The 72,089-nt window shown below is 37.5% G+C and overlaps 1 protein-coding gene across 1 annotated transcript; it reads right to left on the reverse strand.

Annotated features, from left to right (window-relative positions):
- Window positions 1-24,029: 24,029 nt before the first annotated feature.
- On the reverse strand, window positions 24,030-40,642 carry LOC145587706 (tyrosine aminotransferase-like). The gene is made up of 7 exons (XM_081644406.1): window positions 40,310-40,642; window positions 26,888-27,227; window positions 26,481-26,699; window positions 26,046-26,105; window positions 25,145-25,300; window positions 24,967-25,060; window positions 24,030-24,240 (listed from the first exon to the last, which is right to left on the reverse strand). The coding sequence occupies exons 1-7, from the start codon at window positions 40,597-40,599 to the stop codon at window positions 24,122-24,124; spliced, it is 1,278 nt and encodes a 425-aa protein (XP_081500532.1). The 5' UTR covers window positions 40,600-40,642; the 3' UTR covers window positions 24,030-24,121.
- Window positions 40,643-72,089: the final 31,447 nt, after the last annotated feature.

Genomic DNA, 72,089 nt, shown 5'->3' on the forward strand with positions numbered 1-72,089 from the left:
ACAAGATTTTGTGACCTCCTTTTTTATATTTTTTCCTCATTTTCCCAATAAAGTCTAACATAGGCACCTTTTGTTTTCCTTAAATTTATTTTATAGGTTTTCTCTTTTTTCCTCTTAATAAAATGAGCATTTCTTTCCTTGCATATGATCATTGCATTGCAAAAAAAAAAAAAAAAAAAAAAAAAAAAAAAAAAAAAAAAAATCCATGCCGGGCTAAGCACAAGGTATACTAGTGATTCGAGGCACCCTTGTAGCCATATCGTATCACCTTCATCTTTTCAAAATACTTTCTTGATAAACCACTTTAAGCCTCGTCTAACAATAGACCTTTCTTTTTTCAACCCACATCTACCTAACCTTGGGATGGGATAGTGTGCAACTTATGCAAATTCTAAATACAAAAGCTTGAGTGATTTTACCTAGATCTCAAAAATTCAAAATAGCAAAAAATAATAAAAGTGTGCTAAAGGGCAAGTGTTCCAATGTCATTGGTATGAACATGTCTTTGATATGAACACGTCTCAGATTGCGTCTCTTATTGAGTGCTCGGTACCGTACCTGAGAAACATGAATGCCAGTGAGTGATAGAACGCATGATCTGGATTGCCCACACTTATCAAAATAAAAAATGATAAAGCAAAAAAGAGAGAGAAAAAATAAACAAAAGAAAGAGAGTTAAAAAGTGAGGAAATCTCAAGCATAAAAATATAAAGATTCAAAAGCAAGGTTGCACACCTTGGGGGCTTATTTAAGGTCTTGAGCCTTTATCCCCTTCTTCTTCAACCTTTAGCCTAACCACGTTACAACACTTAAAAGACCACTTTGAGGTATACACACACTTGTGCGAGGTTCGGCTAGAGCTACGTTCGGCCTGATTCCTAACAGATATGTAGGCAACCTCACATTGGGGTGCGACCGTAATAAAAATGCATTCATTCACATTCACGCATGATCATATCAAGGGATCTCAAATATTCATCCCTATCCATTTAGAGCTAGACTTGGGGGCTTGATCCTTACATCATTAGCCTACCCAGCCTAAGAGTCACCATTATTTGACTCTTTCAATATATTTCAACACCATTAGGCTTTGCGGCCTAACTTTAGCGTCACTTTCACACACATCACAGATACATGACCAAATAGACCTTCCCATAGGAACCCTTTATCGTGAGATCTTAACATAACGTTGAAGCATGCCTTGTCATATCAAAATCACTCATAAACATCATTGGATCACAAAGTATGAAGTACTTTGCCTCCGTGCCTAAGTTACCTAAATACTTTCATTATCGAGTCAACAATTGAGACAGCCTAGGATGTTATAATCCTTGCACCATGAGATATAACATCAGCACATACATTTGACTAAACTCATTCAACATGCACTCTCAAACACTCACTTCGATTCTTTTTCGTGTTTTTCTTTTTCGGGAGAAAGTCAGTACCCTCCACAAAAATAATGGAAAATTTTTACAAGAGCATCACAATACAACGTACACACGATTCATGCACATTGAGTCATGTCGTGTCCAAACACATTGAATCAACCAATCACAAGAGTCAAATACAACAAACCTTAGGTCAACCCTAAGATAAACACAAGCAAAAGTCCTATAGTACAAATACAGGTACACTAATTCCTAGACGGACAGGTGATCTTTACAAAAGATTTGAAGCAAAAGGACGCAAATAACTTAGCAAATCAACTAGAGTCAGCTTGATCACATTCATATTTGGTTGCAGATCAGCTTGACGACAGTCATATTGATTTATTGGGTTCCTTGGTACGCCATTTAGCCCCTATAAGCAAATTGACATGATTAGTAGTCGGCTTGATTACAATCACGGTAAGTGATCGGCCTGACGACGATCATCTCACTTAGCTTAAGCGCCTAAACATTGTCTCATTACAAGCATCGAGGCATTGGTCCAAAATCAAGCACATCTTCTTCAACGACAATTTTTCCAAGATTGGATTGTCACCTCTGGCAAAGTTTCCAAGCGTGGATTTTCGTACTCCTTCTCTGTTTGGCAAATTTTTCTAAGTTCGGATTGTCATATATTCATAGAAACCTTGGCAATTTTTCCGAGATTGGATTGTCATACACCCAGTTCCTTGTGGCAAAATTTCCCAAAGGATTGTCGTAAGGTCTCTATTCACCTTAATATTGCGGAAAAGGTTCCTCAAGCGTGGATTGTCATTCATTTCAGTAGTGGCAAATTTTCCCAAAGGGGATTGTCGATCGACTCTTTTTTGCAAATGTTCCAAGACGCGGATTCTCAATTGTGGCAATATTTTCCCAAAGGATTGTCGCATAACATTGGCAAATTTCCAAGTTGGATTACTTTCAAGAGTTATATTCCAAGACGTGGATTGTAGATTGTAGCAAGGTTCTTATGTCAGATTGTTACGAAACATTGGCAACTTTTCCTAAAATTGGGTTTTGGCTAAATTACTGAGATACGGATTGTCGCTTCCTCGTGGCAACATTTCCTAGGATAGATTGTTACGCGGCATTGACAACTTTCCTTAAATCGGATTGTCGTACATCATTCAAAAGTTGTGTAGGAAACTATTCCTAAAGAAAAGAGGATTGTCATCACCCCCAAACCAACAGCACAACAAGCATCACAACAAAGCACCAGCAACTAAGGATCAACAAGAAGTGATCTTCGATGACTTTCCTAAGAAAGTTATCACGCAAAACTGAGGATCATTACAAGCAGAATGGTCTTCAACGACGTTCCCTAGCATGTGGAGGGTTGTCAAAAATATGAAGATGACTACAAGTAGAGTCACCTTCGATGACGGAAGTTGTCATAAAAGCGGAAGATGGCTACCAGCAAAGTTATCTTCGACTATGTTCCCTGGCTTGCGGAAGATGGTCACAATGGCAGAAGAGTGCTACAAGCATAGCAATCTTCGATGGTGTTCCCTAGGATATGGAAGACTGTCACATCAGAAATTGAAGGCAGCTACAAGTAGAGCGGTCAAAATAGCATGCTGCAATAGAATCGGTTACTCTAGAGACATGTGCTCGACGGTGCAAGATACGCGTTTCTTAACTCTTTTATCTGTTTAACTAACGCTATTTTGCAGGTATCGGCGTTACAAGAATGATTTGGGATTGCAGATCTGAATCATTCTCCGTCTGTATCGTTACTTTGACTTTTGTTTTCGAAACTTGCGTTTCTCCAAACTCAGTCAAAGTGGGGGCTTTTGTAGACACCTAATTGTGTCTCCCCAAAACCAAACTCAGTTATGAATATCTTTCGCGTCATTTGATTATCGAACAAAGTGAAAGTGTGAAAAGCCTTGTGATACTGTTGTTTTAATAAAAATAACTCTCTTCTTTCTGTTTTCAAAAATGTACTTTATTTATGAAAAATTTCCAGTTCAATTTAGTTTAATCCATAATAAGGGTCCAATAATAGTGTAGTTGGATTGAGCTCGAAAAGAGCTTTCCAACGATATATTATAAGCCCAATTCCGATGAGTAATGAGGAAGTTATGGCTAAAATACTAAATTGGGCCTGAAATGGTTTTAGGACCCAATGATCTAGTGGAGGGCCCGTTAATTAATATTCCTAAAGTTATTAGGATTGATTTTAATCTTCTAGAATAATATAGAAGGTTATTTTGAGTTCTAATGGGATTAGGAATGATAATTATATCTTTTATGAAAATAAAGAATTCTATTTGGATTAAAACAGTGTTTTAAAGAGATTAAATCTGATTTTCAAAGATAAGTACGGAGGTTATTAATCAAATTTAATTAGATTAAGGAGTCCGTACGGTTTTTAGAAAACGCGTGAATCAGCGCAAAACGACAAGGCTAGCGGGCAACGACAAGCCTGTCGCGTCGCGCTGGACCCTGTTGTTCTGCGACAGGGGCAGTTTTATTCTTAATTGTTAGGTTTTGATGAGTCCGACTCATCACGGAAGAAAACCCGTGCCAAGACCACACTCACAATAATTATAACCATAAAGCATAATTAACTTAAACAACAAGATTAAGAAAGAGATTAATACCTTTGGCGCGTACTTCGCTCACTAAAAGAGCTCTTACTTCGAAAGCTCTGAGCCCCGCTCGCACGAGGACCTCCAACGAAGTCCACCCGCAACCCGAGCATCGAAAATGGTCCAATGCTTAGGAGTTAGCTAAGCCCGACCTAAAACCCGAGTAATTAATTGTGTTCAAAGGTTTTCACAATGGTGATGCCTTTTTCAACACTTACTCAAGCTATTTTCCCAATAACCCAACTTGGGTATTTATAGGGAAAACAAAGATTTGCTCTTCCATCAATGTGGGAGAATTGATTTTCCCATTTTATTTTTAAATCAAAAGTAAAATTAATAATCAAGCTACTAATCAATCAACAAGTGGCATGCTCACAAGAGAGGTTAGGTGAGGACCATTTGGAGAAGGGGGGACCAAACTTGCTCCCTACTCCTCTCTCATAGCCGGCCAACACACCACCCTCAAGCCAATTTCTTCGCGCCACGTGGCACCCCACTTGGGAACCAAGGCACCCAAGGTGGGCTGTCAGTCGCTGCTTTACCTTCGGCCCAGCAGGCCACGCAACAATTGTGCTGGTTGCTTGGCCGAGCCTAGCTGCCAGCATGCCACGCACCGATGTGCGGGCTGCTCGCTGCAGCATGCTAGCATGCCTCGCACATTTGTGCGAGCTGCTAGTCGTGGCCTGCTAGCATGCCTCGCACATTTGTGCAGGCTGCTAGCCTTGGCCTGTTAGCTTGCTTCGCACATGGTGCGGGTTGCTAGCCCTGGCCAGCTGCTAGCAATGGTGCGCTAGCACGCACCAGCCAGCTCCCTAGGCTCGGCATGGTGCGCTTGCTAGCCACCTTACTAGGCCATATGCCCCTAGCACTCGTTTTGCTCGGGGCATTCCGATGCTAGGGGTATTTTGGTAATTTTGTTGATTTATTAGTAGTTTTCTCGTCTCGTCTTTTATTATTTTCGACTCGAATTTCGACGCTCGGTTTTGATGCTCTAAGCTCAAATTTTCGGCGTCTAAATATTAATTACTCGGGCGACTGATTAATTCCTTCCGAATTAATTCGTCGCATCGGTTCGTTAGTTGCTTGGATGTGACCCGAAGGGTTCAGTCAAGATTAAGCTGTAATATTAATTATACATTAATATTATTGATCGAAAGCGGCCTCCACCTAGGCATTCCGATCACTTGACTTCACTAAATAATTAGCTTTCTAATAATTCCGAACCCTCTATCGGAATAATACACTTGTTCGAAGGACACCATTCCTTTCAATCTCCCACTTGTCCTTCCGGATAAGTGCGCTCTTAGTGTATAGCCTTTTTCCTTTGTCACTTAATGTCTCTTCATGAACTATAAGGCAAGATTTATTCGTCATCCTTATTATGTCCAGAAGTGTTTCTCGATCCCGAGTCCGACTGTCAATAAATAGATGATTTCTAAAATCCATTTGAGCACGGCCATGCATTTTACAGGTTTGCTCTTCAAGAGGCCTTGTAAACAACAAAGACATCTTCCCTATTTTAGTAGGGGGACATTCCCAGTTTTGTAATGTAGCTTCTCTTACTGAGAGGACCTAGCTGCCCGAGTGTTGCCGTTATAATCCCCTTTTACGGCAGACGTTTGACAACATCAAAGCGAACTAGTACTCAAACAACATAACTCACAATATTCATGGTCGAGGAAATAAGTTCCGATAGCCATAATGAGAAGTATACTTATGACTTTTTTTTTCTTTTTTTTTTAATCTCTTAAAGTATTCTCATAGGTCGATCCAGTATGGTTCTAAACCAATACCTGAGCAAATGATTCATGACAATTATGTCCTTGTAGCACAAGAAACGGTGCTATAAATCAAACTACACACTAATCTCAAGTGGTTATTAATCGTCCATCGTTTAAATGACCTTGATTAGGGATAATTCTCGATTATAATATTCAATGTTCACTTAATAGGTGACCTCTCTTGGCCTCCTCCATGCTGAATCGATTCATTACCTTATCAATATAAGTACTTTGGCTTAATCCAATCATCCTTTTCGATCTATCCCTATAGATCTTGATGCCTAGTATAACTGAGCCTCTCCTAAGTCTTTCATTGAAAAACACTTTCCTAGCCATGCCTTTACAGACTCTGACAACGGAATGTTGTTTCCAATGAGCAATATGTCATCGACATATAAGACTAGGAAGGCGATGTCACTCCCACTGACCTTCTTGTAAACACAAGATTCATCTGGGTTCTTGATAAAACCAAACTTACTGATGGCTTCATCGAATTGCACATTCCAACTCCTACTAGCTTACTTCAACCCATAAATGGACTTTTTGAGCTTACAAACTTTCCCACCATTGTTTTGGTCGACAAAACCTTCAGGCTGTGTCATATACACAGTTTCTTCCAAAATACCATTGAGGAAGGCGATTTTGACCTCCATCTGCCATATTTCATAATTGTAATATGCAACAATCGCTAGTAGGATCCGAACGGATTTAAGCATTGCGACTGGAGAAAAGGTTTCATCGTAATCAATACTATGAACTTGCTTGTAACCTTTTGCTACCAATCTAGCATTGTAAATGAATATATTTTAATCTTTGTCGGTTTTCAACTTGAAAATCCACTTACATCCGATAGGTGTGTAACCTTCGGGTAAGTCAACCAAGTCCCAGACTTGATTTTCAAACATGGAATCCATTTCAGATCTCATGGCCTCTTGCCATTTAGCAGAGTCGGCGCTTGCCATCGCTTGCTTGTAGGTCGCCGGTTCATCTCCATCCATAATCAGGGTGTCCTGATTCTCGTTTAATACTATACCAAGATATCTATCAGGTTGAGATCTCGGCCTCTGAGACCTACGTAGGGTAACGGACTGAGCATTTGCATTGTCAGTTTGACTTTGTACATTTTGACCAGCGTCAACAGATGCTATTTGAGCACTTTGACTGTCAATCTGATTTTGTTGCTCATCCTCTCGAACTTCATCGAGTTCGATTTTCCTCCCACTTGTCATTTTGGAAAGGTGTTCCTTCTCCAAAAAGACACCATCACGAGCAACAAACACTTTGTTCTCGGATTTATTGTAGAAGTAATACTCTTTGGTTTCTTTGGGTAACCCATAAAGTAAACCTTATCAGATTTGGAACGAAGTTTGTCAGAAATCAATTTCTTGACATATGCTTTGAATCCCATATCTTTAGAAAAGACAACCTAAGAGGTTTCTTCGTCCATAACTCGTATGGATTCTTTTCTACAGCTTTTGATGGAGCACGGTTCAGTGTTAGTGCCGCAGTTAGAAGTGTGTATCCCCAGAAAGAGATAGGAAGTTTACTAAGACCCATTGTAGATCGTACCATGTCTAACAAGGTTCGATTTCTCGGTTAGTTGCTATTTCTTTCGGCTTCAGTCGATCAAGCTAAGTAATGTGTGTTATAGCTTAGCAATAGATTTTCAGTAATCAATGGCTTTGAAATTTTCTTATCTCAACCCGTTCACCAACATGGGGGTCCATTAAGTATTAATTGGGGTTTTTAGTATGGTAATGGTCTCTTTCTTAAAAAAGGGGCTAAGAGTATGAACATTTAAGGATATCAAGTCACTGAAAATTATGACTCCATTTGTGTTGTTGACCCATTACCGCTTTGTTTTCCTTCCCTTTTTACTTATATTCATGAGTTTGTTAACAAGTATGCCAAAAGTTGTGGATTCCTCTTCCTTTCATTCTCCCACCTTCTATGGAAATTGGAATACATCAGTAAAAGTTGGTGTTCCATGAAGCAAGTTCAAAGATGGAAGATTGAATTTGTTACACCGACAAGATCAAGCGAGAAAGGCGAAATGTTATCTTATTTGTTGTTTTAGTAGCATATGAGCTAGTAAGGCTCGTATTTGTAATGGTTTTTTTTTATTAAACATTTGTAAATAAAAAATTTTAAAAATCCTATACTTGCCGTTTTTTAGTTTAATTAACTTCAAGTAAATTGTAGGTAAAAAAATTCATGACAGAAATTTCCAAGAACTATATATGCAAGATGCAAGATTTTCACTAGAGTATTTTTTTTTTTTTACTCCAATTTGCCAATCGACATAGGATAAAAGTCAAGCTTATAATTACTAGTATTATTTTATAATTCATTTTTTACAATGTTGGTATAATAAAAAGTAAATTTTGTAACATTTACGCACCAATCTAAGATTCTAAGTTACAATAATAACATCAATTCAAAGAGATTTTTTTTTTTTTTTTAAAATGACATTATAGATAGAAAAAGGTGACTCTCAACATCAAAGTTACTACGTATCAATTACATCAATCACTTTAACCCCGATATCTTAACACAAGCCACACTTGTTAGATCTTCCTTATATCCATGTTTATTAAAGAAGGATCTTATCTTTCTAAAATTTCTTGAATGTGCTGATGTATCTCAATAAACAAATACATCAATATGGGTTTGCAAAAAAAAAAAAAAAATACGTACCATAACATTTTTTGTACATTATGTCAACAATTTTGGCAGTGTCGTCACAGAAATTTTCATGGTCCATATGTAGCAAAAACTAGAGAAGGGGGGGGGGGGGGCTCTTATACAATAAAACTGCATTTCATGAATAATATTACCTCCTTTTCATATTATTTGCAACTTTGGGTATTATTTATGAGATTTAAAATAATCTAAAATTACAAATAATATGAAACGAATGTGGTAAATTGACAAAATATTTTATGAATTTTATATTAAATAAATGACTAAAACTACAAATACTACGCATTAAGAAAAACTACAAATACTACGCATTAAGGGGTAAATCTATCTATATTATACTACATATATTAAATTAAGGAAAAATTGTAAATAATAATCCCAACTTTGTGGGTTGTTTTCTTTCTTCAATCCCAATAACCGGTACCGGTTGATTGGGTTTTTTTTCTTCTTTAAATAACACGTGGTGCAGTTTTATTGGTAAAAATTTTTTTAAAAGAAATAAATAAATAAAAAGGAAAACTAAAAACCCCCAATCCTTTCCCCCTTCCCTCACCAGAACCCTAAACCCCACCCTCTCCTCGCATTCCCTCGCCGGTAAACCCACCAATCTCCTCCCGCCGACAAGTTGTCCCTTTATCATTGACAACCTCTGGAAAATCGACACCAGCGGTGGCGAAATATATGTTGAAATCCGACAAAAACCTTCCAAATTTGATTTCATCTTCATTGTTAATGATGATTGTGACTTTGTGAGAATTGATTTGAAGCTAGAAGGTTATTTTGAAGGGGTTTTGAAGATGGGCTGGAGTTTTTTACCTGAGATGTAGGTGTTTGTTTGGTATACGTGCTGCAAGTGTCAGAACACTGTGGTGGTGTGGGAGTTGGTTGTGAAGACGAGAGAGAAACTGAGGAGAAGGGGTTTCACGGTTGGCTGACATGAAAGGAGGGAGGAGAGGGTAAGGGTGGGTGACAGTCCAGCGAGGGGAGGAGAGGGAAAGGGTGGACGGGTGGTGAGACAATGCAGCGGCAGGCTGGGCATTGTTGGGCCAGTGGTGGAAAGGGAGGAGGGTTGGTGGTGTTTTGTGGTTTTTTATTGAGGCAAAGGTTTGATGTTGGATTGGCGAAGTCGAAAAATGTTGATGCTGCGGCAAAGGTTTCCGACACGGGAGGAGGTTTTAGGGGGGGTCTGGTGTTTTCGATATATGGGCATGGGTTTTTGGTGGCGGAGGGCAAGGCAGTGGATGAGGTTAGGGCCTGGTTTTTGGTTTTTTTCTTTTTATTTTATTTTTTTTATTTTTTAGCCCCAATGATAAGCTGACACGTGTAATATAAGCTACTATTAGAGGTCATTGACTTTCGTTGACCGGTTTTGGATTAAAGAAAGAAAACAGCCCTCAAAGTTGGGATAATTCTAGAATAATCCAAAGTTTGGAATTTTAAAAAAAACTGGAGCAAAATTGGGATTATTATTTACAATTTTTCCTTAAATTAAAAGGCATTCCTAATCAAATATACACGCCACGTGTTACCCTCCATTCCACCAACAGGATGCCACGTCATCCAATTAGAAACCAACAAGATGCCACGTCACCCTATTAGAAATATAAACGGTACACGTCAATTAAAAAATGTTTGTGTATGTCAAGAATTGAACTTGAGTCACTTGGAAAATGAATAGAAAGTCATACCATCTTTGCTACCTAATAATTTTGTTCATTTATTCTTCTTAAATATAGTTCATATATACCATGAGAGTGTATTTTGTACTTTAAAATGTTTTCATAGATTAAATGTAAACTAAATAGATGTACTTGAGATTATTATGTATATCAAAAAATAAAACTAAAAGTCAAATTCATCTACATTAAATATAACATATGAAAATTATAGTACAATAATTTTTTAAGTAATGATCCAGGACATCGTTCGGGTTAAACACTAGTTAATAAAAAATAAAAATAAAAATTTTAAAAGTTTAGTAAAGAATTGGAATGTACATATAATTATAAAAATTGGGAGGTGAGGAATTGAGAAGTATATATAAAATGAGAGAATTATTAAAGAAAAAGCTCGAACACACCTAAAATAGATATAATTTTAAGTTTTGCTTTGTTTTTATTTTTTACTCTATATAAGTAATTTTATAATTCTGTTAATTTTTTTTTATTTTTTTATTTTACTTTTTTAAAATTCATAAGTAAATTGTACCAATAGATGGTGTGCATGTAATGGTATTATAAAGTCTCAATAATCCTAACTTTTACCCGTTCACTCAAAATAATCCCAATTTTGGATTATTTTTAAGGAAAAATTGTCACCATTAATCCCAACTTTGCCTCATTCGCCGATATTAATTCCAACTTTAGTTTATTCCCTATCACTCCCAACTTTGTACCCTATTAATTTTTATCACCCCCAAGTGACTTGAAACCAGTTGAAGAGGTAAACCTTGCTGACTTAGGATTTCTTACACACATGTCGCAATCTGATTGGTTAAAAAAAAAATTAAAAAAAAAAATCAGATTCCCAGTCCCAACCCTCAATTTCACTGGGAAACGATCGGCCAACCTCCTTCACCCACCGAAAACCACCGACCGTCCTCCACCCATCCCCTACCTTCGAAACCACCTAGCCAGCCCTCTCCGACTCTTAAAACCACCAACCCAACCCGTAAAAACCAAGCACTCACGCTTTCTCTGTGGCCAATTCACCGGCGTTCATCACACATCACCACCGAATTCTCAACTCCGACCTCATCTTCAACCTCCGGTTGGCTGGGATTACTTGTTGAAAAGGTAAACCTTGTCGTTAGTGGCCAATTTTGTGGCTTTGATTTCGGCGCCAGTTTCGTGGCCAATGGTTTCGGATGGTAGGGTTATGGTTTGGGATTTGGGGGATTTTGGTTGTTTTGCGTGGTGATTGATGAGGAAAGGGGAGGTGGTCGGGGAAGCACCATCACCAGCGCTCCGGGGGGAAAGGGTTTGGGCTGGCCGTGGTGGCAGCGGGCTGTTGTTGGTGGAATTGCCAGCCGGCTCTGTTAAGTGCGTGAAGTGCGCAGGGAAGGGGAAGCGAGGAGGTGGGCAAGGAGGTGGCGATACGGAGGTGGAGGAAGGGGAGGTAGTGCTGCCGGCGTGGTGGACTACTGGCTGGTTGTTGGTGGCTATGGTAGGGAACTAGAGAGGGCAGAGAGGGAAGGGGGAAGAGGGAGGAGAGAGAAGGTGTTTTTTTAATTTTATTTATTTAATATAATATTATCTTTTAACTATATTTATTTATTTAATTTTTATTTTTTATTTTTTATTTTTTAAGCCAATCATACGCTAACACGTGTCTTATTACCTGTTGTTTTGGGTGTTTTGTGTCCCTTAGAAGAGTTACAACTCGAAGACTGGATCCAACAAAGCCGCCTGTACCTGCAAAACAACGGAGCTCCGGATGTTCGAAGGTCCGCCTCCGAAGGTTAAGTTAGTACGGGTTCGGAGTAAAAACGTGCGAAAAGTAAATATCTTCTCGGATTCCGAGATTAGATATTCTCTGTTTTCGAGAGTAATAAATGATGTAATGATTACGACGTGCCTCAATAAATGGGGGAATCTCCCTATTTATAAGGTCCTAGGAAAGTGTGCCTTGCCCTAGGGTTTGATGACCTAGGGAAATTGGGCCTTGAAGGCCGCTAATTCCTGAGGGTATATCTGCTTGACACGTGACGGCCCCTGAGAGGTCCATTTGGAGGCCTTCTCAGGTGACACGTGGCGAGCTCTCATTGTGCCATGTGGCGGGGTAGAAATACCCAAATCATTTGCCCCTCACAAGGGTGACGTGGCATGCCACGTGGCGCTTGTGACATGTGTTAGCTAGGCACTGGTCCGGCACTAAACCGTTTACCATGGGCAAAATTTTTAGGGTTTTTACCCTAAAATTTTCACCCTTTCTATAAATAGGGGTTGACCTCTCCTTCGCATTCACACGATTGTGTGAATCTTAGAGAGAGAATCCTTTGAATCTTTGACTTTGAGAACTTTGTCTTCTTCTATGAAAGTATTCGACGCTCGGCACCAAGTCCACCTGTAAGCAGACGTCCAGACCTTTCAAGCGGCTCTCATACCTTCACTCGTAAGGTAACCGTCTGATTTTATTTTATTTTATTTTTGTTCCTTTTTCTTTTATGAAAATGGTTTCCCAAACGCACACGGCACAGCCTAGATTAGGGATCAGCCGGTCACCAGGGACGGCTGAATCTAGAAATAGGAGTGTCGAATGCTCGTTCTTGGATTCCCCTTTGCGAACTTCTTCGAATCCGACCGTATCTGTGCCTGTGCAGGACACCATGGCCAGAACGAAGCAAACAAGTAGGACATATAGGACAGATGGTTCTTGGTACCATTCGGAAATTTCGACTATATATTCAGAGGGCGCCTGTTACTGAAGTTTATGAACATCCGCCTAGTGCTACTAGCACCCCAGGCTCTTCGATTTTGGAGGAGTCTGGGATGAGCAACGAGTTCCCGGGCCAACTTATCTGGGGTTGGATGAGGAAATGGGGGAGGACACTGCTGGCACTAGCCATCAGGCCCTCGATTCGGACGAGAGCTTTGACGATGATTCTGAATCATCATCTTCTGATAGCGCCTCCATTGACTCGGAAGAGGCGCGTTCTAAGTAGGATTCAGCGAGAGCGTCCCTGTCAGTTGACAGGGGCGAAGGATGGGTTGAGCTGTCTGCTTCGCGCCGACTGGAACATGCTCCTTATTATCTGCATGTTCCCAAAGGCGGGCGGGAGAAAATGACTGATGATTTTGGGAAATTCATCTCCAAGCATGTCATGGGACATGACTTTCTTCTCTCTGTGCTGGATGCTGTAGACACAGTCGTCTAGCCAGAAAAGGCCAGCTACGATGACCAATGCTTTGGCTGCTATGAGGCGGCCATTCAAGCTGGTCTTCGTTTCCCTCTCCACCCGGCCGTGGAGAGAATCATAGATGGATACCAACTGGGTATCTGGCAACTAGCCCCCAACTCTTGGGTCAACATCATGGGCTATGTTGCCGCCTGTGAAATGCTGGAGGTGGATCCCAGCTTTGAGGCATTCTCCTAGATGCACTACCTTAGCAGGCCCCCCCAATCAAGTGGAACCGGATGGTTCACCCTTAGCAGCCATAAGCGATATATGATGGCAGTTGGGAAGGAGTCCAAATGAAAGGATTGGAGGAGGAAGTTTTACATAGTCTCCTCCCCTAACCGCCTACACAACAAGAAGTATAACCGGTGGAACCGGAACCCTCATCTTCTTGCTGGAAAGAAGGCTCTGTCGCATGTCCTAAGGCAGGCACAAGAGCAAATATTGGATCGCAGCCTATTTTCTGTGGCTGTTTGAACCAATGAAAGAACGAGGGAGAAAGAGGTCACCCCCCAAAGCTACATTCGCCGTCATGAATGGCTATCTGACGAAACATATTTTGCTGCTTGTGGTCTAAGTGTAGATAGGCCGAGAGGTAGTAGGTCGTTTGGTCTTTATTACTTTGCTGAACTTGATTTTTACTCTTTTCATTTCTAAATCTTGTCTTCTTGTGCAAACAAAGCAATGGAGAAACTCTCTGCCTCAAAGAAGCCGGCTGCACATTCCCATTTTGGGCAAACGGACAAACGAGGAGCTGGAAACAGGCCGAACCCCCAAGGTGAGGGATTTTTTAACTTGACTTGAATTGGGATTTTTTGATGTCGCATGCTTTGTAACTTGCGTTTTTTGTTTAGGGCAGTTTTTTCAAAGCCTCTCCTTCCAAACAATCGGACCCGAAACTTTAGAAGAAAACGGGTGGCGATGTTGGCAATTTTGGCAAGCCTAGAAAACACATTGCCCATAAGCTGAGGAAGACGACGTACAACTCCACCCCTACACCTGGTAGGAAACCAATTAAGCCAGATGCCCTAAGGGTATCGAAGAGTGGAAAGCCATTAGAGACTGATGTCGGCTCAGTAGAGGGTGGGAGCAAGACCGCCCGAACGGAGGAGGCAAAAGGTATAACAGCCATTCACCCTTTACCCTATACTTGTAGGGTAAAGTTTAATAAACAGTCGTCTAGCACCTCCGAAAATACCGGATCATTCGGCCGGATATACAACATACACTTTCAAAACGTTGAATGTGCAGATGTTCCTCCTCTAAGGCCGCATGTCCAGCAGCTGGCCAGAAAGATGCTGAGGGCCCTTGAGCCCGAGGAAAAGTCGGCCGTCAGAGGAGTCGGCTCCCTCAACCTGGAAGCCATTCTAGCGCTTCTCTACGGGGTACACAACTTGTAGAATATTGCTTATTTTGAATGATGCATGTGGCAGTTTGGTTTTAATTGTTTCCTATTTTTGGTCGAATGCAAGCTATGCTGCGCGTGAACGGTCTCAAAAAGTCGTTCAACGAAAAGTCTAAAGAGGTAACGGCTGCGAAATCTCGGGTCGCCTCCTCACTTGAGATTGCCAGCTTTGAGATTGCTCAAAATGAGCTTCTAACACTGGATATGATGTATTCTCAGGCGGCAGAAAATCTGCAAGTCAAGCAAGACTTAGATGCGGCGAGGGGGCGGATAACCGAGCTCCAGAATGAGGTCAAGGGCCTCAAGGCTAAGCTGGAGCCCCTCGAGGATGCGGACAAGAAGGCAGGTCGGCTGCAGGGTCAGGTGGACAAACTCAAGGGTCGGCTGTAGAACCAAGAAACCCAACTCAAGTCTAAGTACAAATCCTGGGCCGAGGAGGAGAAAAAGGCCCTAGTCAAACAAATGATGGAGGACTATGACTCCATCATGCGGATGACCTAGGAATTAATCCAGCCGGACACTGACCACCAAACTTGGAAAGATCAGTTTGACGTAGCCAATGATGAGTTCAACGCCTAGCTCATGAAGCAGGCTGAGGAGGAGGTGGCCAAAGGTGCTGAGGCATCCGTCTCCTCATACAAGTCGTCCTCGGGGGATGATGATGATCAGGAGGAGGATAAAGACGATGATGAACAGCCGCAAGGAGACAACAAGGAGGATGCGGCTGTTAATACTAAAAACCTCTCCGTATTCTTTAAGCTTTTAGGGATCTTTCTGCGGCCGAATGGCCAAGTGTTTTATCTGCCGGCCTATGTGCCGAGTAAACTTGTATCTTTACCGACCAGGGGTTCGAGTTAATCAACAATTATTACCGGTTATACCGGTTAACTTTTACAGTCGTCCGCGGGGATGGCTGGTTTTTTAATGAAGCATCCGGTCAACTGACCGGTTTTTATCATATTGATGTCTTGCCTTAAAAAAAATTTAACACTTTTAATTTTATTTGGTATGCATAGATTTTAAGCTAATTTTTTAAACTTGCCTGTATACTATGCGATTGTTTGCGATACCGGATGTCTTTACCCCTGGCCGGATGTTCGCTTGGTTTCAAAAGGTGGGTTGATTGACTTAGAAATTATTGATACTTAAAAGAGCATGATTGGTTTCTAAGTCAATCAATCACTATGGTGATTGCCCCAAACCAAGCGGACAGTCGGCCATTTTAAGCAGACGGGTATAGGCTTAAAATATCCGGCCATAGGCCTTAAGGAATTGTTAAGTCTTTAGACTTAACTTATAATCGATAAATGGAATCTGGCCGCCTACCTTGCCTTAGGGCAGTAATAGGCGGTACCGCATGAATGTTAGAGCCTCTAAAATGAAATAGTAGTCGCTTCCCGCCTATATTAAAACAATTGGGAAACTTAGACTTTTTAGGTTTCAAATTAGAGTGAGTCAAACAGCTACGAACGTTATGTTGATCTAGATAGCCGGTAGGGTCGTTTGTTTTTAGTTTATAGAGCAATGTACCACCCAAATGGGAGATGCTCTCTTCGACGAATTCGCCCAAATGGACGTCGCTGGTTGTTGTACTCATGTTGGAGCAGACGGTCATACTCATATCGGAGCAGACGGTTGGTTGATCACAAAACACATCCGGCCATTGTCCTCATTAAAAATGAAGGGTTAGCCGCTAAGTTTTTACAACTTAGCTTATGAATGGTACGTGAGATCAGGCCACCTGAACATTGTGCAGGCGGTTCCCTCAAAGGTAAATATTCAGGCCGTCTGCACATTGTGCAGGAGGTTCCCTCAAATGTAATTAAAATGTTGAGTTCAGGCCGTCTGCACATTGTGCAGGCGGTTCCCTCAAATGTAAATTTTCAGGCCGTCTGTACATTGTGCAGGCGGTTCCTTCAAATGTAATTAAAGCAAATAAACATAATTGGAAAGAAGGCAGATTTCTCATTAATGGGTTTTAATTCAAAGGTTTACAAAATTTCAAAAGTAGAAGTTATCTACATTCTAGGTCCTGAGTAGCTGCCTGCCGTCTGGTGTTTCCAAACGGTAGGTGTCGCCTCTTAATTCTTCATAGATTCGGTAGGGGCCTTCCCAATTAGGGGTTAGCTTTCCTTGCTCATTCGCCCTATCGACTGCTTCCATTTTCCATAACACAAAGTCTCCAACCTTTAGGGGCTGCTTGTGCACTCTTTTGTTATAAGCTCTAGTCATTCTCAGACGTTAGATCCCATGACGCAAGGCGGCGTTGCCTCTGCGCTTTGAAAGTGAGTCCATTGCTAGCTGCATGGCCTCCCAATTTGCCTCTTCGTTGTAAAGCATGATTCGAAGAGTCGGCTCGTAGTGTTCAATGGGCAAGACGGCCTCTGCGCCGTACACCATGAGAAATGGGGTCCCTCTCTAGTTGCCCCTTTTTTTTGGTGTTCTCATGGCCCATAGGACGTGTGGTACTTCATCCGCCTATAAGCCACCAACTCTTTCAATTTTCTTTTTTATGCCGTCTAAAATTAACTTGTTAAAGTCTTCAACTTGGCCGTTTTCTTGGGGTCGGCCGACTGATGCAAAACAATGTAAGATCCCTTGATCTCCTAACCAAGTCTTGAGATGAGGCATCTCAAACCGAGGACCATTGTCAAAAACCATAGACATAGGCGCCCCAAACCGAGTGATGATGTTCTTCCAAAAGAAGGAGATGACGTCCTTTGTCTTGATGTTTTTTACCGCCTCTGCTTCCACCCATTTGGTGAAGTAATCCACGGCAACGAAGATATACCGCCGTCCGAGGAGTATATGGCCCCCAGATGTCCATACCCCATTTGGCGAATGGTACTAGGCTATGTATGGCCGTCAGATCCGTGGCCGGACGGTGTATAAGTTTGCCGAATTTTTGGCATTTATCACATCTTTTCACCAATATCATGGCATCCTTCTTAAGCGTGGGCCAGAAGTAACCCTGCCATCTGTCTTTTTCTGCTAGAGACCTGTCGCCTATATGTGAGGCGCAATAGCCCGCATGCAAATCTTCCAGAATCTACTGCCCCTTTCCGGGGGTGATACATTTCAAGGGGGGTTGTAGGAACTCTCTCTGAAAAAGTTCTCCTTTGCTAATTTTAAAGTTGGTCGGATGCTTTTTTAGTGCGGCTGCTTCTGGAGCTAAATCTGGCAGCGTGCTGTCTAGCAGATATGCCCGGATGTTATCCATCCAGGTAGAGGTTCGATTAAGTACTCCAATGGGATCCTCTTCAATGTTTCCTTTTTCCACTACTTCCTAGAAGATTGACCGAGGTGTATCGCATGAGGCGGATGATGCCAGCTTAGATAGAGCATCCGCTTAATTGTTTTCAGACCGAGACATTTGACTTAGATTGAACTCTTCAAGTGTCCCGACCTCGGCTTTGACCGCCTGCAAATATTTGATTATTGCCGGATGAGTGGCCTCAAAGTCACCATGGTATTGGCTAACAACCAACTGAGAGTCGGAGCAAGCGTTAATTTTAGTTGCCCCTGTTGCCTTGCACATGCGGATGCCGAGTAGCAGGGCTTCGTATTCTGCCTCATTATTCGAGGCTTGGAACTTGAACCGTAGTGCATGCTCGTACTTATCTCCCTCAGGAGACTGATAAATAACCCCTGTACCACAACCGTTCATAGTGGAGCTCCCATCCACATACACTTTCCAAACCTGATCGGTCTTATCCGGCGCAGCCGGCCTTATCATTTTGACAATAAAGTCGGTGAATGTCTGCCCCTTTATTGCCTTCCTTGGTTCGTATGTGATTTTTAGACTTTGCATTTCAATAGCCTATTTGAGCATTCGGCCCGATGACTCCAGGGTTGTCATTGGCCACTTGATCGGTTGGTCAGTATAGACTAAAACCGGATGTGCCAAGAAGTAGGGTTTCCACTTCTTGACAGCCGTAAAAAGAGCGAGGCCAAATTTTTCAACCATGGGGTACCGAAGCTCTACATTTCTAAAAACATGGATAATGAAATACAGCGGGAGCTGGGTGCCGTCTCTTTCAATAAGGAGAACAGCACTGAGAGCATGATCTGAGACAGCAAAGTACATGTAGAGTGTCTCTTTGGGTAGAGGGTTGACCAGCCTTGGCAAAGAGCAAAGAGTGAAAATGTTGCTTTAACTTTTGGAAGGCCACCTCAGCATCATCCCCCCATTCAAAGATAACCTTCTTCCTGATTGCTTGGAATAAGTAAAGGCACTTGTCGCCCGACCGGCTGAGGAATCTCCACAAGGCCACCAGGCAACCTGTTAATTTCTGAACTTCTTTGACAGTGCGAGGTGACTTCATTTCAATGACCGCCTATATTTTTTCAGGGTTGGCCTTTATCCCCTTCTGGTCAATCAAGAATCCGAGAAACTTCCCAGACTCAACACCAAAGACACACTTCTTGGAATTAAGCATGACCTTGTGCCGCCTGAGTGTGGTAAATGTTTCTCGGAGGTGAACGAGGTGATCCGCCAGCTGCTTGGATTTGACTATCATGTCATCAATGTACGCCTCTACATTCCTCCCAATCTGATTAATGAAAACTGTATTAATCATTCGTTGGAAAGTAGCAGGCGCATTTTTCAAGCCAAACAGTATCACAATGTAACAGAATAACCCCTGATCAGTGACGAATGCCGTCTTTTCTTGATCCTTTTTCCATTGGGGAATCTAATGAAAGCCTGAGTAGGCGTCCATGAAACTCATCAGGGCATGTCTAGCTGTAGAGTCGACCAGACTGTCTATCTTTGGAAGTGGATAACTATCCTTCGGACATGCTCTGTTTAAGTCAGTGTAATCAACACACATGCGCCAGGTACCATTCGGGTTCTTCACAAGCACAACATTCGCAACCCAGTCAGGGAAGTTACATGGCCGAATGAACCTAGCGTCTAACAACTTTTTAACTTCGGCAGCTGCCGCCTGACTTCTTTCCTCGCCGTGATTTCTTTTCTTTTGCTGGATGGGCTTCTTTTTTTGGATCCATGGCGAGTTTGTGGACAGCAAGATCCAGGCTGATGCCTGGTATCTCTTCCACTTCAAAGGTAAAAATGTCCTTGAATTCTTTCAGCAGATGGTGCAAGTATGCACCTAACTTCGCAAAAGCAACCGTCACCACCTTAACAGTTCGATTTGGACGGCTGTCATCTAGAGGAATATCAATGTGTTCAACAGCCGGCTGGGGACAGAGGTCGTCTGACCGTTCTCCGGTCAGTGATTGCTATTGCTTTTCTTTTTTATCCACCACCAGCTGATCAGTTTTTCTTTTCTTTGCGGCTGGTGGGACCGGATCAGGATCCTTGACATCATCAAGGTCTATTGACTCCTTCCCCTATCCGACTGCTGCAGCCGCGGGTTTGACGTCTGAGAGATAGCACTCTTTAGCTGTCATTTAATCTCCGTTTAGGGAGCCAATAGAGCCATCATCCCTTTCATGTTTGAGCAGCATGAGAGATGGGATGATGACAGCCTTACACTCGTTCAGAGTGGGTCGGCCCAGAATGAGGTTATAGGCGGTCGGTTCTTCGACCACCAGAAACCAGACGGTCATGTGTCGCCCTTTGCCCTTTTCTCCCAGCCGGACAGGGAGATCTATCCGCCTGACTGGATGCACCACTCCTCCCCCAAAACCAACAAGAGGATGGGAGACATCGTGCATGCTATCCAGCTTGTACTTGAGCTTGGACAAGAACTTGTAGCTGATGATGTCATAGGAGCTGCCTGTGTCAATTAAAAAGCGGTCAACTAGTTGGTTGGCCACTTTACATTCGATAACCACAAGGCCATCATGTGGCCGGCGGACTTTGCCCCGCTCCTTTTCAGTGATGACAACTTCTGGGAAGGCGCTGGTGGCAGACGCCTGCCCTTCATCAACAGAATTGACCATCTTCCTCAGATGGTCCTTTGTGCCCCGCATGGTCGGGCCACCTCCAGCGAATCCGCCTGCTATAGTGTAGATCGGCTCTTTATCAGTATCCGAACTACTAGCATGCTAGGGAGTCTTTTTGGAGAACTGCCCCGAATTTGTCTTGGAAGTCACTTTGGACTTCACATAGGAGTTCAGCACCCCTTTGTCGGCTAGATGGTCAAGCGTCTGCTTGAGGCTGTAACAGTTGTTGGTGTCATGGCCGACATCCTCATGGCAGTGGCAGTGTTTAATTTTGTTCCGATTTTCAACAGAACCTTTAATTGGATTCGGATCCTTGGAGAGTGAATATTTTCTTGCGGACGAGGTCGAACTTGAAGGTCGACCCATCCTTTAGACATATGAAGAAGTTTGTATAGGCTACCTCGTCAGACAGCCCTTGAATCTGGATTCTCACCAGATTGAACGGCCTGGCGTAGGAGCGCAATCCTTCTGTATCTCCCTACTACACATTGCTTAGTTCGAGGCTCGTTTCCTTTGCAGGGATATTCATAGAGAAATTCGAAGCAAACAAGAACGCAAGCATCTTGAAGCTGTTTATGCATCCAGCCGGCAGGTTGCCAAAACACTGTTGAGCTATGCCCTTCAGGGTAGCTGGGAAGCAACGACACCAGGCGGCATCATCCAACCCCTGTAGATACATGAGGTGGGTGTATGCCAGAAGGTGATCTTCTGGGTTGGTGGTACCATTATAGGTGCCCACCAACACATTCTTAATTTCGGCTGGCTGTTCGGCCTCGGCTATCTCCTTGGAGAACGCAGAGGGTTGTTCTCCAAGGTTTTGTGGCCGAAGCTGCCAGTCTATAGGCTGGAAATTATATGTCGCCCGTCCTCCGAAAAAGGCAGGCTGAATGTAGGGCAGAGCAGGCGACATGTATAATGGCTGGGCCACACTGAGCCGAATTAATTACATGGGGACCCGTGTGGACGAAGGAACCGCCTGACGGAGTTCCATGTACAGATTGTGAGTTCCTCACTGAGGTATTCTTGAAGCTATCTAGGTAAGTTGACGTAGAAGCCAACTCAGACATCTGCTAATTCTTCTTTTGCTTAATGTAAAGTCAAGCATCAAAAAAGGTCTTTTTGCTGCCGTCCGGCTGCACATGCCGGATGACCTTTCTTTTTACCGTTTCTGGGAAACGGATTTTAGAAAGATCAATCAGGGGCCGAGACTTCTCCTTTTTAGTAGGGTGAGGGGTAGGATGTCGGTCCTTAACTGACTTAGCTCTCTCAACTTGAGCTAGTCTTTTGGCCAACTGTTCTTTTCTAGGAGCAGCCGTCTTTTTAGTGATCAAGTCCTTGATTTTACCCTTGAAACTTGTCATGAATTTCATGAGCTCGTCTCGGGTGATCAGACGGTTGTCTAGGGGGCTTGCTTGTGCCCGCCTACATCTGATCTGATCACCCGATCATCCTACCGCCTGCATCTGATCAGACGGTTGTCTAGGGGGCTTGCTTGTGTCCGCCTGGTCATTGTTCCGCTCCCGTCTATCGTTGGGACGTATGCGTTTAAAGATGAGTGACCCATCAGGGGCCAGATAGGTTTCGACTTCACAGTCGTTGTCAGAGTCATGGTCCGTATGTACCTCTCCATCAACAAGAGGCCGGTTAGTCTCTAGAGGCGGTACAGGTTCTTGTGAAACCATCTTTGAGGTACTCTCCCCACAGACGGCGCTAAATGTTTCGGGTGTTTTTGTGTTCTTTGGGAGAGTTACAACTCGAAGACTAGATCCAACAAAGTCTCCTGTACCTGCAAAACAATGGAGCTCCGAATGTTTGGAGGTCTGCCTCCGAAGGTTAAGTTAGTATGGGTTCAGAGTAAAAACGTGCGGAAAGTAAATATCTTCTCGGATTCCGAGATCAGGTGTTCTCTGTTTTCGAAAGTAATAAATGATGTAATGATTAGGACGTGCCCTAATAAATAGGGGAATCTCCCTATTTATAGGGTCCTAGGAAAGTGTGCCCTACCACAGAGTTTAATGACCTAGGGATTTGGGCTACGCCGTTTTACGGCTACCTCGGGAATTGGGCCTTGAAGGGCACCAATTCCTGAGGGTATATCTACTTGACACGTGTCGGCCCTTGAGAGGTCTATTTGGAGGCCTTCTTAGGTGACACATGGCGAACTCTTATTAGGCCATGTGGCGGGATAGAAATACTCAAATCACCTGTAATATTAGGTTAGATGACTGGTTAGGGGTGATAAAAATTAATAGGCTATAAAGTTGGGAGTGATAGGGAATAAATTGAAGTTGGGATTAATATTGGTGGATGAGGCAAAGTTGGAATTAATAGTGGCAATTTATCCTATTTTTAAATAATCCTAAGTAGGGGTCATTCGCTTAAAATAGTCCCATGTGACTGGCAACCCATTAAACGGGTTTTTTTAATTATTATTTATTTGAGTGACACGTGTCACTACATGATAAGTTGAATTTTTTTATTAAAAAAAACTAAAATAAAAAAAATTCCCCAGCCACCGCAACCTTCCCTCCCAAAAGCCCCACCCTGGTTCCCACCCCTACCCTCGGCGGCGCCCATACCTCCCCTTCCCCCTCGCCGGCGCAACCCTTCCCCCTGAACCACCAAACCAGACCACCACCTCAAAACCTTACCCTAAATCGAAACCCCTAAAAAAGTTTACTCCCCTACCGCATAACCACCACTGTGAAACCACCTTACCTAAACTCGAAACCTCTGTAAAGACCCAGCCCACTGCACAAACCCCACAAATCGACACTCTCCACCCTCGGAACCCTAGAGCTAAGGTTTGAAGGCTGGGGTATCATCGACATAGGGGTTATGTGCGGTGGGATGGGTTTTTATAGGGTGTCAGATTTTTTAAGCGGTGGAGGTTAGGTGATTTAGGGGAAAGGAAGAAGGAAGTGTCGGCGCCGGCTCCGGCGTGAGGGACGGAGTGTTTGGGAGCCGGCACCGGTGTGATGGAGGGTTGGCGATAGTGGTTGGGGGCACCTGAAGTGGGTGGATGGTGGTAAAGAGGGTTGCCGTGGGTTGGGGGATCCAGAAGCAGGTGGCTGGGTTTTTTTAAATTTTGTTTTGTTTTTAAATTTATTTTCAACCAATCATGTGGCGCCACGTGTCATGAAACCTGATACAATCGATTGAATGACCAGTTGGGATCGTTTTAAGCGAATAACCCTTGAAGTTCGGATTATTTAAAAATAATCCAAAGTTGGGATTATTTTTATCAATTTTTTCCCATATATTATTCTAGTCGTAAAAATAAATTTGTAAATGGTGTATCTGAACAAGTGATACTTGAACCCGAAATCTCCATTAAACGACATCAAGCTGCTCACCAAGCCACTTGAGCCAACCCTTGTTGGTTAGATTCCTCTATCTTAGTGTGCCTTTGCATTCCTTTGACAAAATGCTTTTACTCTATCAAGACCTTCTTCAAGAACCGATGGATCAAGTGCAAAAGTTATACGAAGCCAATTTTCCATTCCAACAGTAGAACCTATTCATAAACATTACAATAGATCATCATAAATTTCTTAGTATCTTAGCTCATGGTTATTAAAAAAATTGGTTGCCTAAAAGAAGAACCAAAATAGAAAAGGAATCTTTTACAATTTATTTAATTTTTTGAAAAATTCCGTGATTTTGAACTAAAAATAAAGTGTTTAAGAGTCCAATATGGGTAATTAAGGTGAAATGATTAGCCCATGTAACTAGGGGTATACATAAAATACCCTGGACAGGAAATAGGACCCGAACCAGACCGACATATTCAGGTCCATTGTCGGTCCGCGTAAACCGGTCTAGGTCCAATCCGAGTCAGGCCGGTGTTCACCCCGGGCGTACATAAAATACCCAGGATCGGAAACTGGACCGGCTGATTCAGGTTCATTACCGGTCCGCGTAACCCGGTCCAAGTCCAATCCGGTTCAAGTCTAATCTGGTTCAAGTCTGGACCGGTGTTCACCCCATTGTAGTTTTAGACATAAATGATTAAGAATTTAAGATAATGAATACTACCTCCGGTAACTTTTAGTTGCAACTTTGGGGTGTTATTTGTGAGATATAAAATATTCCAAAGTTGCAAGTAAAAGTTAACGGAGGTAGTAAATAATACGTCACAACTTATAAAAATTAGACAAGTACTATGAAAGAGGAAGGAACAGTAAAACAAGTGACAATTAGCAGGAAGAGAATTTATATCTAAAGCTTGACCATATCATACCAGGTAAAATGATCACTTTCTCCTGTTTAGCAAGCTTTAAGCAAAAATCAGCATCATCTAATATGCCATCAAGCATAAACACATTTAACTTGACCTGCAATTGAAAATGAGGTTGTTTGTTAAGAATCATCAACTCAAGGTTTCGAGAAATCATACACGAACAATATGATTTACTAACCATTATGAACATGGATCCTTCCGGCTTACTCGGACATGTAATGCAAGGGATCTCCCTGAGCTTTTTATAGATAATATCTGCATCTTGTCGAAGCACATCAATACATTTTGAAAAGAACTCTTGTTTTGTATTTTGAAGGATTTGAGGAACTGCCGCCTGATCAAATCACAATCCTTGTTATGCTCAAGTGACAATAGTCATCATTTATCAAATTTCTGTCTAGTATATTATTTAAACAATTGAACATTGAAACAGACAATTCAAAGGCTATTCATTTATGTGATGATTATCACTTTTGTTACGGGTAGAATCCAGAATTTTGTACAATAAGCAAGAATTTTGTCAATAAACAAAAGGCTAGTCAATTAATGAAGGATACAACTGATATGAGTTAGAAATTAGCTTCAGCTAGATCACAGACATTATTAGGAATGTTGTGTAAGTGTGTAACATCTGTTTTTTAAATTACAAAGTTGCTGATATGTTTGGTTTCATAGATAGGGAGGATTATAAATATTCAGATTTTACATATGCAAGAACTTGATTAACTAGTACTCAACTACTCAAGTCATACCATACCTTAAGAAACAAGTCTATTACCTTACACTCAAATCCCATAGAAACATACAAGTGTCTAGGAAACTAATCAAATAACATATTCACATTTCTTTTAATCTTTGTGATTAGCCTGCAAGGATAGTGATGTAGAAAGTTGTCAAACTCTACCCTAGGTGCTATGGTAATACCTAACTGCTGTTTCGAAGATCTAATTAACTGAATGGAATGACATCTATTAAGTTCTGAACTTTCTTAGCTATAGAAAATGCTAATGAATCATGAAATGAAAAATACTCGATCATATTAATAGCCAATAGGGGAAAAAATGATAGGAGGGGCAAACCTGAATGAATGTAGCAGGTTCAGGACTTATGCTGATAAAGTCTCTAACGCGCTTTGTAAACTGACAAGAAAAAATAAAACAAAAGAAAATAAGACATAAAGTACAATTCAGATCATCAATATTTAGAAGCTCCAACAATTTGCCAAGATTACTTCATGAACATGTTATACAGATTAAAAGTCATAGACCAAGGAATTCTGTTTTGCATAATACTCTACACTGGTGTGTGCTTTAAACCTCTGTCAAAGTGATCATGAGCAGAGTATATTTTTAAATGGACTAATTTGCCATCCTTGATTCATTAATACAAGTAATTACTGGAAGATCAGAATTCTGAAATAAAATACTACATGAGAGTAGAAGATTCAAATCAAATTTGCCAATATATAATGAAGAGAAAAGGTCTGGAACGAACAAGATAGAAGAGGAGACAACCTGAGATTTTTGTAGGAAGCCAGTTGGGTCAGTTGTGACAAGCCAGCCAAGTCTCCAGCCAGGAACAAGCCACCTCTTAGAGAGAGATCCCACTGTAAGCATAGGCACAATGGACGCAAATTCTCCCATTCGAACGAAGGGATTCGTACCAAAAGTGATGTGTTCATACACTTCGTCAGCAATCACAAGTAACCCAAGCTTTCTTGCAGTTTCTGCTACCTAAACAAAAGAAAACAAGATATTAAGTGACGCATTATGGGCTTATGGCTTCTGTTGGGAAAGTACTGTGTTATTGTGCTATGCGTCAAATCCACCACATAGATTTTTGAATGGAGATATCGAAACATGTCACTTAAGTCATAGTAAGTAGCACAAGAATGCAATCAGTTTTGATCAAAAGTGCACACCTTCTGTAAATGTTGGCGAGTGTAGACACTTCCACTAGGATTTCCAGGATTAATCACGACAATGGCAACAGTATTGCTATCCGCTAGAGCTTCAACTGAGTCAATGTCAACTTCCCATCCTCTTTCTGGGAGAAGATCATATTGCTGGACTTTAAGGCCTGTATATGCAGCTGCTGCATCATACATAGCGAAAGTTGGCTTGGGTAGTAGGATGTTTGAACCAGGAGTAGCAAGAGAAGTTATTGCCAGCTGAATTGCCTGTTTGCAACCAGCAGTTAGGTGAATGTCATCTGCTGATAGTTTGTAAGGAAGATCTTTCGAAATGTAGTCTGCTACTGCCCTGCAATAAAATGACCGATGATTCTAAGCAATTTTACAAAAGCTCAATTATGTAACCATGGCCACCATAATCTATTGATCAAGACCACAAATTCTATAATTATAGTCCACAGTATTAAATTAGAAAATTTTGTAATATAAAAAAAATCAGTTGCTCATATGGTCATATCTCCACTTCTCCTTGTTAAAGTTAGTGCTTCAAAGTAATTAGTTATTAAGTCTTAGGCCCTGTTCTTTTGAGCTTTTGGGCAGAGCAGAGCAGAGCAGGAGTCAGTAGAGAAGAGCAGATTAAATTTCAGTAGAGCAGAGCAGAGCAAATTTCAGGATAGCAGAGCAAAGCCGAGCCGAGTAGAGCAGATTTCAACATTATTATTAATACTATTATTAATGTTGTTGTTATTATTATTATTATTATTATTACTATTATTATTATTATTATTATTAATACTATTATTTGTTATGAAATATATATTTGTGGATGCCCATTATACCCTTGTATCATTCCAGAACTTTCTAGATTTTAGGGTTTATTATTCTCCAAGCAAACCCTATCAATTATATTGTATCTATATATATATCTATACCTCCATTATATTATATGAAATACAAGTAGAACATACAGATTAATTCTCTCTCAATCTTCTCTCCTATTCCCTTTATTTTATAACACGTTATCAGCACCAAAGCTCTACGCGAATTGTTTAATTTAGATCCGAATTAAAGGTACGCATATACTATCAAATTGCTTTAGGTAAATAATTATATGTACAGGCGAACATGAATTATTTTTGGATTTTAATTACCACTGACTCGATAAATATTAGTATATGCAATTCATTCCTTTGTCACCGCTTATGTTTATTTGAATTGGATTGAATTGGTTAAATATTATCTTTTGTTTTTATATGACTTTTTATTAGTATAGATTTTTGTATCATGATCGGCAAATACCATCAATGGTTTTGAGTTATTTATTGAATGTAATGATATTGGACTTATTTATCAGTTCAAGTCCCCTGCTTATTATGTTGATCGGTCAATTACCTAATTTATCCCTTTATTAACGAATTATGCAAATAGCAAATTACTTTTCTTTGCTAACCTATTTGCTTTGTGTTGTAGTTGAATGATAAATTATTACGAAGTATTACTTTTCTCTATAATTAACTTGATATATCCTAAGTTCGTGTGTATGCAATTGCATAATTGTTGGTTTACATAATCTCTCACGATATTCCACTACCTTAATTTTTACGAATTTTGGTGGTTTTGATGTGTGAATAATAAATTAATTAATCAATCTTATAAGAATTAATTAATAGATCGTAAAATATATGAGCATGTGTTATGGTACCGTAAGGTATATTGTGTTATGTACTGGTAGTTTATCTTGCAATCTAACTTGGTCATCATGCATCCGACGATGGTTAAAAAAAAAATTAAAGAAACAAAAGATAGTGGAGATTGGAGAACTATTTCTCATCATTTTGCCAAGTATTACCAGACTTCATGCATATTACTTTTGTTAATTATATTGAGTACGTGTACAATGCTTTGTTTTCATAATTCATTAAATTGGTGTAGGTAGATTATCATGGGTTCAAGTTAGCATGAATCAGTTTAATTTTCATGACTACCCATGAATTTTATGAAATGCTCCATATTGAGTTATCCAATTAATTACGCTTAATTTGTTATATCAGTGTTATCTTTAAACATGTGATTATTTATATTAAACTGATTATTTGTGCGAGTTCCGGTTTTATTATTGGTTAATCCTAGAAATTGAACTGCATGCTTTACAATTTGTTTTTGGTGAAGGTTTACTATGTATTTCGTAAGATTTTGGTTTTATCGGTTTGTGTGAGATCTTGTATTGACTTTGTGTGTCATGATTTAAATAATAAAATTATGGTCTTAGTGGTTTTTAATATTATATTTGTTTTAATTGAATGTTTACTTCACTGCTTTCTCTAAGCAAAGATGTCGAACTATGAAGTCAATCATACTAAGAATTAATTTTCATATCTTTTGTTTGTTAATATATATTATTTGGTTAACCAAATTGGATCTTTTATTCTTATGATAGCATGGGGGTTTAATTTCGAGTGAATCAAAGTGAATCAATATGAGCACTTTATTAGTGTTAATCTTCTATTCGCATTATGTTTATTGTCTATAAGTAAACCCATAGAGGTAACAATATATGTTGATTACATAAAGCCCAAAAACGATGCTTACTTATGGCAATTTCTCCACTCGTGATCTTGTTGCATACAAGATTTGTCTTAAAAAAAAAAAAAAAAAAAAAAAAAAAAAAAAAAAAAAAAAAAACAATAGATAGGATTAGCCGATTGGATATTTGACCCTAAAAAGTCTAAATTGGCTATTGTCATTTTATTTTTTGAAGGAACTATTATCATTTTAAATAAGGCAGTATTTATATTATATTGTGCCAATATTGGTGTGAAGACCTATGTGTACGTGGTTGTCATGTATTTCTGATCTTGATGCTATGCTTTGTTATCCTTGTATAATGATCTACTTGTAATTTTTGAAGCTTATAAATTACTTATACTTTTATGATTGTGAAGATTTATATATATAATGATGTCATATTTTTATTAGCCACGTGAATGTTTGTTCGATCTCAATTCATGCTAGCTAGCACTTGTTTGAAGATAAATTTGACCACAATCATGTGTTGTGTTAATTATATATGAAAGGAGTTCATTGATGAATTATAACTTTGTAATGATTATGTCTATTACATGAGATACTACTAATACACTAATTGCATACTCATTTTCATATATGGGTTGTAAGTTCTAGATATTGTTCATGTACATATGTATCATAATTGACTTTATTAACATGATCATATGATTTGTACAACTATCATGATTTTAGTATGAATATGTTGATTGATGTCTGATTAAATTCATGTACCTACTTGAAGTTGGATTATTGAAAGTAAATTAAACATGATTGCACAATATTTATTTGAACAAGAGATAGATGACATTGTGAAAAACATAATTGCAAAAATATGTTTTGTATTTATTATGCCCATACTTATATAGATTAATAAAATTGGGCAAGAGTTACGAGTAAGAGTTTATAAGAATAATATTATTATGCTTGATACATGCATTGCTAAAAGAATTTATGCCTTAAAAGGTAGAAAAGATTTAAAGATTGTTGGGTTATTTTTATACCCCCATATGCAAGGATTAGGGGGAGATAGTGTTTATTCCATTGTTTTTATGTAATCCTTGCACATAAATAATTAAATGTGTTGATGGTTAGTTTGGTACATATACACTAGCCTAAATATCAATTATTTATTTAATAGAGGTGGCCACATGATAATCAAATATTTAGAATGATACCATCTTGAAGATGGATATGAATAAATGTCATTACTTACAAACTAGCTATAAATATACATATTAAGTTGATGTCCTAGAAGGACAAGATCAGTTGCTATTGAAACTAGCACACCTGAAGTGCGGTAAGCCAAAGGGTTACAATGATAAGAATCCTTTAAAGAGGAAAGGAGCAATAATTGACAATGGCAAATTTGAGAAAGTGACACATTTTGATGCATCTCCTAAAGAGATCGATTATTTCTAGTACATTAAAATGTATTATGGTTATATAAAGTACTCTAGAAGAGTATAAAATGTTGTCCAACAAGATTAGCATGTATCAAGATTACAAGCAATGCTCTAGTGGCATATGAGTATTAGTTAATTGTCTTGCCAATTGTAGAAAGAAACACATTGGTGTACTTATATCACATCATATTCATGGCCATGCATAAAGTACTCTAATAAGGTGATCACCAATATTATAAAACTGACCATAATTTAAATACTAAAGGAAATGTGATTGGATGTGATAATTAAATTAGGCCATCCGGGTTTAATAATTACCCGTTATGGAAACCTGAAGTTTCATTTGATAATGTGCTGACGCTCTCTCAATGTTAAATATATGAAATGAATTGAATGGCAAGACATAACATTGAGATTGAGCTACATTTGGATTGTGATTCATAATAATTTGTATATATGAAAATTTCAAGGGTTAATAAGTTTTGATTTCTTATATAAAAGAGTAATGGGTGACCAGAAGTTCACCAAAATAACTTATATATATTATTGTCAACTATATATTAGGTGACCAGAAACTCACCAAATACACTATTTAAGTCTTTAAAGATCCAGAAGATCACCACCTAGTAGAATTACAAGCAAGTGATTTATGCTTGTATAACAATTCTTTTGATTGGGGCTATTATATGTCAGCACATAAGAAATTGGAAAAGAAGAAAAAGAAAAACGTACAACTGCACAAACACATGTCTCCCCATTGACATTGTTCTTCCAGAAGATATAATGAAAAGGGTAATAATAGATACATATGCAATGTAAAGTTAATGAAGAAATGATTCTTTATTGAAATTGTTCTTCAAAAGAGATAGAACTTGTTTAATTAATACAAATCTTTTGAGAAATAAATTTTGATTGTGATTTTCTTAATGAAGTGAATTTTATTAACGCAAATTTATCTACTAAGTTGGTATATAATAAGACGCCCCTATAAATGAGATATTTTACCAACTTAGGGGGAGAAGAACGAATTAGCAAAAGTTGGAATTAAATAAATAAAGAATATTTATGATCCCTATAATGGTAGTTTGAAAAGTTATGTGTCAACTTTTGTCTATATATTATCAAGATATGTTGCACATTTATGATTTGATTTGTATTCAGTTATGACTCATGTTGCATAGCGTTGAAGATACATTTTGGTCATATTATGTGTATACATTGAGATAAAATCTTGCTAATTGTACTTGAATCACTACACCTGAAGTGTAGGTTGTATATGATCGGTTCCAAAATAAAGATATGTTTAATAGATATAATATTTGGCAAGATAGTGCAGTTAACACTAATGGTGTAATAGTATATAAATACCATAGTGAATGAAATACCCTAAAAGTGGTATAGATATCTGAATTATTATAATAGATGGCCTATGATGTAAGAAAAAATTATGATGGTACCAATGAGAAATGTATTCAGATATCATTATCAAAATAGCATGCAAATTAAATTGTACCTTGAGCAATAATATGATGATACCGGTATATGATGGAACCGATAAATAATGCATGTGCATGATATAATGGACTAAGTGAATAAGGGATCTGGAATATATGTCCATTTTAATGTCGACATAATGATAATAATAAAAGTTTATCATGGACCAGAAGTCCAAAGAAATATGGATTTTTTAAAATCCACACTGTACAGTGTCTTGCATTATTTCGAGTCTTATTTATATTCATATGCATGTGTGAGTCTTAGGTTATTGGATTATTCATTACATATGTTCGAAGTTGTAAATGCATTACTCACTGTATAATTTGTTAATTATGTTATCATATTTTTATATCTCATATTGCATGCATTAGTTCTATACAACAATTATGTTATATGTAAATGTTTGTGGTATGACGAGTTTATAATTATGATGAAGGCTTACAAGAAGGAATTTATACTTCGATGGGCTTATAATTGTGATAAAAGTTTATATATGTGATGATGATGATCCAATAGCATGTTATAAATCATGCATGAAAAGTTCCTGAAGAACTTACATACAATGTACTCAAATATCTAGCCCTTCAAATTCTATATTCTGAAAAATGACAATGTTGATGATATTGTTATCAAACTCATGAAGAGTTTTAATTTGATGACTAAGCTATTGAGATACCAACCTGAAGTTTAACCATGTGAGAGTTAATCGATATTGTACACATTGGAGAACTCTCGTATAAAATGCAAAATGTCTAAACAAGAATAGTGATGAGATATATAACAGTAAGAATAATCTTCTTATGGTCCAGAAGAACCATGAGTAAAAATAGTAATTACTTATGTTATTACTAATTCATATAAGCTTAGATAATGATATCAAGATATCACGAGTTGCCATAAATTATTATCAATATTTGATTACCAATAGCTACTTTTACGACCTCCAGAAGTAGATATAATTTTGATGGTAAGGCAACTTAAAACAAAAATGTTATACAAGATAGTGGTAAACGCAACATAGGTATTGTTCTCACAAGTATGGATAAATGAAGATGTCTTACAATGAAGATTTGAAGTTTCAAGTTTGATTTGGGAGGATCAACTATCAAGGAATGTTATTCAGCTACAAGTGTGAAGTTACTAAAGCATTGAATTCATTATCACATTGGAAGATCTCAAGTTATATATTCATCAGGGGGAGAAAATACGCGCTGCACTCTTTTTTCCTTAACCATGGTTTTGTCCCACATTGGGTTTTCCTGGTAAGGTTTTTAACGAGACAGCATATCAAGGCGTATAACGAAGAATGTTGTACTCTTTTTCCTTCATTAGGTTTTTATCCCACAGGGTTTTTCCTAATAAGGTTTTAACAAGGCACATTCTTAGATAATGGACATCCAAGGGGGAGTGTTATGAAATATATATTTGTGGATGCCCATTATACCCTTGTATCATTCCAGAACTTTCTAGATTTTAGGGTTTATTATTCTCCAAGCAAACCCTATCAATTATATTGTATCTATATATATATCTATACCTCCATTATATTATATGAAATACAAGTAGAACATACAGATTAATTCTCTCTCAATCTTCTCTCCTATTCCCTTTATTTTATAACATTATTATTATTATTATTATTATTATTATTATTAATGTTGTTATTGTTATTATCTATTATTATTAATACTATTATTAATGTTATTATTATTAATGTTGTTATTATTATTATCTATTATTATTAATACTATTATTAATGTTATTATTATTAATGTTGTTGTTATTATTATTATTATTACAATTACTATTACTATTACTATTACTAAGTGCATATATCATTGATTTAGATGAGTGAAAACATAAATATATGTATACCATATTTAACATATGTTAATAGTAGAAAGATAAAAGACAACGGTTTACTTATATTTATTTCACAAAAATTTTAAAATAAAATTATTTAATGAGTAATAATGATTTTACTTATAAATTTGTCTTAATCATATATTTTATACCCTAAATATAATAATGATATACGAGGTACTACTTGAAAACAACCTCTTTTTTTTTAATTCTTAAATAGTATGGAAAGATTTGAAAAATAATTCAACTCAATGAACTAACAATAATCAATACCCACATACATATAATGTTTATACACATTGTGATTCTAATATCAAATGTTTATAAAAGAAATTGTTATTAATTGTTACTATTATTATTTAATTTTTTGAAATAATTGTTATAATTATTAGAAATTATTAATTAATAATATTATTAAATATTAATTCTTAATAGTTTGAATTATTAAATATTAATAATGATAACTATTATTATTATTAATTATTATGATTAATAAATATTAATTATCATTAATATTAATAATTATTAAAATTATTTTATTAATAATTATTATAATTATTCAAAATAATAAATTATTATCATCAATACAATATTAATTATTATTATTATTGAATATTAATTAATATTATTGTTATTATTAATTATTATTTGAAAATAGAGTAGAGCAGAGCAGAGCAGAGCAGTGCAGGGAGAGCAGAGCAAATTTCTTTTGAGCAGAGCAGAGCAGAACAGAGCAGAGCAGATTTGATTTGAGCAAAGCAGAGTAGAGTAGAGCAGCTCTAAAGAACGGGGTCTTAGTCAGCAGGTTAATAAGTTTAGTAGTAGTAATAGTAGTAGTGAGCTACAATTATGGGCACTTGAACAACTAACCCAAGTAATTAGGTAGTGCAAGACTGCAAGCTACCTTGTTTTCACTTTGCTTTGTCAGTTACTTTTTAGCTTATAAAAGGCATGGATTCTTTCTAGTTTGATATGCAGTATTTTTTTTATTTCCAACGGTTTTCATTTGTACTTTGCATTCATATTTCCACAAAATTGGTGTTAGAGCCAATGATCTTGTAAGGCCTAAAATAATACAAATAAGGTTTGATAATGTATCAAAGATTTAGTAAATAACAAAGTAGGTAAGAGGAGAAAAAAAAAAAAAAAAAGGTTACTGATCTTGTATGGCCTAAAATAATGCAAATAAGGTTTGCGGGCGAATTAAGTTTAGTAAGAGCTTGATAATGTATTAATGATTTATTAAATAAAGTATGTAAGATGAGAGAAATAATATATATATATATATATATATATATATATATATATATATATATATATATATATATATATATATATATATATATACACTAAAAGACATACTAGTAATGACACAATGATACGTGTCATCTCCTGGTGTGTCTTTATTTATTTTTATTTTTTTAAAAAAAATTATAAAAAATTAGAGATATAGATACTATAAATCTTTTCTATAAATATAGTAACTATTTCTTAAAAAATGAAAATGATATGACATCGTTTTACAATATTTTTTTCTCAAGTTTTTTGTCAATTTTTCTAAGAAAATATTCTATGTATACATATAATATTATATTACTTTTTATTTACAAACATAAATATTTCCTCCATATATATTCTACTAAATATTCTTTCATATTATTCACACCTTTAATGTTAATGTAATATGAATATCTAGTGTACAAAAAAATATAATGATGAACTTAAAAAAATATAATGATGAACTAAAAAAAATACTCCGACTTGGTATAATTATGAATCATCAATCAATAACTAAATTAAAATATTAGAACAAATATTATTTTTTTTTATAGATTTATAATGATTACCTTTGCTAAAATTCTTAAAAATAGTTATTGTTGATAAAAAAAAAAATGACGTGACACATCATTATATAATATTTTCTTCGTCAAGTCTTCTAAGATTAAATTCCATATACAATGTTATAAGGAGTATTTTATTCTATTTTGCAAATATATTTCATCCACATATATTTAACTATATTCAGCCATATGTTTCCCCCACAATTTTTTTTTTTTTTTTTTGGTAAAGACTTCTTAGATAATACATTTTTTTTAAAAAAAAAATAAATAAATAAAAAAAAAACTCATAAAAATACTTCGTATTTAACAAGTTGCGCTACTTTGCAACCATATTTCTTCCATAACTGTTTAACTTAGTATTTTTCTATCTATCGTATATGGTAAGGAATATTTGCGAAAAATACTATTAATTTTTTTAATCTATTTGGAATTGAACTGCTATAAGAATATTTTTAGAAAACTTTTGAATGAAATTTAATACGTAGTACATAATTTTCTCATGGTTCATAAGATACAATCAATTGTTAAAAATACTTTGTTAATCATATAATCAACGTAACTAATAATGCTCAATTTTGTTAATCATATGCATACAAATTATTGTATTGTTAAAATACTTTGTTAGTCTTATGCATACAAATTTAATTGATCTTTATGTTTCTATATTGAAATAATAAAATCTTTGAAACGAAAAAATATTTAAGGTCTATTTTGATTTATAAATTAGTGGCCTATTTTTTTGAAAAATAACAAAGACCAAATTAGGTTAAATGACACTGGAAAAAAAATTATTTTAATTTTTGTATAATTTATGAATAATTCCCGTGCATTGCACGGGACCTATACTAGTATAATTATAAAAAGCAAAAGTTTTAACATCAAAGAAGTGTAGTAATAAAAAAAAATGTGATATTTTTCTAATTTAAAAACGAGGAAGTCCCAATTTATCAAGTTTACTTATTCAGTGGCAAAATTTTAAATAAATCAACCACAATGTCAAGTTAGCATGATATATTTTTTTAATTATATCAATGAATATGGGGTCCATATTTTATACGAAGTACAAAGCTGTTAATTTATTTACAACTTTATCATTTAACGTGATAAATTTGTATTTTCTTTTTAAATAGTATTTATAAAATAAAATACTCCCTTTATCCGCCATAATGTGTCCTCGTAAAATTAAAAAAAAAAAAGGAAAAAAAAAACCATAGTTACCCCTATAACACCAACATGGTAATGCCTATTAGGCTATTATCCTATTTCTCCTTATTATACTATTAAGTAAGCCTTGAACAACAAAGTAACCCTTTCATAACAGAGTAATCCCTATATTACTAACTATGTAACCCCTATAACCCTACAACACTAACGTGCCAACTATATGTAAAAGTTAATGATAATCTAATACTCATTTCTATAAAATTTTAAAATAATTAATTCCATTTAAAATATTATTTTTAAACAAGCCATGTATTACATTGTTAGATTAGTTTCAATATGCACATAAACTTATATTATTTATTTATTTATTTGTAATTACAGTTAACAAATACTTTATCCATATCAGAATAATTGACACAGTCAAACTTAATACAATGTCAATGTAGTTATTTGACCTTAAATACATATAATTAAATATCAATAAAAAATTATTAAAAGTTGATATTATGAAACTTTATATTGATATCTACATAACAATACATTTTAGATAATATGTTTTTTAATACGTTATTAAAAATTTATGGTAAACAAGTTAATATGTGAATAGTATAAAAAAAAAAAAAAAAGGTCTGATGTGTCAATTATTATGGGACGAGGGGAAGTATTTAATGATATTGATACAAATTAGTAAAATGTATGTTTTAAAGGTCGTTCAAAGTAAATGCTTTCATCTTATTTTCACTTATTTCATGTTTAATAAATTCAAATAAGACACCGTTCTCTTCACCTTAATTTTGCTGAACTGAAATTATTTTTACTGAACTTAAATTATTTTTGCTGAACTTAAATTATTTTTACTGAACTTAAATTAATTTTACTGAAATGAAATTATTTTTGCTGAAATGAAATTATTTTCACTGATTTTCTATTATAATTCTTCTTTAAGAAAACTAAATTTTACTGAACTGAACTTATTTTTACTGAAATGAAATTATTTTTACTGAACTGAAATTAATTTTACTGAACAGAACTTATTTTTACCGAACTGAAATTATTTTTAGGTAATATTATTTTTTTAAGGTGAAGAGAACAGGGCCTAAGTTCAGTTAAGTTCAAATAAGCTCAGTTGAAAAAAAAAATTAAAGAATTACTCAAATATAAATTACAACTAAAATAAGTTAAGTTAAGTTAAGTTCAAACAAGTGAAAATGAGGTGAATAGAGCACACCCTAAATGGGTGGGGTTTTGTAAAATCGGGTCAAGTCTATTACAAATTTAAATGATGTTAAATTATTGTGTATAAACAAATCAAGTAAAAAGCTAAATCAAATCTTTTTTTTTTTTTTTTTTGTCAAATAAAATTGGGGATTATTTTTTGACACACCTCTACAAGCAAAATAAATGAGGCACAATATTATGCCATGGTACGAGGGAGTAGTCACTAATATAATAATACTACGCACTAGTCAACTCAATAATACTCAATAATTCTTATTTTTTTTTGACAGCTAAAAAAAAAAAAAAAAAGTGTCATTTTCTTCACCCCTCTATCTACCACCGAATAGAGATCTATGTCAATTCGGGTAAACGAGTCGAGTTAGTGTGAGTCAGGTCAATTTGGATTAATGTCGTAAACTTATGCGGGTCGGGTTGGGTTATTCTTGGATTGAGTCTGGTCACGTTGGGTGATACATTTTATCATATTTGGGTCAGGTTTAGACCAGGTCAATAACAGGTCGGGTTACATTTGGGTCGGTTAAATAATAGATCGGGTTAAATTCAGGTTTTAACGGGTTAAAATGAGTTAAGATCATTCTCGAGTTCGAGTCGGGTTCGGTTCACGTTAAGAATTTGCATGTTATAATCGCGTCGGGTCATATTCGAGTTGGGGTCTCAAATACTAGGTTAATCTAGGTCTCGGGTTGATTTCAGGTTGGGTCATATCGGGTTCCGATATATTTTTCGGGTCAGTTTATGTATTGACGTTCACGTTTAATCATTAACTATTTCTTCATTTATTGTAAGTGAAATAATTTTCATATTCGAGCTAATAAGTTTAAACTACATTTTTTTCCTACTTATTTTAGAATAAATAATTTCATATAAATTCAAATAAGAGGTTGGATATTCTTGTATTTTGATACATAGTTGAAATATGACAACATTGATAAATCAAATATAAGGTGTTGACATTAATTTGGTTGTGCCAATTTAATACTCCATTCTTTATTATCAGTTTTATGATTCAAATTATAATCTCTCTCAATTAACTAGCTTCGTTAAGGGAAACATTTTAAAGCATTAATGTGCTAAACTAGATTACTAGCTATATTAGATAAGAGTATGAGAGTTAAAATATGTGTTGTGTGGGAAAGTTGATTAAGGGAATCAATGTGTAAGCAATGTTAAAGGTAGATTTGTCAATTTGAGCGTTTGGGTTGAGTTAGCTCGGTTTGGGTTAATTTGAATTAACTGCATTACAATTCAGGTCGGGTTATATTAGGTTTGGGTCATGTTAAAAATAGAGCGGGTTGAATTCGAGTCATATTAACAAAAAGTAGGATTGAATTCAGGCCGGGTTGAATTTGAGTCGGGTTAGTAACAGGTCGGGTTGATTTCGGCTTTTAACGGGTCAAAATGGGTTTGGATCGATCTCGGGTTTGGGTCGGGTTCAGTTCAGATCAATAATTGATGAGTTATGTTTGAGTCGGATCATGTTAGAATTTAGGCCACGAATCCTAAGGTTAACTCGAGTCTTGAGTTGGTTTCAAGTCGGGTCATATCGGATTCTGGTCATCAATTTTTTAGGCTCAAACAAGTTAAGTCATAATCGGGTTCGCATAAAATATTCGGGGCAGGTAAGCTTTTGAATTTTTGAAAGCTCTACCACCGAATCAACTTTACTAGAAAAAGAATACGTACGTAGTTGAATATACTTTCTTCAAGAGCAAAAATACAAATAAGAGTGCAAAACAGCAGACAATTGTAGAAAAAGCATTTTTCTTACTGTAGTATTCTTATCTTTTTATAAAAAAAAAATGTAATAAAAATAAAAAATTAAAGAAAAAACTGAATGAAAAGAGTAGTGTAAGTCATACTTTCTAGCGGGTGGGAGGCCGTAGGTGGTGGCGTAACAATTAGAGGTGGCGGAACGGAGAGTAGCAACAACAGCATCCTCGGCAGCGGCGGCGGTACGAAAGCATTGAAATGGCGAGGGGTCACCGTGACCCATCGGAACGAGTGTTCGCTCATCATTGGGGTCAATGTTTTCAAATAAAAATCCTAAAGCTATTCTCACGGTCAATGGTTTCTTCTTATCTCCTGAATCTACTTCTTCGTGTCTCTCCTCCTTGTTATATCTCCATAACATGCTTCCATTGTTTTCCATCTTGAGCTCTTTCAGTCTTTCTTGATTATTGAGTTTTTTCTCTATGTAAACGGATCTAAGGAGTGTATATATATTCTACATTTCTATGTCTATGTCAAACGAAGTAGGTAATGTGTCATGTTTTCTTATCAAATTATTAGTACAAACAAACAACTATTGCTGTCAATCGTGTTACTTTTTTGTTTTTATTTTTAAAAATCAATCGTGTCTACTTGAATAAAATATACTCCGTACTACTTTTGATCTTTTTAGTTGTATCACTTATATAATTGTATATAGTTATACGTAGTATATTTTTAGACAATTTTTGGTGTAGAGGGAAAATAAAATAAAAAGGGCTGATGTAATAAGAGAGAAATAATGAGAATTTATTAATTGAAGAAGAAAATGATGTATTTAAATTGAAACTTTCAATTTTAAAAAGTGATTCATCTGATGAAAAAACGTATTAAATACATTGTTGTTATTATGTTACAAAATACTCCCACTCAGTGGTGGATTTTGACAATTTTCTTATAGGGGCCAAATTACCTTAATATTATTAATTATATAAGTACCATAATATATATAGTAAAATATATTACCACCTTAATATTATTAATTATTATAAAATACAATAAAAATAAGATAATCATTAATATAATTCTATTTCATTAGTAATTAATCTTTAACACTACTTCCATAACTCATAACTTCAAAGGGTGGATAAAGGTATTATTTATTATGAATAATAAATAAAAGTCAAATAATAACTAAGTTCAATAGCTAAGACTCAAGTCTGGCACAAAAAAAATAAAATTAAGTGGAAATAAATAGGAAAAATACACTTTAATAATTCTAACTATGGGAAATTTACTTTTAATAATCTCAACTAAGCTTTATTATCTAATAATTCTAACTATGGTGTATGTTTGCCAACAATAGTCCCAACCGGTCAACACAAAGTCAATAACCTTTTATAACAGGTTAGCATGACACGTGTCAACACGTGATTGGTTCAAATTAAGAAAAAATAAAAAATAAAAAAATCTCAACCACCAACAACCACTGCCAAACCCTAACCCCACACATTAACACATCGGAAACCAGCCGGCCACCCTAACCACCGGAACTAGCCGGCCGGCCTTCTACAACCTTACTTAACCTAGGCCCGACCCCTGAGACCACCTACCCAGCCACCCCAATCCCAAAAACGAAACCTAGTTTCGTCGGACTTGCTGGTGGTTTTTAGGATCGGGATGGCTAAGTAGGCAGTTACGGGGTCGGGGCTAGGTTAGTTGGGGTTTTAGAGGGTCGGATGGTGAGTTTCGGTGGATATGGGGTGCGGGCGGCCAATTTTCGTTGAGTTAAGGGTTTTGCGGTGGGGGTGGGAGTGGTTTCGTTGGATTTCGGAGGGTTTAGGGGATCGGGGTGCCGGTTTCGGGGGTCGGGGTAGGTCAGGTGGGGTTGTTGAAGGTCGATCGACCAGTTTTGGAGGTTTCGGTGGTTAGGGGTTTGCTGGGGAGGTGGTTTCGGTGGTCGGGGGTTTGCTGGGGAGATGGTTTCGGTGGTCGGGGGTTTGCTGGGAGGTGGTTTCGGTGGTCGAGGGTTGGCTGGGAGGTGGTTTCGGTGGTTGAGAGTTGGCTAGGAGGTGGTTTCGGTTGTTGGGGGTTGGCTACGAGGCGGTTTGATGGTCGAGGAAAGGCGGCCGACCGGATTCCAGCAAGGTTAGGGATTGACGAGGTAGTTTCAATGGTCGGGGGTTGGCTTGGAATTTTTGGGGATTCTTTTTTTTTTTTTGTAAATGTTTTTACTTTTTTTTTAATTTTGCACCAATAACATAGTGACACGTGGATTATATATATATATATATATATATATATATATATATATATATATATATATATATATATATATATATATATATATATATATATATATAAAACTCTTTCAACAGGTTACCGGTCATTGGGACTATTATTGGCAAACATACCCCATAGTTAGGATTATTAGATAATAAACCTTAGTTGGGATTATTATAAGTAAATCGCCCATGGTTGAGATTATTAAAGTGTATTAATTTTCCAAATAAATATTCAAGGCATTTGGTTAGAACTAATCCATAGATTAACAAAATATACTACCTCCGTTTCATATTATTTGCAACGATTTAACATAAAGTATAGAGGAAAAATGTCTAATCGTTGCAAATAATATGAAATGGAGATGGTAGATATCTAAAAGGGTAATATTGTAATTTTTGTGTGGTTCAGTTTGCAGCTAGTAGTGAATTCACGTGTATTTCACTTGCTTGGGATTTGTGCAAAGTTAAGATAAAGTGAATAAGTCATATACTGTAGTATGACATATACTCCTAGTAAGCTTGGACGCTTAGTACCAACTTCTTTTGGAAAATTTTGGGCTTTTAATTGAACATTAAATATGAAAATAGATTTGGGCCAAATTTGGAGGGGAGGGGGGGGGGGGGGGGTGGAAGGCCCTTATCCGTCCCTTTAAAGGTCCGCCTCTGCTTTTTCTTTATCAACATGTCATTTACATATAGACAAATTATGACAACTTGAGTGTTGTCATCAAATTTGTTATACATACACTTGTCTAAATTGTTCAACTTGAAACAACTATTAGACAACAAAACCTCATCAAACTTTTGATGATTATTTAGGTGCTTGCTTAAGCCCATACAAAGATTTAATTAACTTGCAAACTTTTCCCTCTTGTCCTTCCACAACAAGCTTTTCTGGTTGTCGCTTGTAAACCTCTTCCTCTAGATCTCCATTCAAGAACGTTGTCTTGACATTCATTTGATGGATTACAAGATTATAGTTAGCTGTAAGAGCTATCAACAACCTTATAGTTGGGATTCTAGCCATAGGTGCATATGTATCAAAATAAACAATACCAGGCTTTTAAGTAAAACCTTGTGCCACTAATCGGGACTCTGAACTTTTCAACCGTTCCATTAATCCTCAATTTCTTTTTGAAGATCCATTTGCACCCTATGGCTTTACATTTTGGTGATAAATTAGTTAACATCCAAGTATTATTTCTCATGATAGATTCCATCTCATCATTAATAACTTCCTTTCAAATGGAGCATTACGAGACCTCATAGCCTTATCACAGGTCAAAGGATCATCTTTGACATTAATAATGTATGGAAATTGTGTTGTAACATAATTCCTTGATCCCTAAACTAAGTTCACATGAAAATTTAGGCCAAAAGAATTCTCGTTCCTTGCCTTCATACTTCTCCTAGGTTGAGATGATGATGTTGATGCCTCCTCTAAATGAGCTTGGACATCAATCTCTTGTTCAAATTCAAATTGGTCAAAACTTTGAGCATCGGTATTTGGAGTTATATTTTTTGGTCTAAGAATTGATAAATATCTATTTTCATCAAACAATGCATCTCTAGACTTAATGGTGGTATGAACCGGCCAATAGTCATTTTGTTCAATCACATAAAACCTATAGGATTTGCTATGTTTCGCATATCCTCTAAAAATGCATTCCACTCCTCTTTCACTTAACTTCTTACATTTAGTTTTTGGCACTTTTGCAATCTCCTTACAACCCCAAACTTTGAAATGATTCAAATTTGGTTATTTTTATACCTGTAATACCCCTTATTTTTATACGTATTTTTAATTTAAATAAGTATTTCTTAAAGTATTTAAATAAGTTGAAATTAATTATTTATGAGGTTTTATTAATTTAAAGAGTTTTATCAAAGGTCCAATTTATTTATTTAATAATTTTAGAAATAATTTTTTTTTATAATTTAAAAATATTGGGGTATATGATTTTATAAAAGGTAATTTTTAAAGTCAATGGAATTTAAAGGAAAGTCAAAATAGTAGTTGGAGTAGGAAAGGGATCATTAAGGGTAGGAAAGGAATTTTAAGTAGGAGGGTTGTTGAGAGAGGGTATAAATACCCATCATATGAGCAAAATCAAATTTTGCCCAAGGTGGAGAATATACAAAGGTAACTCTCTCTCTCTCTCTCTCTCTCCTCTTATTTTCTCTTTCTTTCTCTTATATTTCCCCTTCCCCTTTATTTTTATTTTTGATTTTATTTTACCACCACACACACCACCACCGTCGGCCACCACCAAGGCAGTCCGTCGATCGGCGACCACCACTACCAGCACTCGCCGGCAGCAGCAGCCACTAGGCAGGCGCGGCGGCAGCCGACCATGGTGGTTTGTGCGCCGGTGGTGTTCGAAAAAAAAAAATTTCTTTTTGTTTTTAATCCTTAATCTAATTGTTGTTTTTGGGTTTTGTGATAATTTTATGATGTTTGATTATAAGTATGATGTATATAAATTTTCAGATTTGGTTTTGAATTAAAAATCCCCAAATTACAAACCTTAAATCACTAAGTTTATAAATATTGTTGGAATTTGATTATGAGTGATGTAAATTATTAAAATAGGTGTTTTAAAACATAATTATAGCAATTTTAGATGATTTAATAAAGCTGGAATTTTTGTATATAAGCCATCATTAAGTTTCTTGAAATGATTTTTAACTACCCATTTATTGGGAATAAAAGTGAGGGTTTTAAATTAAATTTCAGCTTATTTTAAAGGATTTATGAGTGATTTAAGGAGTGTATATATTGCTGGAAGTTTGTGTGGAATAGATATTAATGTCTCTTAGTAATTTTGGATTGTAGGAGATTTCCAAGTGAATAATTTCTTGTAGTCGTGGTGATTTTGAGATGGTATTTAAGGTACGTTTGCGTACTTGGTAATTATTTGGTGATGTAGGAAAATGCTAGGCTAAGGCTTTTATTAATTAATTCCATGTAGTATCATGATAGGTATTGATTGGAATCTGTTGTATGGTTGATGTTGGTGATTGAATTGTGAAGTATGGATTATTATTTGTGATGGATTGGTGATTATTATATTGGCGTGTTGAATATGAACCACACCTTTATTATTGGCATAATTGAAAGCATGTTTAATTAAACTAAACGTTTAATTTGGTTTGGAATATTGAAAGGGAATTTTATTATGGTTCATATAATTTTTATTGATGCTTTAAGCATGGCAATTGAGCTATTAAGTGTCTTAGTACATAGGAATAAATTGTATTGCAGTGCCTATGTGCACTTAAGGTGTTTCTAACACTGAGAGATAGGATCTGTGGCGCATTATACGTTTAAGGTGTCTTTGACACCGAGGTAGATTTAAAAGGATTCAACATTAAAAGTTATGTGGTCACTAAGTATTCAAGAACTAATTTGGTATGATTGATTGCTTGTATAATTATAATGTTTGATTATGCTATGGTTTGAGAGTCATCACCAAGTTGAATAACATGTAAAACAACGTAAAGTGAAAGAGTTTACGCACCAAAACTCTTGGTACGTATATACCTCGAGTATGAACATATGGGGGGGAGTTATGGGGTTTTATATTTAACCATAACTTTTACTGGGAGTAAAGGACGTTGTATTTTCCATTTATTATTATTATGCGCAGGATGTCCGTCACTTCATGTGACATTTTCCTACCCGCTTAGCTCCCGGTGTAGTTTACCTCAATTATTTGGGGCAGAGATTTGGTTGGAAACCCGTTTTATGCGTAATCAAATTAAATGGACATTGGTATTTGTCTAGTTAAATGTTGAATGTCTTAAAAGCTTGTTTACAGGTGCAACAAGGTAAGTTGTGTGATTGTGATAGGAATGGTGTCCTTCGAACAAGTGTATTATTTCGGCAGAGGGTTCGGAGCTATTGAAAAGGTATTTATTCAATAAGTTCAAGTGATCGGAATGCCTAGGGGGAGGCTACTTCAAATCAGTAATATTAATGCATAGTTAATATTACAGCTTAACCTTGACTGAACCCTTTGGGTCACACCCAAGCAACTAACGATCCGACACGACGAATTAATTTAGACGTCGGAAATCGAGCTTGGAGCGTCGAAACCGAGCGTCGTAAGTTGAGCCGAATAAATTATAGACGAGACGGTAAAATCACTAATTAATCAAAAATTTACCAAAATACCTCAGCATCGGAATGCCCCGAGAAAATCGAAGCCTAGGGGAATTTGGTATTGCCAAGGTGGCTAGCAAGCGCACCAAGCCGAGCCTAGGCTGGCTGGTGCGTGCTAGTGCACCATGGCTAGCAAGGCTGCCAACACATGGCTAGCAAGCCATGCTAGCATGTGCGTGGCAGCCCGCAGCCACCTAGCAGCATTATGCGCATGGCGTGCTAGCGTAACAGCCGTACCGCAGCAGCTAGCAGCAGGGCCAGCACGCATGGCGCGCCAGCCCGCAGCAGCATGGCGCGCATGGTGCTGCGCCAGCCACGCTAGCAGCAACCCGCCGCACACCAAGCGCTAGCTAGGGGCTACTAAGGTGCTTTGCTTGGCCTGCCACGTGACAGCTGCTGGTTGGGGCAAGTGGAACATGAGGGCTGGTTTTCTCAAGCCTTGGGGATCAAGTTTGGTCCCCCCCCTTTCCCTTGTGGTCCTTACCTAACCCCTCCTCTAAGTGTGCCACTTGTTGATTAACTAGATGTTGGCTATTTTCTTTTGTTTTTGATTTAAAAATAAAAGAAGAAAATTGATTTTACCAACTCTCCCATATTGATGGGAAAGTGGATTTCTCACTTGAGTTTCCCTATAAATACCCAACTTGGGATATGGGAAAACTCACTTGAGTAAGAGCTCAATTAGGCATCTCCACTTGAGAGAAAACCTATAAGCTTAATAATTACTCGGGTAGGCTTTTTGGTCGGACTTGGCTAACCTCCAAGTATTGGACCGGTCGGGTCAAGTTGTGGGTGGACTTTTATTGGAGGTCCTTGCCATTTGTGAAGCTCGACTTTTCTCAAGTAAGAGCTCCGTCTGGGTGAGCAAAGCACGCTATAAGGGTAATTTAGTCTTTTATCTATTTTTGTTATTTATGCATTTTGTTATATTAATAATGAGACTTCGAGTCAAGATCTTAATAAACATCCAAGAGTTGTGAAATTATTTTACAACAAATTCTATAAGAAAACCTTGTGAAGTGTTTGTGGAAGGAGCTACCAAACTATATTAGATATATTTGATAATGGATGAAATTACCTATCTTCCAACCAATGTTTTAGAGATATACTTTTAAAACTATTCTATTACACTTAATAAAACTACATACGTCAAATCAAGATGTAGCAAAGACTTCATATGCGATATGGATAAGAAAAGTTCTTATAAAGTTTCTTTACAAAAACATGGATAAAAGTTGTATTAAATCGTTTAATGCACATTCAATTCTTATATAGAGCACGGGGTACTACTACATAAGTAATAATTAGCACAAAATGTTTGTTGCTCAAGTAGGTGCCCTTATGGAAACGATGTAATTTCCAAAAGGTAAATAGGGAGTAGTATAAATCTCCAAAGAGTTCGAGAAAAGCAACAAACAAACATGGCTCAAACCATGTTTGGTTCACCCCATGCTAATGTGCCTCTTTAATAAGGTAAGTGGGAGTCATATATGAATCTTGAAAGAGTTTGAAAGCCTTGAAGGAGTTCGAGAAAAGCAAATTCGATAATCTTGACAAAGTTCGAAAAGTACTCAAATAAAAGCAACAACATGAGCATGATTCACCTCATGTAATTACAACACGTTGTATCATTAAGTGTAATGGTAATACCAACCATGTTTCAAAGGTGGTATATTCCAAGTGCACACCTTGTCTTGTCATTTCTCATTGAAATTAAACAAAGTTGTTGTATACGTTTCACTTGTTCCGTAAAAACCCACAAAATGACTAGCATATCTAAAACTTAGTCAAAGAAATCTAATTTTTACATTGACTAAGAGTTTGAAAACGTTAATTTTGGAATTTAAGGATCATGCATGAAACAAGAATGATTTGACGAGTCATAACTCCAAGTGGTTTTAAAAACATGAAAAAAATCTGAAACAAATTCCACGTCTAAAAGCAAGTGTGTGACACTTGATTACTATGCCTGATTGGGTAAGACCCATTATAAGCAAAATAGACAGGGAAGAAAAATGTTTTCTAAAGCAAAGACTAGTTGTTAAAGGATTAAACTAATTCATAGTGTTAACTATGATGAAACCTTTATGTTAGTCATGTTGCTAATATCTATTAAAGGTATTTCTAGTGATTTCTCTCTTATGAAATTTGGTAGATGTATTTCTAATCAAAACACTTTCTTGAAATTGTTCATGATAGAATATTTGTATGTGTGTGATATAATAAGAATGGTTTTGAAAATCCAATAATCGATCCTAAGGAGCATAAAAGTCCATTTCTAGACTAATTAAAGTGAGAATCATGGAGTTAGAATCTTAATTTTGTGAGTTAATAAAATTGTTTGATGTTCTTATAAAATGAAAAAAAAGGTCTTGTGTATACAAGATGTTAAGTGAGAGATATACAATCTTCTTGGTCTAATATGTGAATGACATATTTCTTACAAAGAGTGATTATTCCTTTCTTGAAGGGTCAAGTGATGGCTAATGCATTTTGTATGAAAAACCTTAGAGAATAAGATGAGTACATTTGGGAATCAAGATCCATAGAGGTAGGTTTCGAAGGATCAATGTTTGAGCTTAAATAATAAACTTATATTGATAAGATTCGTATGGGGTTTAACATTATATTAAAATGAGTTTTAATCCCATAGAACATGGCACATGGCTTAATATTAAGACTGGTGAGATTAAGGGTTTGAGTGATTTTCCTTGTGCATTTTGTAAAGGATACGTCATGCGTATCATGGACTATAATCGTCTATTTTATTCACATGTTTTAAGGATATGTGGTGATTGATTTCATTCGAAATACAATGTAAAATTGGAATACAATTTAGAAATTCCTTAATTTCTTGCAGGAGGATGAACGAAGATTCTTAATTTATGGAGATAAACATTTTTATAGAATATAGAAGTTTCAAAATTCATGTTAATGAGAATGTTTCATGAGTTATATTAACTAAACTATTTTCAACAGGCTAAAGACACAAAAGGCTCATTTGAAATGAACAAGATGGTGGATGGTATTGATTGTGCTAGGGAGTCACAATTGCAAAATCATCAATCATGTTCCCCAATGTTTATCAATTAAAACAAAGCTTCAATCTTATTTAATAATGGTTTAAATTAGTATTAAATAAAATATCCAAAATAACTATTAATTGAGGGGATTATCAAATATGTGATTTTGTAAATGAAACCCTATAGGTGAACTGAATTCATAAATTAATTTAAGTTCCTAGATCGAAATCATTCAATACGACATAAATGATTTCAATAAATGAAGTAGCATGAAAGATTGATTGATAGCGCAGTTTCATGGACTTTAGGGACATATAGATGTTCAGTCAATCACGTGGATATATATGAATGATACATGATCGGACTTTGACCTACCTTGAAGATAAGGTATATATTTTTCGAATATATTATTGGATTCCTTTGACATATGTGGATCACTGTCATGATTGATGATTAGTTTAACTATGATTTTACTCCACCAACATGCCATGAAAGGGGACTATAAAGGGTACTTTTCGGTTATTCTAAAAGTTGAGTGGGAGTTTTGGTTGCCACAAGATGAGATTGAGTCATCCTTTTAATAGGTTATGTGTCACGGCCTAGTGAAGAGGAAGAATTGAGAAAATATATAGCTATGCTAAAACAAATTACTTATTAATAATCATTTATTTTGCAATTCTAAATCAGATTTAAAGAAATGATTTGTAGATTAATATGATCTTGACATGTGATGCAATCATTGATAGGAATGGTGTCCTTCGAATAAGTGTATTATTCCGGTAGAGGGTTCGGAGCTATTGAAAAGCTATTTATTCAAAAAGTTCAAGTGATCCGAATGCCTAGGTGGAGGCCGCTTCCGATTAGTAATATTAATGCATAATTAATATTACAGCTTAATCTTGACTGAACCCTTCGGGTCACAACAAGCAAGTAACAATCCAACAAGACAAATTAATTTGGAAGGAATTAATGAGTCGCTCGAGTAATTAATATTTAGACGTCGGAAATCGAGCTTGGAACGTCGAAATCAAGCGTCGTAAGTCAAGTCGAATTAATTATTGACGAGACAGTAAAATCACTAATTAATCAATAATTTTCCGAAATACCCCTAGCATCGGAATGCCCGAGTAAACCGAAGCCTAGGGGCATTTGGTATAGCCAAGGTGGCTAGCAAGCGCACCAAGCCGAGCCTAGGCTGGCTGGTGCGTGCTAGCGCACCATGGCTAGCAAGGCTGCCAGCACATGGTAGCCCGCAGCCACCCAACAACATTGTGCGCATGGCGTGCTAGCACAACAGCCATGCCGCAGTAGCTAGCAGCAAGGCCAGCACACATGGCGCGCCTGCCCGCAGCAGCTAGTAGCAGCATGGCGCGCATGGTGCTTCACCAGCCACGCTAGCAGCAGCCAACCGCACACCAAGCGCCAGCTAGGGGATGATTGGGTGCTTGGCTTGGCCTGCCACGTGGCAGCTGCTAGTTGGGGCAAGTGGAGCATGAGGGCCGGTTTTCTCAAGCCTTGGGGATCAAGTTTGGTCCCCCCCTCCCATGTGGTCCTTACCTAACCCCTCCTCTAAGTGTGCCACTTGTTAATTAATTAGTTGTTGGCTATTTTCTTTTGTTTTTGATTTAAAAATAAAAGGAGAAAATTGATTTTACCAACTCTCCCACATTGATGGGAGAGTGGATTTCTCACTTGAGTTTCCCTATAAATACCCAACTTGGGATATGGGAAAACTCACTTGAGTAAGAGCTCAATTAGGCATCTCCACTTAAGAGAAAACCTATAAGCTCAATAATTATTCGGATAGTCTTTTTGGTCGGACTTGGCTATCCTCCAAGTATTGGACCGGTCGGGTTGAGTTGTGGGTTGACTTTTGTTGGAGGTCCTTGCCATTTGTGAGGATCGACTTTTTTCAAGTAAGAGCTCCGTCCGGGTGAACGAAGCACGCTACAAGGGTAATTTAGTCTTTTCTCTATTCTTGTTATTTATGCATTTTGTTATATTAATTTTGAGTTTGTTCTTGGGCTCGGGGTTTATTTCCGCGGTGAGTCGGACTCATCGAAACCCAACAGCGGTATCGGAGCCTTGCTCATTTATTTTTATAACATTAATTTTCAAGGTGTTTTTATTGATTTATTTTTCTGATTCATGTTGCTAATTAGATTAGTAGCTCGGTTTTATTAATTTTAAACCCTTTTTAAAGCTGACTATGGCCCCCAAACCCAGACTTTCGCCCGAAAATAGTGAATTTTGGGTGGAAACAGCGTTCTGGAAATGTTTATTTCCTTTCAGGGTTGTAGAAAAGGCCAAAATCTGACCAGAAATGCCTTTTTCGAGGGTTTTTTGATTTGACGAAATTTTTTAAATCTTTTAACCTTGAATCTTAATGGCATATTTATGGTGATTTTGTATATGGTTTTTTCCTTAATGTTTCTGGAATTTTTTACCTCTTTAAGCATGGTTACTTTGTAGTAATTAGTGCTTGAAAGATTGGTTAAATTTTTCACATAATTGCAAATCCATTGCATTAAGTGTGAAAAATTTATTCTTTGAGGCTTCTAAGTACTAAAGATCCAATCTTTAATTGTTTTAAGTGGTTGGAACTTTGAGTTACTAAATTCCATGAATTTTTGGTTGAACTTTTGATTTAATCATGTATTAAGTTGATTGGAATCATAAAGTTTGAATCTTGTGATAGAAATTTCATTTACCTTCATATGGGAAGATATAATTTTTCAAGGATTCACAAGTTAAAGTTGGAATCTTTATTTGAATTTTATGTTCATAATTCCAACTCCCCTTTATTTTGTCAAATCTCATGATTAATTTAAATTAATTAAATTAATAGTGAGTATTGCCCTTATTTATTTTATTGCACCAAGTTTAACCAATTTTATTAAAGCATAGTTCTTGGGAATAATGTTGGTTGTGTGCACTGTTGGGGTTTGGTGAGTCCGACTCCCCGCGGAAACAAACCCAAAACTAAGACCGCACTCGCAATAAATAAAACAATAAACATAATTAACTTAAAGACAAGATTATGATAATAATTATACCTTTGACGCGTACTTCGCCCGACCTCGAGGGGCTCTTACTTCGAAAGCTAGCCTCGGAAATACGACGACCTCCAACGGAAGTCCACCCAGAACTCGAACACCGACTAGGTCCAATGCCTTGGAGTTAGCAAGGCCCGACCAAAACCCAAGTAATTGAGTTCAAAGGTTTTCACAATTGTGATGTCTTTTTCAACTCTTGAGTTCAAAGGTTTTCACTACTAGTGATGCCTTTTCCAACTCTTACTCAAGTGATTTTCCCAATACCCCAACTTGGGTATTTATAGGGATAATCATGAGTGTGAAAAGTTCTCCCATCAATGTGGGAGAATTTGATTTTCTCATTTTATTTTTAAAGCTAAAATAAAATTAATAATCAAACTAGTAATAAATCAACAAGTCAAGCATACAAGGAGGAGTAAGTGAGGACCATTTGGAGATGGGAACCAAACTTGCTCTCCACCCTCCCCCTCACCTTGCGCCACATGGCAACCCCCACTTGGGAACCAAGGCACCCAAGTGGGCTTCTCATTTTGTTGTTTCCCCTAGCCTCGGCCCAGCCATCCCCACACCACAAAATGTGGGCTGCTTGCTAGCACCTTCGGCCAGCGGGCCCCTGCACTTGCGTGCGGGCTGCTGCTAGCTTGCCTCGCACCTAGTACGGCGGGATGCTAGCTGCAGCATGCTAGCACGCCACACACTAGGTGCGGGCTGCTAGCCGCAGCTTGCTAGCAACCCCCGCACTTGGTGCGGGCTGCTAGCTCGGCATTGCCCCTAGCACTCGGGGTTCCGATGCTAGGGGTATTTTGGTCATTGTTGATTTATTATTATTTTCACGTCTCGTCTTTTTACTATTTTCGACTCGACTTCCGACGCTCGGTTTCAACGCTCCAAGCTCGAATTTCCGACGTCTAAATATTAATTACTCGGTCGAATTTATTAATTAATTCCTAATTAATTTGTCGCTTCGGCTCGTTAGTTGCTTAGGTGTGACCGAAGGGTCCAGTCAAGATTAAGCTGTAATATTAATTATGCATTAATATTACTGATCGGAAGCGGCCTCCACCCAGGCATTCCGATCACTTGACCTCACTGAAAAATTAGCTTTCTAATAATTCCGAACCCCCTATCGGAATAATACACTTGTTCGAAGGACACTATTCCTTTCAATCTCTCACTTGTCCTTCCGGACAAGTGTGCTTTTAGTGTATAGCCCTTTTCCTAGGTCGCTTAATGCCTCTTCATCAACTATAAGGTAAGATTAATTTGTCATCCTTATTACGTCCAGAAGTGTTTCTCGATTCCGAGTCCGACTGTCAATAAACAGATGATTTCTAAAATCCATCCGAGCACGGCCATGCTTTTTACAGTCTCGCTCCACTAGAGGCCTTGTAAACAACAAAGACATCTTCCCTAATTTAGTAGGGGGACATTTCCAGTCTTGTAATGTAGCTTCTCTTACTGAGAGGACCTAGCCACCCGAGTGATGCCGTTATAATCCTCTATTATGGCAGACGTTTGACAATCATCAAAGCGGACTAGTACTCAAACAAGAAAGCTCACAATACTCATGGTCAAGGAAAAAGGTTCCGATAGCAATAATGAGAAGTATACATATGATGATTTTTAATCTCTTAAAGTATTCTCATAGGTCGATCCAGTATGGTTCTAAAACAATACCTATGCAAATGATTCATGACAGTCATGTCCTTGTAGCACAAGAAATGGTGCTATAAATCAAACTACACACTAATCTCGAATGGTCATTAATCGTTCATCGTTTAAATGACCTGCTTAGGGATAATTTTCGATTATAACATTCAATGTTCACTTATAGGTGTTTCCTTACCAGGACTGGTCTTTATACCCTATTTTTATATATTCCAAGAATCTAATGGACTCATTATTTAATTCTAAACCACAATTAAATAGCCAACGAAGTGATTTAAATCGCATGAAAAATTTAATTACTCCAAAACTGAATGGTTCATCATAGTGCTTTACATTAAAATTTTCCAAAATTAATTAAAACACTAAAATAAGGAAATCAAAGCCAATCTCCGATGTGCCTGATTCCCATTGCCTCAATGTGCTTGTTGTGCTTCACTTGAGGCAAAGGTTTAGTCAGTGGATCGGCTACATTGTCATCCGTTCCAACTTTACAAATTCTAATTTCATCTTCTGATTTCCATTCTCGAATCATGTGAAACCGCTGCTTGACATGTTTGACCTTCTAATGTTCTCTTGGCTATCGGGCTTGAGCAATAGCTCCATTCTTGTCACAATAGAGGTCTATTGGTACCTTGATGGAGGGTACAACATCAAGTTCACCAATGAACTTGCGAATCCAAACTGCCTCTTTAGCTACCTCATATGCTGCCAATTATTTGGCTTCAGTTGTAGAATCTGCAGGTTTGCTTTGCTTAGCACTCTTCCAACTAAACTCTCCTCCATTAAGACAGAATATGTACCCAGATTGTGACTTGAAGTCGTCTCTGTCTGTCTGGAAGCTTGCGTCGGTATAATCCTCAACAACTAATTCATCTCTGCCACCATAGACCAGGAATTTATCCTTGTTCCTTTTCAGGTACTTTAGGATATTCTTGGTCGCAATCCAATGCGCCTCTCCTGGGTCAGATTGGTATCGGCTTGTAGCGCTCAAGGCATACAATACATCTGGCCTAGTACATATCATGGAAAAGATGATCGATCCAATTAGTGAAGCATATGGGATCTGATTCATCCTTTCTCGCTCATCAGGTGTCTTAGGACACTGTTTCTTGCTTAGGGTTATGCCATGAGACATGGGTAGGTGACCTCTCTTGGCCCCTTCCATTTGGAAACGAGCTAGTACCTTATCAATATAAGTACTTTGACTCAATCCTATCATCCTTTTCGATCTATCCCTGTAGATCTTGATGCCTAGTATGTACTGAGCCTCTCCCAAGTCTTTCATTGAGAAAAAATTTTTGAGCCAAGCCTTTACGAACTCTAACAACGGAATGCTGTTTCCAATGAGTAATATTTCATCGACATATAAGACTAGGAAGGCGATGTCACTCCCACTGACCTTCTTGTAAACACAAGATTCATCTAGATTCTTGATAAAACCAAACTTACTGATGGCTTCATCAAATCGCAGATTCCAACTTCTTCTTGCTTGCTTTAATCCATAAATGGACTTCTTAAGCTTGCATACCTTTCCAGCGTTGTTTTGGTCGACAAAATCTTCACGCTATGTCATATACACAGTTTCTTCCAAAATACCATTTAGGAAGACGGTTTTGACGTCCATCTGCCATATTTTATAATTGTAATATGCAGCAATCGCTAGGAGGATCCGAACGGATTTAAGCATTGCGATTGGAGAAAAGGTTTCATCGTAATCAATACCATGAACTTGTCTATAACCTTTTTCTACCAATCTAGCTTTGTAAATGAATACATTTCCATCTTTATCAATTTTAAACTTGAAAATCCACTTACATCCGATAGGTGTGTAACCTTCGGGTAAGTCAACCAAGTCCTAGACTTGATTTTCAAACATGGAATCCATTTCAGATCTTATGGCCTCTTGCCATTTACCAGAGTCGGTGCTTGCCATCACTTGCTTGTAGGTTGCCTGTTCATCTCCATCCATGATCAGGATGTCCTGATTCTCGGTTAATACTAAACCAAGATATCTATCAAGTTGAGATCTCGGCCTTTGAGACCTGCGTAGGGTAATGGACTGAGCATTTGCATTGTCAGTTCGACTTTGCATATTTTGATCACTTTGACTTTTGTCAACAGATGCTATTTGAGCACTTTGACTGTCATTCTAACTTTGTTGCTCATCCTCACGAACTTCGTCGAGTTCGATTTTCCTCCCACTTGTCATTTTGGAAAGGTGCTCCTTCTCTAAAAAGACACCATCGCGAGCAACAAACACTTTGTTCACCGATTTATTGTAGAAGTAATACCCTTTGGTTTCTTTTCTGTAGCCCACAAAGTAAACCTTATTATATTTGGGATGAAGTTTGTCAGAAATCAATTTCTTGACATATACTTCGCATCCTCATATCTTTAGAAAAGACAACCTAGGAGGTTTCTTCGTCCATAACTCGTATGGAGTCTTTTCTACAGCTTTCGATGGAGCACGGTTCAGTGTTAGTGCCGCAGTTAAAAGTGCGTGTCCCCAGAAAGAGATAGGAAGATCACTAAAACCCATGGTTGATCGTACCATGTCTAATAAGGTTCGATTTCTCCGTTCGGATACTCCGTTCCATTGTGGAGTTCCTGGAGGTGTCAATTCTGAAAGTATGCCATGATCTTTCAGGTGGTCATCAAATTCTTGGCTCAAGTATTCACAACCTCGATCCGATCGAAGGGCTTTGATTTTCTTGCCAAGTTGATTTTCAACTTCACTCTGAAATTCTTTGAACTTGTCAAACGATTCAGATTTATGCGACATGAGGTAGACATAGCCATATCAACTATAATTGTCTGTGAAGGTGATGAAATATCGATGTCCATTTCTTGTGGCGGAGCTCATTAGTCCACATACATCAGTATGTATTAGACCCAATAAGTCACCTGCTCTTTCTCCCAACTTGGAGAATGACTGCTTTATCATCTTACCTAATAAACATCCTTCGCAATTCTCAAAAGATTCTAAATTGAAAGAGTCAAGAACGCCTTCTTGTAGAAGCTTCTTGATGCGTTTGATGTTAATGTGGCCAAGAAGACAAGGCCACAAGTAGGTTTGATTTGACTCCATGGTCTTAGCTCTTTTGGTATCATAATAAACAATTTTGTCTAAACACACAAAAGTGTCATTTCCATAAATATGAACAAGACATGAAACAAAAGTCTTGTGATCAAGATTAAAATTACGTCCAATGTCATGAGATCAAAGTATGGTAGATAAAACTCAACAAGTTTTAGAATTTAGACAAAACACATGAGATTACAAGCTTTCTTTGGATAGATTATCTTCATCTTCCACTTGTGTACTCATGTCCACTTGAAAAAGCACCGCTCACTTTGTTTCTGAAACAGGAGCATAAAGTGAGTCAATTTTCCGGTATCTAATACCTTATAAATTGCTTGTATTCAAGTGTTAAGATGATATCTGAGATTGAGGCTGCTTTTCCTCTTGCCTCATCTTCCAGATACTCGCTACATTCTCTTTTGTAGTGACCTTGCTTACTATAATAGAAGCAGCGCATCTTAGCCTTGTTCTTGAACTCCTTCTTCTTGGGCCTTAGAGCAACCTTAGCCGCCTTTCAAGAATAGGTTTTCTGGAGCCCTTGGACAACTTCCTTGTAGGATAGTTTATCCCGATTGTTGGTAAGTTGCATTTTAATTGCAATGTACCCTGAGTGGAGTGAGCTTAAAAGCATATGAGCCACTTGCTCATCCTCCACCAGCCTACCAATCAGTTCCAGATGGTTAAATAACCTTTTCATCTTTTGCACATGGGCTTGAAGCGGCATCCCGGGTCTAAGTCTTGCACTATAGACCCTAGCCCATACTTTTTGCCTCTCTTTGATGAGACAACCGTCTTGCGGTGGCTTGATCCTCATGTTAGACAGTGACCTAGTCACTTCCTCCACAAATCCATTATAGTTGCCCTTGTTGCTCTTTGTGACCCTCAGATTGACCACATCTTCTAGAGCCTTGAGGAGTACATCTGGAAGGTAGTTGAAGAATTTCTTCTTCAACTGTTCCGGGATGGAGTTTTCCATGAGTCGCGAGACTCTCTTGTAATCATAACTCTACTCCTCATGAGCCTCATCGCTCATAACCCCTTTTGAGTAGAAACTCGGGATGGGTGTATCCAAGATATGCTCTAGGTAGCAATTGCGGAGGGTCATACGGAGTTCTTCTTCCCATTCCTTGAAGTTCACCCAATTTAAGCTAAATGGTAACTTCTCTGGAAGATTTAGGAATATTAGATTATTGTTGATAGTTGAAGACATGATTCTACAATTGAAAGAATTTTAATGAAAAACCATTCATGATGCTTAAATAATATTGAATTTAATTCTGCATATTTTAAACTTATTTAACGTCTTATTTACACATAAAATTGTCCCTATTTTGTGAGAATAAGTCGATTCCAAGATCCGAGGAAACAAAGAGTGGCTAAGCATGATTTGGCTTGTCTTAGCACTCAATCTCCCAAGGTAAGCAATGCTTTGCTAATGGCTCCAAGCCATTCTTGGTTGAATAAATCGTCGCATCCAATGCTCTCTCAACAATTTATTCACTTTGCCACGACATGTTAGGACACCATCACACATATCGTTGAGTACAACCAAAACCAACTTGCATACCCGGTATGCCTTATGAGTCTAGGAATTAATAGTGATGCCTCGCTTTGGCGTAGCCCATCACTGCTCTCAATAGGTCAATAAGTGTTGTTTTGGAATGGCAATTTTACTCAATATTTTAGGGACCTAGGGCTTCTATGTCGGTTGATTTAAGTGAACTTAATTAATCATCACAACATTCGAAATCCTAAACATGCATCTAACATATAATTCATATATAAATGATCATAAATATGTAAAGCATAAGCATTTTGATGCATATTTGGCAACTAGCATGACCCCTTGAATTCTTCAAGTCTTCAAAAGGTCTAATTTTGCAACTTCATGGCTTTGTCTTCCAAGAACCTCCGTCTTCAAGACTTAACAAAAATTATGCAATTACTAGTATCTACGATTAGGAATAATCTAAATATTAAGGTACAAAAATACTCAACGGTACGCAAACCGTATTTAGATTTACAAAAATACATCACGGATCGCAGTCCGTATTTTCTATCCTAATCGATCCCCTCTAGTTGCCATTTTATTAAACCTGTGAAAGAACATACATTCCATTCATCCATTCACTATTTGTGAATGACCCATGCATTTTACAACGATAAAACAAGTAACAATGCATGAACACGCGATAACTAGTAACTAATCTAGGTGGTTAATCTGATTAACACGCCTAAATAAACTAGTCAAAGTTGTTTTAACCGATTATGTAAATAAGCGCAAATAATATTTAAAGCTCCCACTAAATTCTGCATCCAACTTAATTAATCTAATTCATTAAGCCCAAAATTTGCCAAAATTAAATTTTTCCAATGCTGCTCAAAACCGAGGCCGTGCCTCCAAAATTTTAATTAAAATAAACAAGATTAATTAAAATATATAAAAAGGCTAAAATGCAAAATAATATCGCCTTAAAACCGGGGTACGTGTGCTAATTAAGGGGAGGTGTGCATAGCCGTGTCTCATGCTAAGCGTCACACCCATAGCTTAGAATATCGCATATGCGTCGACTCTTCTACGTGGCGTGCAAGAACACAAGCCATGAGGCCGCACAAGCTTGCTAGCTATACGCACCATGCCGCAAGCCTCGCAGCACATCCCCCGCACACCACTGCCGCACCAAGCCACACACGAGCTCCTGCTCGCACCAGCCACGACCAGCCTAGCATAGCAGCACGCACAGCGCGCACAACACCATGTTGCTGCTGCACCGTGCTGCTGCTTATTACTGGCTGGCGCGCCATGCTGCTGGCAGCGAGCAGCAGCCACTTACCTCCCTCGCATACACGCACGCACAACCTTCTGCCCATGCGCACACCTCGCACGCACACACCACTCGAGGCGCCCAACAGCCTCGGCAGCCTCATGTGGGTTGCGTGATCAGCCCGGCTTTGCCGAGAGCATGCTTGAGGCTCTTAGGCCTCGATTTGTATGCTCATGCCTCGGGAAAAATTCCCGATTTTGTGTGACATTCTTAATCAATTCTAAATTTATTCTAGAATTAATTAATTTTGAGGAAAAATGAAAATATAACAAGTCCAACTTAAATAAATTCATCCAAGTGCATATAACCAAAATTATTTCCAAGAACCATTCTTTAATAAAATTGGTTTAACTTGGTGCAACCAAATAGGGCAATTTCTCACTATTAATTTAATCAATTTAAATTAATCTTCAAATTTTGACAAAGTAAAGGGAGTTTGGAAAAAATGAACATAAGTTCAATAAAGATTCCAACTTTAATATTTGTGAATCCTTGAAAAATTATATCTTCCAATATGAAGATAAACAAATTTCTATCACAAGTTTAAAACTTTATGATTCCAATCAACTTAGAAATGATTAAATCAACAAATTTCAACAAAAAATTCATGGAATTAGTAACTTTAAAGTTTCAATCACTTAACATAATTAAAGATTGAATCTTTAGTACTTAGAAGCCTCAAAGAACAACAATTTCACACTTAATGCAATTAATTTGCAATTATGTGAAAAATAAAACCAAGCTTTCAAACACAAATTACTACCAAGTAATCATGTCTAAAGAGGTTTAACAATTGCATATAAAATAAGGATTGAACCAATTACATAACCACCGTAAATATGCAATTAATTTTCAAGGTTAAAAAGACTTAAAATTTTTCGTCAAAATGAAAATCCCTCGAAAAGTGCATTTCCGGTCGTTTTTCTTCTAAAACCAGAGTCCTAAAAGGGTAAAACCATTTCAAAAACGTCTTTTCCACCCAAAATTCACAATTTTTGGGTCGACATCTGGGTTCAGGAGCTGAAGTCAGCTCTAATACGGGATTAAAATTAATAAAACGAGCTACTAATCTAATTAGCAACTTAAAACAAGAAAAATTAAGCCATAAAACACCTTAAAAAATAATATGATTTTAAAAATAAACGAGCGAGGCTCCAATACCGCTGTTGGGGTTTGGTGAGTCCGACTCACTGCGGAAACAAACCCAAAACCAAGACCGCACTCAAAATAAATAAAACCATAAATATAATTAACTTAAAGACAAGATTATGATAATAATTATACCTTTGACGTGTGCTTCGCCCGACCTCGAGGGGCTCTTAATTCGAAAGCTAGCCTCGAAAATACGACGACCTCCAATGGAAGTTAACCCACAACTCGAACACTGACTAGGTCCAATGCCTTGGAGTTAGCAAGGCCCGACCGAAACCCGAGTAATTGAGTTCAAAGGTTTTCCAATGGTGATGCCTTTTTCAACTCTTGAGTTCAAGGTTTTTACTACTAGTGATGCCTTTTCCAACTCTTACTCAAGTGATTTGCCCTATACCCCAACTTGGGTATTTATAGGGAAAATAGTGAGTGTGAAAAGCTCTCCCATCAATGTGGGAGAATTTGATTTTCTCATTTTATTTTTAAAGCTTAAAAAAAATTAATAATCAAACTAGCAATAAATCAACAAGTGGCAAGCATACAAGGAGGAGTAGGTGAGGACCATTTGGAGATGTGGACAAAACTTGCTCTCCACTCTCTCCCTCACCTTGCGCCACATGAAAACCCCCACTTGGGCACCAAGGCACCCAAGTGGGCTGCTCATTTTGCTACTGCCCCTAGCCTCGGCCCAGCCATCCCCGCACCACAAAATGCGGGCTGCTTGCTAGCACCTTCGGCCAGCAGGCCCCTGCACTTGCGTGCGGGCTGCTGCTAGCTGCAGCATGCTAGCACGCGACGCACTAGGTGCAGGCTGCTAGCAGCTGTTGTCTAGCAACCCCCGCACTTGGTGCGGGCTGCTAGCTCGACATTGCCCCTAGCACTCGAGGTTCCGATGCTAGGGGTATTTTGGTCATTGTTGATTTATTATTATTTTCACGTCTCGTCTTTTTACTATTTTCGACTCGACTTCTGACGCTCGGTTTCGACGCTCCAAGCTAGAATTTCCGACGTCTAAATATTAATTACTCGGTCGACTTTATTAATTAATTCCTAATTAATTCGTCGCTTCGGCTCCTTAGTTGCTTGGGTGTGACCCGAAGGGTTCAATCAAGATTAAGCTGTAATATTAATAACGCATTAATATTACTGATCGGAAGCGGCCTCCACTCAGGCATTCCGATCACTTGACCTCACTGAAAAATTAGCTTTCTAATAATTCCGAAACCCCTATCGGGTAATACACTTGTTCGAAGGACAATATTCCTTTCTTGCAGTTTGATGAATTTTATTTAAGTTGGACTTGTTCTAATTTATCATTTTTTCTCATTAAATTAATTCTAAAATTAATTTGGAATTAATTAATTAATGTCACGCAAAATTTGGGTTTAATCCCGAGAGTGTGGCACACAAACCAAGGAACAACACCTTCGGCCAGCCAGGCTGCCAAGGGGGTTGGTGTGCTTGGTGCACGCCACACACCCCAAGCCTGGCCGCTGCCTGCTGACTAGCAGCATGGCGCACCTAGCCAGCAAGCAAGCCGCAGCTAGAGCAGCGCAGCAGCAGCAAGCTGCTAGCTGTGCGTGCTGATGTGCACGCATGGTGTGCGTGGCTTGGCTGGGTGCGTGCTGCTGCTGTGTTGCGGGGAGTGAGGGTTGTGTGTGCGTTTGGTGCGTTGCGAAGGGGCAAGCAGCCTTGTGTGTGCTGCCTTGCACCTTGCAACCCGTAGCAAACGCTACTAGGCTTGGCTTTGCTAGTGCTACGTGGGGTGGTGCGGGAGCACGCACCAAGCCTCATTGCCCAAAGGGTGCTAGGCACCCTTGGCTGCCCTAGCTAGTCTAGGTGCGCGAACCACTTGCGTGCAGTTGGCTACGTGTTTGCTAATTTTGCCGTTTTATTTATTTTAATTAATTTAATTATATTTGGTTTTAATTTTTTTAATTATATTTTGAGACTAGGCCTCAGTTTTGAGCAGCATTGGCAAAATTTTATTTTGGAAAAATTTTGTATTTATCGGCTTAATTAATTAGATTAATTGAGATTGATTCGGAACGAGTGGGAGCTTCAATTTTAATTGCGCTAAATTACATAATCGGTTAAACAACTTTGACTAGTTTTAATTAGGCGTGTTAATCGGATTAACAACCTAAATTAGTTACTACTTTACGCGTGTTTGTGCATTATTACTTGTTTATCGTTGTAAAATGCATGGGCCATTCACAAATAGTGAATGGATGAATGGAATGAAGTTGCAAAAGAAGACCTTTTGAAGACTTGATGAATTCAAGGGGTCATGCTAATTGCCAAATATGCATCAAAATGCTTATGCTTTACATATTTATGATTATATATATATATATATGAATTATATGTTAGATGCATGTTTATGATTTCAAATTTTGCGATGATTAATTAAGTTCACTTAAATCAACTAACATAGAAACCCTAGGTCCCTAAAATATTGAGTAAAATTGCCATTCCAAAACAACACTTACCGACCTATTGAGAGTAGTGATGGGCTACGCCAAAGCGAGGCATCACTATTACTCCCTGGGATATGTAAGGCATACTGGGTATGCAAGTTGGTTTTGGTTATACTCAACGATATAAGTGATGGAGTCCTAACATGTCGTGGGAAAGTGGATAAGTTGTTGAGAGAGCATTAGATGCGACGATTTATCTAACCAAGAGTGGCTTGGAGCCATTAGTAAAGCGTTGCTTACCTTAGAATATTGAGTGTTAAGACAAGCCAAAGCATGCTTAACTACTCATTGTTTCTTTGGATCTTGGAATCGACTTATTCTCACCAAATGGGGACTATTTAATGTGTGAATAAGACGTTTAAATAAGTTTGATTAATATGCATGATTTCAATCTTATTTAAGTATTATGAATGGTTTTTCATTTCAAATTCTTTCAATTGTAGAACCATGTCTTCAACTAACATCGACAACAACCTAATGTGCCCGAAACTTCCCCAAAAGTTACCATTTTGCTTGAACTTGGTGAACTTTAAGGAGTGGGAAGAAGAACTCCGAAAGACCCTCCGAAATTGCTACCTAGAGGACATTCTTGACATACCCATCCCGAGTTTCTACTCAAAAGGGGTTATGAGCAATGAGGCTCATGAGGAGTGGAGTTGTGATTGAAAAAGAGTCTCACGACTTATGGCAAACTCCATCCCAGAACAATGGAAGGGGAAGTTCTCCAACTATTTTCCGGACATGCTCCTCAAAGCTCTAGAGGATATAGTCAATTTGAGGGTCACTAAGAGTATCAATGGCAACTATGATGGTCTCGTGGAAGAAGTGACTAGGTCACACTCCAACATGAAGATCAAGCCAATGCAAGAGGGGTGCCTAGCCAAGGAGAGGCAAGAGGTATGGGCACAAGTCTACAATGTAAGACTAAGACCCGGAATGTCACTTCGAGCCCACGTGCTTCGAATGACAAGGCCATTCACTCACTTGGCGCTCATTAGCAAGCCAGTGGAGGATGAGCAAGCTGCTCTCATGCTATTGAGTTCTCTCCACTCGGGATATATCGCATTGAAGATGCGGCTAACTGCCAATCGTGACAAACTCACTTTGATGGAGGTTGTCAATTAGCTTAAAATGGACGAACCTTGCGAAAGTGATAGACTCAAGCTTGCTCTAAAAGAAAAGAAGGAGTTCAAGAACAAGGTAAGAATGCGATGCTTCTACTGTAGTAGGCGGGGCCACTACAAGAGAGAATGCAACATGTACCTGAAAGATGAGGCTAAAGGAAAAGAAATCTCTACTCAGGTATCTTCTTTATAAACTACACTTGAATACAAGCAATTCATAAGGTATCAGATACCATTAATGACTCACTGTATGCTCCTATTTCAGGAACCAAGTGAGAAGAGCTTACCAAGTGGCTATGGATGTACAAGTGGAAGAAGAAGTTAATCTTTCCGGAAGGCTTGTAATCACATAGTTTTCCTTGAAAAAGAACTTGTTTAAGTTTTTTTTATCAACGAGACTATTGTTTCAAAAGTCTTGATGTTTATGGTATGACATGTTTTATCTAAAATGTGTGCTTTCTTTAGACAAACGAGTTTATAATGTAAATAATACTGCCAAGAAAGCTAAGACCATGGAGTCAAATCAAACGTACTTGTGGCATTGTCGTCTTGGCCACATTAACATCAAACGCATCAAGAAACTAGTTCAGGAAGGTGTTCTTGACTCATTCGATTTGCAATCGTTTGAGAATTGCGAAGGATGTTTATTAGGCAAGATGATTAAGCAGCCATTCTCCAAACTGGGAGAAGGGAAGGTAACTTATTAGGCCTAATACACACCTTTGTACGTGGACTAATAAGCTCCACCACAAGAAACAGCCATCGGTATTTCATCACCTTCACAGACGATTATAGTAGATATGGCTATGTCTACCTCATGTCGCATAAATCTGAATCATTTGAAAATTTCAAAGAATTTCAGAGTGAAGTTGAAAATCAGCTTGGCAAGAAAATCAAAGCCCTTCGATCGGATCGAGGTGGTGAATACTTGAGCCAAGAATTCGATGACCATCTGAAAGAAAAAGGTATACTTTCATAATGGACACCTCCAGGAACTCCACAATGGAACGGAGTATTCAAAAGGAGAAATCGAACCTTATTGGACATGGTACGATCAACAATGGGTCTTAGTGATCTTCCTATATCTTTTTGGGGACACGCACTTCTAACTGCAACACTAACACTGAATCGTGCTCCATCAAAAGCTGTAGAAAAGACTCTATACGAGCTATGGACGAAGAAACCTCCTAAGTTTTCTTTTCTAAAGATATGGGGATGCGAAGCATATGTTAAGATATTAATTTCTGACAAACTTCACCCTAGATCTGACAAGGTTTACTTTGTGGGCTACCCAAAAGAAACCAAAGGGTATTACTTCTACAACAAATCCGAGAACAAAGTGTTTGTTGCTCGCGATGGTGTCTTTTTGGAGAAGGAACACCTTTCCAAAATGACAAGTGGGAGGAAAATCAAACTCGATGAAGTTCGAGAGGACGAGCAACAAAATCAGATTGATAGTCAAAGTGCTCAAACAACATCTGTTGACGCCGGTCAAAATGTGCAAAGTTAAACCGACAATGCAAATGCTCAGTCCATTACCCTGCGTAGGTCATAGAGGCCGAGGTCTCAACCTAATAGGTATCTTGGTATTGTATTAATCGAGAATAAGGACATCCTGGTAGGATGGAGACGAATCGGCAACCTACAAGCAAGCGATGGCGAGCACTGAGTCTGCTAAATGGTAAGAGACCATGAGATCTGAAATGGATTCCATGTTTGAAAATCAAGTTTGTTACTTGGTTGACTTACCCGAGGGTTACACATCTATCGGATGTAAGTGGATTTTCAAATTGAAAACCGACAAAAATGGAAATGTATTCATTTACAAAGCTAGGTTGGTAGCAAAAGGTTACAGGAAAATCATGGTATTGATTACGATGAAACCTTTTCTCCGGTCGCAATGCTTAAATCCGTTCGGATCCTCCTAGCGCTTTCTGCATATTACAACTATGAAATATGGCAAATGGACGTCAAAACCGCCTTCCTCAATGGGATTTTGGAAGAAACTATGTACATGACACAGCCTGAAGGTTTTGTCGACCAAAACAATGCTGGGAAAGTGTGTAAGCTTAAAAGGTCCATCTATGGGCTAAAGCAAGCTAGAAAAAGTTGGAATCTGCAATTCGATGAAGCCATCAGTAAGTTTGGTGTAATCAAGAATCCAGATGAATCTTGTGTTTACAAGAAGGTTAGTAGGAGTGACATTGCCTTCTTAGTCTTATATGTCGATGACATATTGCTCATTGGAAACAGCATTCCGATGTTAGAGTCTGTAAAGGCCTGGCTTGGAAAATGTTTTTCAATGAAAGACTTGGGAAAGGCTCAGTACATATTGGGCATCAAGATCTATAGGGATAGATCGAAAAGAATGATTGGATTGAGCCAGGGTACTTATATTGATAAGGTACTGGCACGATTCAGGATGGAAGAGGCCAAGAGAGGTCACTTGCCCATGTTACATGGCATAACCTTGAGCAAGAAGCAGTGTCCAAAGACACCTGATGAGCGATAAAGGATAATGAGATTCCATATGCTTTGCTAATTGGATCGATCATGTATGCTATGATATGTACTAGGCCTGATGTATCGTACGCCTTGAGTGCTACGAGTCGATACCAATCAGACTCAAGAGAGGCGCATTTGACTGTGGTCAAGAACATTGATATGTCTATTATTTTATATAGTGATTTACCCCCGTCCCTTGGTGGTAATTAGTAGTGTTTTTGGCTCTTTAAAGCCACTTTTATTACTAATTTGTGTTTTCTAGTGTTTTCGTAGTTTTGGTTGAGTTTTGTAGGAAATTGTACACTTGGAAAATTTCCAGGGATTATTTAGAGGAACTACCAGCATTGGAAGAGCACGACCATCTTTTGTAGCCCAAGGCCAGTTAGAGTCATCAAACCGGTGATTAAGGGCTCGACTTTGAAGATACCGAGGCATTGGATCAAATGATTAAAGCCTCAAGGAGGAAATTTAGTTTGGTCCAAAGTCAATATCCCAAACAAAAAGTCCAAGTCGCCCCAAGTGGCCTCGCCTGGGTTAGCCACCTTGCCCGAAGGCGTGCCCGGCCGGGGCCCTGTATTGCGCCTGACCAGGTGTGAGAGATGCACACTTGATGAAAAAGGCGAGCCCGGCCAGGCGAGCTGCCGCGTGTTTCTGGAGGAAGATTAAGTGTCGGTTTACTTTGTTTTAGCTTAGGATTTTATAGCTTATTATAAGTATGTTTTTGTTAAGCGAGTTTAGGAGGACTTCTCACTCTCTTTCTCTCTCTAACTTTTCTCTCTCTCCCCTTAATTAAACTCTTAGTATTACTTTCTCTCTTGTTTCTCTCTCTACAACTCTTGGTTTAATTCAATTCATTATTTTCGTTAACTTTGGTAACAATTTCATCCCTTTTTATTTCAGTAATTTATTTGCTTTTGTTCATCATGTTTTGCTTAATTACTTTGATTAGTTTAGATTTAATTATGTGTGAGTAGTTTTCTTTCTAGGGTTTGTGGGGATCCATAAATAATATGAAGGGGTAATTTATTATTATTGATTATCAATGCTTGATTAATTTCCTATTGATTGATTTAATGCTATGCAATTAGATTTGGCCAGGTTTAATTTTTATGAGTTAAGCAATATTGATTCGAGATTCGAGAGATGAGAATTGATGTTTAGGCTTAGTTTCAATAGGAAGGTTAATTTATAAATGGTTAAGTTAAGATTTGAGGGATGCGACTTAATACCGGTAGATTAATTGTGTGATTGTAATACGTAGCGAAAGCCCTTTATGATCTGATTAATTGATGCATTGATGATTGATTGTTATGCTTCACCCTGGAGTATTATTTATTGGTGAACCTATGCCCTAGGCTTTTATTAATTGATTTTTCCTTACTTTTATTCTTCTCTACTTTTATTCTCCTTAGTTTAATTCCTTTTACAATAACAAATTTGGTTACTTGATAATCTAGATTATATTAATTAACTAGGAATAGAAAGACTCGTTTCCTTGTGGATTCGACCCTATTTCCCTATCTATTATTAGTTAGTGTCTTTAGGAATTACTTTTGATCAGGTGATACGATTTTAGCTTGTCAAACATCCTAAAGTACCTGAAAAGGAATAAGGATAAATTCCTGGTATATGGTGGCTCAGTAGAATTAGTTGTTGAAGGTTATACCGACGCAAGCTTCCAAACAGACAGACACGATTTCAAATCACAGTTTGGATATGTGTTCTGTCTAAATGGAGGAGCGTTTAGTTGGAAGAGTTCCAAGTAGAGCACAACTGCAGATTCTACAACTGAAGCCGAATACTTGGCAGCTGCTGAAGCGACTAAGGAGGCTATTTAGATTCGTAAGTTCGTTGGTGAACTTGATGTTGTACCCTCTATCAACGGTCCAATAGCCCTTTATTGTGACAATAATGGAGCTATTACTCAGGCCAGAAAGCCAAGGGAACATCAGAAGGTCAAACATGTCAAGCGGCGATTTCGCATGATAAGAGTATGGAAATTAGAGGGTGAAATCAGAATTTGCAAAGTTGGAACGGATGACAATGTAGCCGATCCACTTACTAAACATGATTTTGTTACCAAAGTTAACGATTTACTGTAGTAACTGGTTTTCTTTCAAGGAAATGTATATAGAACTTGAATCACCTTGGTAATAAATAGCCCTATTATTAAAAGAAAATAAGATTATTGTTTTTTAAAGTAATAGTCATCTCATTTTTCTTGGCAAGGGATATGGATAACATCGAATTTAGTTTGATTTGATTGATTTACTAACATGATGTAATCAAACCGATGGCTGTCAAATCATCAAAATTATTTGATTTTTTGTTATATGATTCTGTAATCATTACTCAACACTTTATGCATTTTATGTATGGGCATAACTACTCAATAGTAGGTCCATATGTGCAAAGGCCTAAGGTGGGCCATATTTTCGTCGAATGATGATTTTTCGTGGTACATGGTTATGGTCTACCTCAAGGAGGGCCTTTCCAGGTTTGTAGCGTGGCTAGGCTCAAGGTTATGAAAAAATGGACAGGCTCAAGTATACTCCCTTAATCCCTTAATTTTGGTGCTTCTCAAATTAAAACCTTTCTACTTTGTGTGACAACTCCTACATTAGGTGCCTTTTCCTTGTCTTCTCTCTCCCTTTCTTTTTTGTTTTTTCCTCTCTTTTTTTTTTGACAAGTTTGGTTTTGGGTTTCGAACGATTTTTTCTTTCTTTTGCATTTGATCTTTTGGATTTAGACTAACTTTGTGTCCCCGTTCCCCTAATTTTTTTTCATTTGTATCTCTTTGCACCATTCCCATCCCAAGGTTTGGAATAATGTAGGTTGAATAAGTAAGGCTCAGTTGACGAAGCTCAAAAGGACTATTAAAAGATGGATTGTTCTAAGGTTATTAACATTGAATTATCTACGTGGAGTTTCAAGTTGCCTCCTGTACTGGTGTAATCATCATATCTCTTTTTAGTGGGCCAAAAGATGGGCCTCTTTTCATTCAATACATCTTGTAAGCCAAAGCTCATGAAGATTCTTAAAGTGTTGAGTATGTATGCCTTTTTGATATTGCCTGTTTGTATGTATATGTTTCATTTAATTTGAGCTAATAACAATAAAGAGATTGAAAAGAGAACAAGATAGACGTACTTGAAAATATAATTTTTTATTCATTAATTAATGAGAGTACAAAATAAGTAGATTCGACAGCATGAATCTCTTAGTCTATCATAAAAGGAAAGAAACAAAACAAGACCTAAGGTGCTACATCTTGAATTGTTGACAACTTCTTGAGATTGCATCTTTGAGCTTTGTCCGTTTCCCAAGGTAGGTGAAATCCTCTCTAAAAATCTAGTCCATCTATATGATTCATGGTTTCATTTATCAAGTCCCTTTCAATTAATGTTCCTACAGTATAGACCTTTTGAAATGTGTCTAAACCAAAGTATTGTAAATGGCACTTGTATGGTAGAGACATATTGTCTATGAACTTTGGGACAAGTTCATGATCTGGAGGTCTTTGTGAAAGAAGAGAACCCTTTGATCCCCACCTAGAAAAGAAGTCAATAAAGCCTTCTTCTTCCTCTTGCTTAAGCAATTCAAGATCGTGCAAGGTAGTTGTGAGCTCGATGTTGTCTCCATATTGGGCTAAAAACCGCTTTTACAACGTCACTCCAAGTGGAAGTTTTTTTTGCATCGAGATTATAAAACCATGATCTAGCAGTTGAGTCCAATGAAAGAGGAAAAGTACATGCATATAAGCTATGCATAACCCCTTTCAATGCCATAATTCCAATAAAGCTCATTAAGTTAGTCCTAGGATTGTCTGTAACCTTAAAGGTTGGTAAATCCGTAGTCAAGAACTTTTCTAGGAGAGTCTTGCCACTAGGTTGTGGTTCAAGCTCATAATTAAAGTACTTATTCCCTGAGCTAGCTCGAAGGACAAGTTTCTCCAAGGCCTCTACTCTTTCAGCTCTTGCTTTTTCTTGCAAAATGTTTTCTTTTTCTTTCTCTGCTTTTATTTTAGCCTTTTCTGCTTTTGTATGAGCCTCCATTTTGGCTTCTTCTTCTCGTAGGGCCTTAAGGTTTTGGAGTTCCTTTCTTAGTTTCTCCAATGCTGCTTTGTCAACCAAGATTGGACTAGTATGCGAATGTGGAAGATGATCTAGTAATGTGTATCACAAGAAATTGAGCGCGTTCACTTAAACCTTTTCTGCCAAGCATTCAAACAACGATCAAAAGTCAAAATGATTGTTTTTTTTTAATCCGTATAATACGAATTCACTTTAAGCAAGTTTGTTGATGAAACACTACAAGATAATTGGTCTAAGGCAACGCCCAAATAATGTTGCCATAGATATGAAAACTGCTACACTAGGCATCAGGCAACGATTTTTAAACCATCGCATTAGGGTGGCGTTGCCTTAGGTAAACAGCGACGGTTTTTATATATGTGGCAACGGTTAACAACAACCATTGCCTTTGTTTCCTTGTGGAAATGGTTTTCTATTACAACGATTAGTAATTTAATACAACGTTTTTCTTTGAATATTAGGCAACCGTTTTTTTC

This window comes from Chenopodium album, chromosome 17, assembly GCF_948465745.1.
Source record: "Chenopodium album chromosome 17, dcCheAlbu1.1, whole genome shotgun sequence".
NCBI lineage: Eukaryota > Viridiplantae > Streptophyta > Magnoliopsida > Caryophyllales > Amaranthaceae > Chenopodium > Chenopodium album.

Bases quoted from the DNA above. Each gene is read 5' to 3' on its own strand.
- LOC145587706 (XM_081644406.1), bottom strand. From the start codon at position 40,599: ATGGAAAACAATGGAAGCATGTTATGGAGATATAACAAGGAGGAGAGA. The intron at 26,106-26,480 runs GTTGTCTCCTCT...TTTTCTTGTCAG, and splicing joins GCTTCCTACAAAAATCTCAG to TTTACAAAGCGCGTTAGAGA. The intron at 24,241-24,966 runs GTATGATATGGT...GTTTATGAATAG, and splicing joins GAAAGTGATCATTTTACCTG to GTTCTACTGTTGGAATGGAA.